This window comes from Malus domestica, chromosome 09, assembly GCF_042453785.1.
Source record: "Malus domestica chromosome 09, GDT2T_hap1".
Classification (NCBI taxonomy): domain Eukaryota; kingdom Viridiplantae; phylum Streptophyta; class Magnoliopsida; order Rosales; family Rosaceae; genus Malus; species Malus domestica.
The window spans coordinates 33003311-33058535 of record NC_091669.1 but is presented as its reverse complement, the minus strand read 5'-3'; the positions used below and the strand labels follow the sequence as shown (position 1 = coordinate 33058535).

Here is a 55225-nt window from a genome sequence, read left to right as displayed (position 1 = left end):
TGAATAAGGTTTATATTGATGATGAAACTCTTTTCAAAATGTGAAAATAAGTGAAAATGTAGACAAAGATAAAAGAAAATAATTAGCAACATGATAAATATAAATCATCGCACTTAGTTCACATTTTAAACTTCAAAGCATGACATTTGGAATGTAGACAATGGTCCTTTTGGGGTAGACAATTTTTCCACCCGAGCTCTTTAATACAAAATTACTAATTTACTAATTTACTGTCTATATATATTGACTGTGCGTTTAGAGATCGGGGTAAAGTCAACTATATAAAGGTTTCCAATTTGTATATAGATTTGAATCTTGTATTTTGATCATAGAGATATGTGAGAAAGTTTCGAAACAACAGAGCAATTATTCGTTTCCCACGCAAATATTGTGCTCCTTTTGCGATTATGTAGATTCTAATATTTTTCATATTTGTTTCTGATATAATTTTAGGGTTGTTTTATTCCCATCTCACATACTGTTAAATACACTTTACATATTAAATACATTCCACATATATATTTTTAATTAATATTTATTTTAATACACCTCAAACACATTCTCGAATTACTGTCATTTCCCATACTTTCTACATATACCTTATACTATCCGCACACACCCACATCAGAGAAGAAGGAAGGGAAGGCACAACTATGTTTCTACATATACCTTATAAAATAATATATTATAAAATTTATGCGTGGTGTATTCAACAAAAAGCAGGATGCTAATGAAAAAACTCCATAGTTTTATGTTTTCATCGAAAAACTTATTTAAAATAGTGTATTCAGACCAACAAATATTTAACAAAGCAGTACAACGATGCCAATTAATCAACGACTCAAAACCCCTCGACTTAGCAGTTTGTCTAGAGGATGATGACGACGGACGGCAACAGAGCTCTCAAATCAAATCGGCAACGTTCATCGACATTTTGTCAATATGGGTACTGTAGTATTGTTCAATGTCTCTTAAGATCTTGATATCATCGCTTTTGACAAAGTTTATCGCTACACTCTGCAAACAATAATCAAATTATAGCACATTATGATTAGAACTGAAAAACATAACAAAACAAGACTAAGAATATGTTTTGGCATACAGAACAAAAACAGACACGAGATCCATCGGCGAAAACATATCACACTTACAAAAAAGTAGAATACATGCATACCTTGCACTCAAAATGACTAGAACGACCGATCCAATGAATGTATAGCTCCCGATTGTTTGGAAGATCATAGTTGATAACCAAGGAAACTTGATGAAGGGAAAACATCACATGATTAGAAAAATCTGTGCAGCAAAAGCATATGTATGTATAACATGTTTGCTAGAGCTTGAAGGCAATATATCTTCACATACACATATAGCATGTGCACCCATAGAATTCATGGGAACTTGTCTATCAAGGTATAAAAGATAAATAGATCAAGAACTTACCTGCTGAACATCAAGGCCCCAAGCCCAAACATCAGTGGTGATCAGGACGTGAGTATTTCCAGCGCGAAACTCTGGGGTAATGGCATCTTTTTCCTTTTGAGGCATGTCTCCATGCATGGAAGATACAGTAAAATTATTACTCCTCATCTTTTTGGTCAGCCAATCAACCTTTCGCTTTGTGTTGCAGAAAATAACAACTTGTGTAATTGTAAGAGTATCATAAAGATCGCATAATGTATCAAATTTCCATTCTTCTCTTTCAACCGAAACGAAAATTTGCTTGATTCCCCCCAAAGTCAACTCGTCACGCTTGACAATGATCCTTACAGGGTTCGTCATAAACTTGCTCGTCATTTCCAGAATTTCTGGAGGAAGTGTAGCGGAAATTAAGCAGACCTGGAGATCAGGTGGAAGACATCTGTAGACATTGTATATATCTGATCCTTGAATGCTTTGCTTAACATTTCATCAGATTCATCGAGAACTAGTAATATTTAATGGCTCGATTGCTTCTCCTCTTGATCATGTCATAAACTCTACCTGGAATTCCACACACCACATGAACTCTGTGCTCAAGCTTTCGAATATCACTCAGTGATCTTTCTTTGACTGTTGTAGCTTTAGCTGTACTTGACTTACCACTCCCAGTTTGAGAATCAGTGAATTCATGTGATACACTCTTGTTCCCTTTTAGCTGAATGCAATGATCAATTTCAGGTAGATTGAGATTAACATGAAATGATAGCTTGTCACAATTTTCTGCATTCCAATTCCAAATACCTTTCTTATCAAATACAACACTCCTTGACAGAAAGATCTTCTTGGTACTCAAATTATAGTTCCTGTATTCTTTCTCCATTTTCCCATATCCAACAAATATGCCTTTCGTAGAGGATTCATCAAGTTTATGTCTTAATTGTCTAGGTATGTGACCATAACAGATGCATCCAAACACCTTCAAGTGCTAAATACCTGGTTTTCTGCCACTGAAAGCTTCAAATGGGGTTTTGTGTTCCACAGCCTTGGTTGGACACCTATTGAGCAAGTGCACAGCTATGTTAATAGCTTTTCCCCAGAATTCATAGGACATGTGCTTGTCATGAAGCATACTCTTAACCATTTCAACAATGGTTCTGTTCTTCTTCTCAGCAACACCATTTTGCTACGGAGAATAAGCTACAGTCAATTGTTTCTCCAACCCCAAGTCTTCACAGAATTAATTAAATTCATGAGAGTTATACTCTCCACCTCTGTCACTTCTTAACTTTAGAATTTTGTGGCCACTCTACAATTCAACCATGGCTTTGAATTTCTTGAACACTTTGAACACTTCTAATTTGTGGTTCATAAGATAAACCTAACATATTTTGGTTGCATCATCAATGAAAGTTAAGAAATATCTGTTTCCTCCAAATGTTGTGACTTGCATTGATCCACAAACATCTGAGTGGATTAATTCCAGAGGCTTGCTTGCTCTCCAAGTCAGCTCTTTACTAAGGACATCTCAGTGGTGCTTTCCTGCAATGCATCATTCACATACACCAGATGACTTCTTGAGTTTTGGTAATCCCAACACCATTTCCTTATTAGATAACAACTGTAAGCTGCTGAAATTCAAATGTCTCAACCTTTTGTGCCATTCCCAAGCATCACCATCACAACTGGCTTTTAGTGCAGAACCATTCATATCCTTCGTAAGTAGTGGAAATCGCCTATTACAAGTCATTTGTATTGTAACAACATGACTCTCCAAACTTGTATCTTTAAAGATTGCAACCTGATCATCTCCAAATAATAAGAAGTAACCATGTTGCATCATTTGCCCCACACTTAAAAGGTTTTCATCCAGTCCTGACACAAGCATTACTTCTTTGATGTGTCTGGTACACTTCTTGGTTTCGATCACCAAAGTTCATTTCCTACTAGCTTGAACAATCTGTCCATTCCCCATTTTGATTCTTGTTGAGATACTTCTGTCCAGATTAATCAATATAGACTCACGTGAAGTCATGTGATTGTTGAATCCACTGCCAATATACTAGACATGTTCACTTTTAACAATTGCAGCTGAATCACAAGCAATGAACATAGAGGTTTCCTCCTCCATTTGTTGTGCCATTTGAACCTGTTAAACTGGTTTACTTCTACAATCTCTAGCAAAATGATTGAATCTGCCACAATTGTGACATTTAGGCCTCTCTTTGAATTTGCATTCACCCGTAGTGTATATTTCCATAAATTTTACATGAATCTCTTGTGTTCTCCTTGTTAAACCAGGGTTTGACAACATTTTGAGACCTATCATTATCCTTAAAATCAACCTTCTTATCTCTTAATTTGAAAGGTTTCTTCCCCTTGTACCCAGTGGTCTGTGATCCACTTTTATTTTGGATACTAAGATTGCTAAATGCCTTATCATTCACTTCCTCATCTTTAGTATGTCTTTTCAATCTCTGCTCAAATCCTTTCAAAGTTGCAACAACTTCATTTGGATTAATCTCATCCAATTTCTTAGTTCCCTCAATAACAGAAACAATATTATCATATGCAGGAGCTAGACTAATTAACATTTTCTCAAGTAGTATCTTATTTGGCAAGGTTTCACCAAACATCTTCATCTTATTCACAAGACCATATAATCTAGCTAGATAATCAGAGAGAGATTCATTATTTCTCACCCCTAGCATATTCAAAATCACGGCGAATACCTTGTAATTTCACAGCCATGTCCTGAGCATCACCCTTGAATTCTTGCTTAAGAACATCCAAGCATCCTTTGCAATCTCTTGGTTGGTGATTCTAGGAAAGATCTCATCACTCACATCTCCTTGTATCAGTCCCAATGCCCTTGCATCTCTGGAGATGAGATCCTGATTAGCAAGAATTTGCTTCTCATCCGTGTGTGAAACCATCTTCAACAAAGCTCCATAGATTGTGAGACTTGAAAATTGTTTTCATCCTAACACAACAGAATTCATAATTGACTCTAATGAATACAGGCACACGAAGATCTATGCTAGATCCGGCCATTTTTAAACTTCTAAGCTCCCCGTTGAGAACCCAGCCAAACACTTATAAATTCACATATTCACTCCCAGATTCAAATCCAGCCTGGCTCTCAGGCCATGTTAGTGTTTGAGCTACTTTTGAGCTAAATTTCTCTATCAATTTGTAACAAATTCAACAAGTAATTGAAATGAATTTGCAAAAGGAATGACAGAGATGAACTTTCAAGAAGAAGGAGTACGTTGCTTCCTCGAATCTATGTTGGATTTGCACCAAGAAACTCGGCTACAAAACTAGCTATATAGTCGTTGCCAACATCATCAAAGCATCGTGACTATGATCATGTGCTACTCACATGGTTTCACTTAACATCTAACAAACTGGACGCGTGTAAAGTTATACACCATTAAGATGATATAATCTTAACCGTTTATTACACATATATATAGACTTAGCTAAGAACAACACTTAGACATTTTCGAGCTTTTTTGTCTTCCATATTGCAACAACTTTGAATGCTTGATCTAGCTGCCATGCTTAGGCTCCAACAATAATACGTTGAAACCCACAACAACAATCCACCAGAAAACTTCTTCAAAATATAAGTCGAAGATTACAACAAATCTATCTGCTTATATAGAGAACAGAAAACCCTAACCCTAATATAAGTCCTTAACCAACCATGTTTCGGAAATCCTAACCCTATAAATCTAGGAAACCCAAACCATATTAGAATTTTATTCTCTCTTGGTGCGATGGCAAGTGCCTTCGCCCATAAGCGGTAGGTCTCGGGTTCGAGACTTGGGAGCAGCCTCTCCATAAATGAGGGTAAGGCTAGCCGACATTCACCTCTCCCAGACCCTGCGTAAAGCGGGAGCCTTGTGCACTGGGTACGACCTTTTTCTGTGAAGGGTCTTGAGAAAGTATGATACGTTGAAATATTATATATTTCATAATCCTAATGCTGCTCTAATATGTTAATTAATCAGGATTGCCCACGGAAAGGTCGGGACAATGTGTTAGACAATTATCATAGTATGCTAACCTGGTTTTGTGAAGATCGATCCATTGTCTAGGTGACAGATATGGTTTCTATCACAATTGTCACCATGATTTGTGGAAAATGTAAATTTGGCCATTTTTGTTTCAAATCGATCAATGTCTTTATGAATATAAAAAATAAATGAAAATAGCTTTTAATCTAGACCCTGATTAATTGTTGTGGAATGCGAAAAAAAATCGACCATGTACACTGTTAAAAATAACTCACGTTAAGCTAGCAAGATAGTCCAGGTAATTATAATATTGACCTATGTTTTACTTACAGTTTACAAAAACTGCGATTTTGAGTGTAAAAATATGACTCATTGTATTGAATTGATTTACAACAGTATGATTACAAATAAGAAAGACTCTAAAGATCAAAACTAGAATTACCTTGTTCTACAAGTTAAGTTTATACTATCTAGAACAAGGTAAGGAAATACTATCTAGAAGCATTCGGAGCAAGTCACTTGATAAAGTCTCTCTAATTAACTTTTTCTTATGTCCGCAAGAAGCACACAAGAATCTTTAACCTTATGATTCATTTTTGGAAACTTTCATGAAAAGGGTTTGGACTAAGTTTATTTTAATAAAAAAAAAAACTATGCTATAACTTTATTTAATGAATAAGACTTAAATTTTAATGAAAAACTCTTAAATTTTAATAAAGATAACAAAAAAAACTTAAATTTTAATGAAAAAGACATAATTTTAATATTAAAAAATATTTATAAAAAAATCTGATGTGCGGATCCACGCATTCTCACACAAACTGTTTATGAAACTTAATGGTATTACACTGTTTATGAAACTTACGACATTGTTTATGAAACTTACTACACTGTTCATGAAACTTACTATATTGTTTATGAAACTTAACGGTACTACACTATTTATAAAAGTTAACAGTGTTACACTGTTTATGAAACTTAACAGTACTACATTATTTATGAAACTTAAAAATACTTTGGCCCGCAGCCATAGGAAAGGTCCGCGGTTCTTCGGCCCGCGCCAGTAAGGTGAGAGGCTAGACAGGCAAAGTGGTCAAGCAGGATAAGAAGAAGCAGCCCCAGGGCCGCGCCCACAAACGCTTGCAATACAACCATAGATCCGTCACCCCGGTAATTGGCATCGGAAAGAAGAGGGGACCCAACTCGTCTGAGAAGTAGGGCAAAGATTCAAGCTTTGAAAGGATGAGAAGTTCTTCCGAGATTAAGAAAAATTAAAGGCTTTATTTTTGTTTAATCGTCACTCTTTGTTCTTAAGACCTTAACACTGGTTTGTTAGTTCATAGAAAGATATTTGGAAGTGTTGGATTAGGTTGGGATTTTTTTTATCTAATTTGAATTAGCAGCAATGCGATTTTGTTTTTGGTTTCTAAGAACATTAACGCAATTTTGTTTCTGGCTGCTGGTTTGTCAAAAAAATATGAAGCGGCAGAAGATTGAGGTGGTGCACGGGTTTATAGTTAGAATGTTATTTGTTTTTGTTTTTTATTGTTTTTCTATTATTATCATTAAAGAAAGTTATTACGTGGTTTTTGGATAAAATTCAAAGTTTTGAAGCTATTTTCATTAATTTTCTATTTATTTTTTATTATAGACAAATCCCTTGATAAGGTTAAATCTAAGACCAAGATCATTTGATTCATTGCACACCAATTGTATCAAAATTTTTTTTTCAAACAATGTGTGCAATAAACCATGTCAACAAGACACAAGAAACTCGGAAAACCCAACACGTAAAAAATAGGGAACATCCTAGTCCAAGTAAAGAACCGAGTAGAACTAGATAGGCTAAAAAAAACACGAACTAGTACAATTTTAATTATAAACAAAATGACGTTTTTCGGTTATTTCATTGTTTTATTTGCGAAACAGACTGTTTTAGTGCAATTGGGGGCAAAATTGTTGGAGATGTTTTTAAGATAAAAAGAATCCAAAAAAATCTGTTCATACTCTCGTGTGGGATGATGTCCAACTGCCCAAGCAAAAATTTTAAACCTAAATGACTAAAATACCCATGTCACATAACCACCTCACACAAGCCTCAAGGGGAAGAGGTCGCTGGTAAAACTTGTAATTATCTCTCATAGAAGGAGTATTATTATAAATTGCTCAAACTCCAATTCGAGCGGGAAAATTGTATTCAGGAGAACTCAAGACAAACGCACCTTTAACAAACTTCTTCAGGTCGTCAGTGATTTTTCAAGAAACCATAGGCTTGGAGGAGAGAGAGAGAGAGAGAGAGAGAGCTAAAGATTAAAGCTTGAAGCTTGAAAGTGAAAACCATATCAAATTCAATCCCAATCCTTGAAGCCTGCAGGAAGAGGGAGCGAAGGCCAACGATTTTCGGATTGCATGTGTTGTGATATCCCGATTGCTTTATCAGTCCGAACGGTCAGTTTCTGCTAATTTATTTCGTATAATTTGATTGTTTCTTTGATTTCTGAATTGAGTTTCTGCAAATTTCTATTTAGGGTTGCTGATATTTCTTCAATCCCTTATTTCTTTCAAGTGGGTTTCTGCTAAAGAACTCGAATTTCTCCATAGCAGTGTTTTTTTTTTCTTTACTTTCTGAATTGGGTTTTTTTTTTTTATTCAAATGAGGTTCTGATATAAGACTCGAATTTGTGTAATTTAATGTGATTGTTTCTTTGATTTCTCAACTGGGTTTATGGAATTTTTTTTGTTAGAACTAGTAATTGGACATTTTTGTTCCAAGAACTGCGTATCTTTAGCTTTGTTCGTCCTTTTTTCGAGTGGGATTTATGCTTGTTTTCGTGCTGGATTTGGTTGAAAAATTGGATGTTGGTTGATGCATGTAGTTATTGGATTCTGCCGAATCCAGAACCTGGAAAATTTCTAACCCTTTCCTTCTTGGAAAGGAGCCTAAGTTTGAAAATTGGTTTCCCACACTAGAAATAATTTGAAATTCTGCATTTCCATCCATGTTAATTAATTACATTTCTCTTTCCTAGAAACTACTGCCATGTCTCTTGATTTCTTTATCAAAGTAGAGTAATGTTTCGGTTAAAGTAAACATACTAGTAAGTAGTAACTAAACAAACAACTTGCTACTTGGCTGACTTTTCTTAAACAAGAAGTCATGAAGACAACAATGTAGCTTTGTTCCTCGGTTTTTTTTATTGGGGATTTCTGCTAATTTGATGTTGATTTGGGAATTGAATCTTGGCTGGATGTAGAAGTTGGATTCTGCAGAATGCAGAATCTGGATATTTTGTAACTCCCTTCTTGGAAAGGGACCAAAGTTAGAAAATTTGTTTCCGTATATGCCCTAGAAGCAATTCCTAATTCTGTCCTTCCTCCATGTTAATTGAGTTGCAATTTTCCTAGTAACCTATGCCGTGACTTATGGATTTCTAATACAAGTAGAGGTTTGTTACAGTTAATATAAGTCAAACTGAATGTACTAGTATGTAAACCAACAACTTTCCAATTATCTTTAACTGTTAACTGATGTTTGTGTTGCATTAGTAGTAGTTAAAATTCAGTCTCACCATAGATTTTACTTAATTTCCGATGTTTTGGATGCTAGTTCCCTTTATCTTCTCTCTAAGTCCGCTCTAAATTTTCAAATTAACTCCTAGGAAACTGACATGTAACACTACTTCAGTTCAGCATGTAAGTATTGATAGCAGGTGCCTTTGTGAAAGCTAGTTACTCGTATCTTCTCTCTAAATTTTCAAATTCTATACATTCTTGAAATTATCAAGTAGGTGTGTGATTGGTAGTTCTTCATCTGATAAATCATTCAATGAGTATAACCTCTGAACTTTTCTGTTAGTCATTAATCACAATGCCTCTGGTTCTACTTGTTTTAGGTGCTATGGATCTCGATTTGGAATTTTTTACCCTTTTGGCAGACCTCAAATCACGGAGGGACAAGCTCATTTTGATGGCAGGTCTTAATGGTTCTGGCAAAACCACCATCTTGAACAAGATTCACTCTGAAGGAGTCTCTACTGAGATAGTCACACCTGGTGAGCCCGTAGCCCCCTATCCTCTTTATGCCTACTTCTGATTTCTTATGCATTTTGTGCCTATTGTTTACTGTTGCAGGATTTAGTGTTGAGACGGTGAAACATGCGTATATTAACCTTGCGGCCTTTGATGTTGGGAGTGAAAACAGGGTAACTCCTCTCTCTTATCTTGTACTATTTTTGAATGATTTCTTACAAGGCCGTGAAGTGGGTAAACATATGGTTTTTGTAATGTGTATCATGATTTTTTAATTTCAGAAGATCTACTTTTTCATAGGCAGTGACTGTTTTAGATATTCCCAATACAGATACCTCCACTGTACATGCAGCATTTCCAGAACAAGAAAGGTGTTATTTTTGTGGTAGATAGCAACGACCAGAACCGAGTGTTGGAGGCAAGGGATGAGTTACACAGGATGTTGCAGGAGGTAGTTTCATGATTTCCATGAATAGTTGTTTGGAAATATAAAATATTTGAGTTATGTTTTTTTATAACGATGAATTGAATTTGGCTGCAGGATGAACTCAAGAACGTTGTTGTGCTTGTACTAGCCAACAAGCAAGATCTTTGTAATGCAATGACTGCAGAAGAGTTGAGCAAAGAGCTGGATATTAAGTCTCTCAGAATTAATCAGTGGTAAACTATTTTATCATTCAACGGAGATATGTGGAATTTATTTTAATCTCATGTAAAAATTCCGATTTGCAGATAATAAAGTATGTCATAAACTATAACTGCTGTCAATGTAATTTTCAGGCATATTTCTAGTACTTGTGCAATCAGTGGGGATGGCTTGCTTGAGGCTTTGCGTAAATTTTTTTGGGCCATTGATTCCATGGTAATTGCCTAGAATTTGCTTACGATAAGAAAACTAATTAACTCTTGTTATTAGTATGTGGATTGGTTTATTATGTTGCAACATTTCTGTGTCCTTAAAAACAGGCATAATTCATGAACATTGAACAGATTGCATTTCGTGTTTTCTTACCTATATTATTCCTCTTCATTGGCAGGTCCCTCATGTGCATGTGTTAATTTGTGTTGATAAAGATAAGGATATAAACTCCGCCTATGTCTTACATGGTCGGTCCCAAGCCCGGATAAAGGAGGAGGGGGAGGGCGTCAGGTAGTCGACAGCCGGCACTCCATGATCACGTCGAATCCTTATGAAAATGAATCCAGAACAAAATCGCGCTAAAGCTAGGGCGTCACCCGTAAGTGGCGCGCTGTGTGGCCCGAGCACAGTGATAAGTGAGCAAGGGTCGCTGTATCTCCATCGGCACCCGGATGCAGTGTTAAATGAGCAAGGGGGCTATAGAAACTTCTTTTCGAACGACTCCACTCAAAGTTGTTTGGGAGCATATGCTCCTATCAACTTTACCCGGGACACACAAAAGAAGTACTTTGATCCTATTAGACGGGGGAGGGTGAAGAAGCTAGGACAGAAGGGTAGAGTTCAAGAGAGCAAAATGCGTTTAGGAATGTGGAATATAGGAACCTTAACGGGAAAATCTATGGAAGTAGTGGAAGTTATGGTGAGGAGAAGGATAAATATTATGTGCCTACAAGAAACTAAGTGGGTTGGTAGTAAGGCAAAGGATCTAGAAAACTCAGGGTTTAAACTTTGGTATTCGGGCACAAATAGAACGAGAAACGGTGTTGGCATCATCGTGGACAAGACCTTGGTACAAGATGTTGTAGATGTCAAGAGGGTAGGAGATAGAATCATGGCAATCAAGATTGTAATAGGACAAGAACTTATCAATGTGATTAGTGCGTACGCACCTCAAGTAGGGTTGGATACGAGTTCGAAGGAGAAATTTTGGGAAGATCTTGGAGACTTGGTGCAAGGAATTGCTCAGACGGAGAAGTTATTTATAGGAGGAGATTTAAATGGACACGTGGGCAGGGAGACAGGCAACTATGGAGGTTTTCATGGTGGCCATGGTTTTGGGGAGAGAAACGAGGATGGGGAAGCTATCTTGGATTTTGCAATGACATATGATCTCTTCTTAGCCAACACCTTCTTTAAGAAGAGAGAAGAACATGTGATCACCTACAAGAGTGGGTCGTCAAAAACACAAATAGATTTTCTTCTAATGAGGAAAGGGGATCGTATAACTTGTAAGGATTGCAAAGTTATACCAGGAGAGAGCGTGGCTAATCAACATCGCTTGTTGGTGATGGATGTACATATCAAAAGAGTAAGACAAAAGAACAAGACTTGGAAGTGCCCAAGGACTAGATGGTGGAATCTAAAAGAAGAAAAACAAGTCATTTTCAAAGAGAAGGTAATCACCCAATGTGTGTGGGATAGAGAGGGGGAAGCTAGCCAAATGTGGGATTCCATGGCTAGTTGTATCTGAAAAGTAGCAAAAGAGGTATTAGGAGAGTCCAAGGGCTTTGCCCCACACCAAAAGGAATCTTGGTGGTGGAATGAGGAGGTACAAACAAAGGTGAAGGCTAAGAAGGAATGTTGTAAAGCCTTATACAAGGAGAGGACCGATGAAAATGGTGAAAGGTATAGAAAAGCGAAGCAAGAGGCGAAGAAAGCTGTCAGAGAAGCTAAGTTAGCGGCTTACGACGATATGTATAAACGACTAGATACCAAAGAAGGAGAGTTGGATATCTATAAACTATCTAGAGCAAGGGAAAAGAAGACAAGGGACCTAAACCAAGTGAGGTGCATCAAGGATGAGGATGGAAATGTTCTTGCTACAGAGAACGCGGTTAAAGACAGATGGAGAGGTTATTTTCATAATCTTTTCAATGAAGGACATGAAATGAGTGCTTCTTTAGGGGAGTTGAGTAACTCAGAAGAGTGTAGAAACTACTCTTTTTATCGTCGAATCCGGAAGGAAGAAGTGGTTGTAGCTTTGAAGAAGATGAAGCATAAAAAAGCAATAGGCCCAGACAATATACCAATCGAAGTGTGGAAACTTTTGGGAGAGACAGGTATAACATGGCTCACTGACCTTTTCAATAGGATTTTGAAAACGAAGAAGATGCCAAATGAGTGGCGAACGAGCACTTTGGTGCCTATCTACAAGAATAAGGGCGACGTACAAAATTGCATGAACTATAGGGGTATTAAGCTAATGAGTCATACAATGAAGCTCTGGGAGAGAGTCATTGAGCATAGATTGAGGCAAGAGACACGGGTTTCGGACAACCAATTCGGGTTCATGCCAGGGCGCTCAACCATGGAGGCAATCTATCTCTTACGAAGATTGATGGAAAGATATAGAGATGGGAAAAAGGATTTACACATGGTCTTTATAGATTTGGAAAAAGCGTATGATAGGGTCCCAAGAGACATTCTTTGGAGGATTTTAGAGAAGAAAGGAGTACGAGTAGCATATATCCAAGCTATAAAGGATATGTATGAAGGAGCAAAGACTGCCGTAAGAACTCATGAAGGACAAACCGAAAGCTTTCCCATAACTGTAGGATTACATCAAGGCTCATCCTTAAGTCCTTACCTTTTTGCGTTGGTAATGGATGAGTTAACAGGACATATTCAAGATGATATTCCTTGGTGTATGCTTTTCGCAGACGATATAATGTTGATAGATGAAACTCAGGAAGGGGTAAATGCAAAGCTTAACTTTTGGAGAGAAGTGTTGGAATCTAAAGGTCTTCGCCTAAGCCGATCAAAGACAGAATATATGGAGTGCAAGTTCAGTGCAAATGGAGGCCAAAACGAGTTAGGGGTGAGGATCGGAGATCAAGAAATACCAAAGAGCGACCGTTTTCGTTACCTAGGATCTATCTTGCAAAAGAACGGAGAATTAGATGGAGATCTCAACCACAGAATACAAGCTGGATGGATGAAGTGGAAGAGTGCATCCGGCGTGTTGTGTGACCGCCGTATGCCACTGAAGCTCAAGGGAAAATTTTATAGGACGGCAATAAGGCCGGCGATGCTGTATGGCACAGAATGTTGGGCGGTGAAACATCAACACGTACACAAAATGGGTGTAGCGGAGATGAGGATGCTTCGTTGGATGTGTGGGCACACGAGAAAGGATAAGATTAGGAATGAGGATATCCGAGGTAAAGTAGGAGTAGCCGAAATTGAAGGAAAGATGAGAGAAAATCGGTTACAGTGGTTTGGACATGTGCAAAGAAGGCCTACTGATGCTCCGATTAGAAGATGCGACTATGGGACAGAGGTTCAGGGCCGAAGGGGTAGAGGAAGACCTAGGAAAACTTTGGAAGAGACTCTAAGAAAAGACTTAGAGTACTTGGATCTAACGAAGGACATGACTCAGGATCGAGCACAATGGCGTTCTAAGATTCATATAGCCGATCCCACTCAGTGACTTGGATTTTTCAAGTCTCCAACCGAGAAGTTTTCCTCACTCGGGAAATTAAGGGAACACTACCCCAACCTACATGCTCCACTCAGAAAGCTTCAACATACAAGCTTCAACAAAAGAAAATTCAAAGAACTTAGCGAAGAAGGCTTTGGTGTATTTAACACAATACGTTGAAATGAAGGAAAGCTTATTTATTGATATCCCCGATAAGCTACAAATATGTACATATACATGAGTCAAAATAAACACACAAGAGGGAGCCTTCACAAAGGTTGCTTAGGAGAAGTCTCAGCAGTCGGTAGAGCCCCAGAAAGAGAAGGCACCGGAGGGGGATCATTTGGAGCCTCAGTATTGGACAGAACCCTAGAAGGAGGAGGCATCAGAGGTTGATCATTTGGAGCTTCATTACGCGGTACAGCCCCAGAAGACGAAGGCAATAAATGCCTTTGGAACAAACCCACAAATCTCTGATGATCAAGTAAAACCTGACCATCAGTTTCCTTCATCTGGTCAAGCTTCCTCTTCATGTTTGTAGCATAGTCATGTGCGAGCCGGTACAACTGTTTATTCTCATGCTTGAGCCCTCTAATCTCCTGTTTGAGACTCATCACTTCAGCCGCCAATGATTCAACTTGGCGGGTTCGAGCAAATAGGCGTTGGGCCATATTAGACACAGAACCTGCACACTGAACACTAAGAGCCAGCGAATCCTTAACAGCTAACTCATCAGACCGTTTGGAAAGTAGTCTGTTATCTTTGGGAGTGAGAAGGTTCCTGGCCACCACCGCAGTGGTCATATCATTCTTCATCACGGAATCCCCAACGGTAAGAGGACCAGTAGGGGAGACGAAGGATGGGCGCCATATGTTGTCTGGAGAAGGCGGGGCTGCCTCTTCAACAAGGTTCAAGTCAAAACGACGGTCGGAGGGGCCAGACATTTTCAAAGGTGTTGAAGAGAGAAGAGGTCGGACAAATCAAGATCTTAGAAGTGCAAGAATGAAGCTTCTATTGGTGGAGATTCAAGTGTGCTTTGGTACTTAATGCTAGCCCCTATAAAAATCTGCACTCGACGGAGCTTCAGAAATCGTAGAGGCGCCTGCTCAGAAATCGAAGAGGCGTTTGGTTTCTCAAAAGCTGGGCTGCTTAGAGATCACGAGGGTTGATCTCAGAAATCAAAGAGGCGTTTGCTTTCTCAAAAGTTGGGCTGCTCAAAGACCACGAAGGCCGATCTCAGAAATCGAAGAGGCGCTCGCTTTCTCAAAAGCTGGGCTCCCCAGAGACCACGAGGGCCGATCTCAGAAATCGAAGAGGCACCTACTTTTCCAGCCTTGTCAGCACCTGTCACACGCACACTCAGCTTTGCGGAAATTATGGGCATTCTGTCGAAGACTTCTGGGGAAGTAGAAAACACATGAATCTTACTGTTCAATCACCCACTTCCCACACGCAACAATAGCTCATGGGTACCACAGATAACTTTGCCAAAGTTCTCTGCCAAAGTTGAGCACGTGAAGCTTGCAGCTCCCACTACATCGCTCTGACCAAGAAGGGTAAAAGAATAGCAAAGAAACAGCACTAACAAAGTTTAGACCCATAAATTTTGAAGGTCTAGCTACCATATTATTACCCACAAGGGTAAAGGAATAGTACCACTGCTGGATAATTGGAAAGTCCCTGTGTGTCAACCTCTGTGCTTCGTGGCAAGGTAGACTAGCAAACATGCCCAACCTTTACTCACATTCGAGAAAACACTCCCAATAAGATTGCTTGCTCCAAAATCGAAGAGGCACCGTCCTCCGAATCTCGAGAGCCAGACTCCCAACATGACTACTTTCTTAAAAATCGAAGAGAGGGTAAAGGAACAGTACCATTGCTGGATAATTGGAAAGTCCCTGTGTGTCAACCTCTGTGCTTCGTGGCAAGGTAGACTAGCAAACATGCCCAACCTTTACTCACATTCGAGAAAACACTCCCAACAAGATTGCTTGCTCCACAATCGAAGAGGCACCGCCCTCCGAATCTCGAGAGCCAGACTCCCAACATGATTACTTTCTCAAAAATCGAAGAGACACTGCTCCCCGAATCTTCGATAGCCAGATCCCCAGCATGATTGCTTTCTCAAAAATTGATGAGGCATCGTTCTCCGAATCAATCGAAGAGGCGCTCGCTTTCTCAAAAGCTGGGCTGCTCAGAGACCACGAGGGCCGATCTCAGAAATCGAAGAGGCACCTACTATTCTAGCCTTGTCAGCACCTGTCACACGCACACTCAGCTTTGCAGAAATTATGGGCATTCTGTCGAAGACTTCTGGTGAAGTAGAAAACACATGAATCTTACTGTTCAATCACCCACTTCCCACACGCAACAATAGCTCATGGGTACCACATATAACTTTGCCAAAGTTCTCTGCCAAAGTGGAGCACGTGAAGCTTGCAGCTCCCACTACATCGCTCTGACCAAGAAAGGTAAAAGAATAGCAAAAAAAACAGCACTAACAAAGTTTAGACACATAAATTTTGAAGGTCTAGCTACCATATTATTACCCACAAGGGTAAAGGAACAGTACCATTGCTGGATAATTGGAAAGTTCCTGTGTGTCAACCTCTGTGCTTCGTGGCAAGGTAGACTAGCAAACATGCCCAACCTTTACTCACATTCGAGAAAACACTCCCAACAAGATTGCTTGCTCCAAAATCGAAGAGGCACCGTCCTCCGAATCTCGAGAACCAGACTTCTAACATGACTACTTTCTCAAAAGCGAAGAGAGGGTAAAGGAACAGTACCATTGCTAGATAATTGGAAAGTCCCTGTGTGTCAACCTTTGTGCTTCGGGGCAAGGTAGATTAGCAAACATGCCCAACCTTTACTCACATTCGAGACAACACTCCCAACAGGATTGCTTGCTCCAAAATCGAAGAGGCACCGCCCTCCGAATCTCGAGAGCCAGACTCCCAACATGATTACTTCCTCAAAAATCGAAGAGACACTGCTCTCCGAATCTCGAGAGCCAGACCCCCAGCATGATTGCTTTCTCAAAAATCGAAGAGGCATCGTTCTCCGAATCTCGAGAGCCAGATACCACAGACCACTTTTTCAAAGTGCTCTGACAGAGTTAAAACATATGAAACTGGCAGCTCCCACTACCGTGCTATGACCAAGCAGGGTAAATGAATAGCATTACTACTTGTTGTTAGGGAGACTCCTATATATGTCGACCTCCATCCCCAACGGACAGGCAGACCTACAAAAATGCTCAACCCTTCATCATATCTGAGAGGGCACTCCCAACGAAGCCTTTCGAAATATTCAGCTTTCTTTCCCCCCGATAATACCTCTGCAAACAAGCTATACTAGAGCAAGAATATCTCATATCATCAGGGTTAAAAGCAAGAGTATCCCATATCATGCTTTTTCCCTGTCTTTTCCTTTGGCCTTGTTTTTACCTACAAGACAAGGAGAAATAGAGCAATCAGTCAGCACTTGGAATCAAGCTTCCAGCCAGGAACTGACTGCCTGGAACCCCTTACCTGATTACTTACCTGGCATTGCTCTCGAGTACTCATTTTCAACATCTTATGTTTCCAGGGAAGATTCCGCATCTGCTTGAGGAACAGATAGGGCAAGTGCGAAGGATACAAGGAAGCATGTGTAGACAAGCGTAACAGCACACGTGCCGATACATCCATTACTCTGTCAAAAGCAAAAGTATCCCATATCAGCAGGGTGGAACGTACTCTAGATTTAATGGACTTGTTTTGACCCTCAAATTCTTCAGTCGGCCTTATACTCTGGAGGAAACCAGAAAACCCTCCAGCTCAGTTCAAGAATAAGCCTGTGGAAAGTTACTTCTTCAAAAGCAAAAGTATCTCATATCATCTCTTCTCATTTTTCTTCTCTTTATCCTTCATGCTGCTGCAAGATGGGGAGAAGGTGAACAATCAGTCGGAGCTCTGATTGCTTACCTTGTCTGTCACCTTTTTCAGCAGACCCCCTAGCTCGGCGACTTGGGGGACTCCTACTACATGGTTTGTATCGCGCTTGACCAAGTTTGAAACTACAAGTAAGCTTCAAGTGAAATTGATACATTACCTTATGCATCTCCACTAGTTAAAGATACCACCCCTGGATGGAGGAAGAGTACTTCCAGAGAAGATGCCACATCTACCTATGAGACAGATAAGGCAAGTCAAGACGACACCACACTCCGATACTTAGAAGTTTCATGATTACGAGATCATTCTCCCACAATATTTCCTAATGTCATTTGTACTAAATCATTCACTTGTACTCACTAAAGGAGAGCTTGAACCTATGTACTTGTGTAAACCCTTCACAATTAATGAGAACTCTTCTATTCCGTGGACGTAGTCAATCTGGGTGAACCACGTACATCTTGTGTTTGCTTTCCTATCTCTATCCATTTATATACTTATCCACACTAATGACCGGAGCAATCTAGCGAAGATCACAAAAAGCGACCGTTTTCACTACCTAGGATCTATCTTGCAAGAGAACGGAGAATTAGATGGAGATCTCAACCATAGAATACGAGCTGGATGGATGAAGTGTAAGAGTGCATCCGGCGTGTTGTGTGACCGTCGTAGGCCACTGAAGCTCAAGGGAAAATTTTATAGGACGACAATAAGGCCAGCGATGTTGTATGGCACAGAATGTTGGGCGGTGAAGCATCAACACGTACACAAAATGGGTGTAGCGGAGATGAGGATGCTTTGTGGGATGTGTGGGCACACGAGAAAGGATAAGATTGGGAATGAGGATATCCGAGGTAAAGTAGGAGTAGCCGAAATTGTAGGAAAGATGAGAGAAAATCGGCTCCGGTGATTTGGACATGTGCAAAGAAGGCCGACTGACGCTCCGGTTCGAAGATGTGACTACGGGATAGAGGTTCAGGGCCGAAGGGGTAGAGGAAGACCTAGGAAAACTTTGGAAGAGACTCTAAGAAAAGACTTAGAGTACTTGGATCTAACGGATGACATGACACAAAACCGAGCGCAATGGCGTTCTAGGATTCATATAGCCGACCCCACTTAGTGGGAAAAGGCTTTGTTGTTGTTGTTGTTGTAAAGATAAGGATATAAGCTGCAGTGGTGAAGAAATAGGTAAAGACGAAGATGAACATAAAGACTTTCAGTCTACCATCCAGGAGGTCTTTACTCAAAATGATTGGGTGCCGACTCCATCCGCGGTTAATCCTGAATTTCACTTCACTTGTGTGAGTCGACTGGATTATATCATAGACTGTGTTCAGGAGGCTTGTAGCTGCGGTCTGCCGGTTGACTTGATGGTATTGGACGATGAATATATCATGGAAATGGGGCAAGATGCGTTCAAGGTACCTGATAATTCCTCTTACCTCTCAATGTAACCGAAATTTCATTGTTGATGTTTATTTTGCTTAAATATTTGACAGGCAATGAAAGATGAATGGCATAGAGCTGAGTTTGACGGACATGTTATAGGCGTGACTTCTAGAAATGAGAATATAGACCATCGGTGGATTGATCCAATGCCCGGAGTGCTACTTAATTTACACTTCAGTGTGTTCAGCAATAAGGAGAGGGTTTCTGTCATATTCGGACATATTTTTGGCAACAGATACTTAAGTCGAGCCTCAAGGTTCAGCAGGCAAGCTGCCTTCCATTGTTAGTCTGTTTTGCTGATTGCTTATTGTTAGCTTATGTTTGCAAGTTCTGACAATAATGTGCTCTTTTGATTATTTGTAGGATCATGTAGCGATGAATGATATAAGAGGCATTGAACTGTACTGTAAACTTGATCATATATTTCTTTGCACAAAACATTTTGTACAAAGTTTTATGCCATGGACTCTACCTGGAGTTCCACACACCACATGAAACTCCGTGCTCAAGCTTTCGAATATCCTCAGCCACGCTTTTGCCTCCGATGCAAGCATGCGCTTGTATGTTCATGTGATTTCCAATTGCTAATATCACCTTCTCCGTCTGTGCCGCCAGTTCCCTAGTGGGACACAATATCAAAGCCTGAACCTCTCGGCAGGAGGTGTCGACGAGTTGGCAAGCTGTGAGGGCAATCATGGAGGTTTTGCCGGTACCTGACTGGGACTGGGCTATGACATCATAACCCTCGATAATATCTAGTTCTAGCTCTTGTTGACCACCTATCTTCTTCCCGTCTCCTCATCACCATCATTCGTTTCCTGAATGTAACTATAATATCCAGTTCTAACTTTTTGCTAAAACTGAGATTCGTTTCTTGCATGTAGTTGTAATCACTCGTAATGACAAGCGTTATAACTTTCAGGAATAGATCAACTCCAAAATACAAGATTGGCCAATTCGGGAATATAACCTTTTAGTTTCCTCCAATATTTTATATTGCTAATTATCCTTTTGGAATTAGACAATTTCTCCATAACACCTCAAAATACAAAATTACAAAATTACACTCAATACTGATTTTTCATTTTTTTCGATTGTCCAAGTCAATTTTACGTTATGTATAAGTATTGAAATGAGTCAAATGAAACAAAATATTCATTTATAAGGATGTAGTAAAATAACTGTGAGCGAGTGTTAGGTACCCCTACTTCATGCCAAAAGTGTTTGAGTGCATATTGAATGATCTTGCATTCTTTTGGTTTAACACTGGTTAGCAACCTACTAGAATAAAAATGAGAAAAATATGACATCCTTATTTAAAAAATTTCAGTCTCAATTCTAAATCACAACGTGTTTCAATGTAATCAGAATTTGCAAGGAAATAAACTCATTTCACCAACATGATTGAAAAAGGATACGAGCGAATTGAATAAGGTTTATATTGATGATGAAACTCTTTTCAAAATGTGAAAATAAGTGAAAATGTAGACAAAGATAAAAGAAAATAATTAGCAACATGATAAATATAAATCATCGCACTTAGTTCACATTTTAAACTTCAAAGCATGACATTTGGAATGTAGACAATGGTCCTTTTGGGGTAGACAATTTTTCCACCCGAGCTCTTTAATACAAAATTACTAATTTACTAATTTACTGTCTATATATATTGACTGTGCGTTTAGAGATCGGGGTAAAGTCAACTATATAAAGGTTTCCAATTTGTATATAGATTTGAATCTTGTATTTTGATCATAGAGATATGTGAGAAAGTTTCGAAACAACAGAGCAATTATTCGTTTCCCACGCAAATATTGTGCTCCTTTTGCGATTATGTAGATTCTAATATTTTTCATATTTGTTTCTGATATAATTTTAGGGTTGTTTTATTCCCATCTCACATACTGTTAAATACACTTTACATATTAAATACATTCCACATATATATTTTTAATTAATATTTATTTTAATACACCTCAAACACATTCTCGAATTACTGTCATTTCCCATACTTTCTACATATACCTTATACTATCCGCACACACCCACATCAGAGAAGAAGGAAGGGAAGGCACAACTATGTTTCTACATATACCTTATAAAATAATATATTATAAAATTTATGCGTGGTGTATTCAACAAAAAGCAGGATGCTAATGAAAAAACTCCATAGTTTTATGTTTTCATCGAAAAACTTATTTAAAATAGTGTATTCAGACCAACAAATATTTAACAAAGCAGTACAACGATGCCAATTAATCAACGACTCAAAACCCCTCGACTTAGCAGTTTGTCTAGAGGATGATGACGACGGACGGCAACAGAGCTCTCAAATCAAATCGGCAACGTTCATCGACATTTTGTCAATATGGGTACTGTAGTATTGTTCAATGTCTCTTAAGATCTTGATATCATCGCTTTTGACAAAGTTTATCGCTACACTCTGCAAACAATAATCAAATTATAGCACATTATGATTAGAACTGAAAAACATAACAAAACAAGACTAAGAATATGTTTTGGCATACATAACAAAAACAGACACGAGTTCCATCGGCGAAAACATATCACACTTACAAAAAATTAGAATACATGCATACCTTGCACTCAAAATGACCAGAACGACCGATCCAATGAATGTATAGCTCTTGATTGTTTGGAAGATCATAGTTGATAACCAAGGAAACTTGATGAAGGGAAAACATCACATGATTAGAAAAATCTGTGCAGCAAAAGCATATGTATGTATAACATGTTTGCTAGAGCTTGAAGGCAATATATCTTCACATACACATATAGCATGTGCACCCATAGAATTCATGGGAACTTGTCTATCAAGGTATAAAAGATAAATAGATCAAGAACTTACCTGCTGAACATCAAGGCCCCAAGCCCAAACATCAGTGGTGATCAGGACGTGAGTATTTCCAGCGCGAAACTCTGGGGTAATGGCATCTTTTTCCTTTTGAGGCATGTCTCCATGCATGGAAGATACAGTAAAGTTATTACTCCTCATCTTTTTGGTCAGCCAATCAACCTTTCGCTTTGTGTTGCAGAAAATAACAACTTGTGTAATTGTAAGAGTATCATAAAGATCGCATAATGTATCAAATTTCCATTTTGCAAACTTGATCATATATTTCTTTGCACAAAACATTTTGTACAAAGTTTTATGCTTTTTATACGAATTGAAAAAACGAAATATCAAATTCAAAACCCATACGGTTGTCAACGAATTAATGTGGCGTAATACATTTAACATAAGTGTATAGAACTATAATATATCGAATTATGACGATGACGATGGACATCAAACAGAGCTCTCATATCAAATCACCAACGTTCATCGGCATTTCGTCAATCTGGGTACTGTAGTACTGTTCGATGTCTCTTAAGATCTTGATATCATTGGTTCTGACAAAGTTTATGGCCACACCCTGCAAAGAATAATCAAATTGTAGCATATTATGATGAGAACCTGAAAAACATAACTTAACGAAACGAAGACTATAAGAATATGTTTTGGCATACATACTGCGATAACAAGCACAGATACAATATGAGATCTATCGACAAAAACATATGACATACTTAATAAAAATTAAAGTACATGCACACATACCTTGCGCCCAAAACGACCAGAACGACCAATCCGATGAATGTATAACTCTCGATTGTTTGGAAGATCATAGTTGATAACCAAGGAAACCTGATGAAGGGGAAAACCTCAACATATTAGAAAAAGCTGTTCATCCAAAACATGTATGTATAACATATATATTCACAGTCACATAGCACAAGCTCCCCTAAAATTCATAGGAGCTTGTCTGTCAAGGTATAAAAGATAATTAGATCAACTTACCTGCTGAACATCGAGGCCCCGAGCCCAAACATCAGTGGTGATCAGGACACGAGTATTTCCAGCACGAAACTCTTGGGTAATGACATCTCTTTCCTTTTGAGGCATGTCTGCATGCATGGAAGATACAGTAAAGTTATTACTCCGCATCTTTTCTGTCAGCCAATCCACCTTTCGCTTTGTGTTGCAGAAAATAACAGCTTGTGTAATTGTAAGAGTGTCATAGAGATCGCACAGCGTATCAAACTTCCATTCTTCTCTTTCAACCGAAACGAAAAATTGCTTGATTCCCTCCAAAGTCAACTCATCACGCTTGACAAGGATCCTTACAGGGTCCGTCATAAACTTGCTCGTCATCTCCAGGATTTCATGAGGAAGCGTAGCGGAAATTAAGCAGACTTGTAGTTCAGGTGGAAGATATCTATAGACATTGTAAATCTGATCCTTGAATGATCTGCTTAACATTTCATCAGATTCGTCGAGGAATAGTAATTTAATGGCTCGAGTGCGCAGACTTCTCCTCTTGATCATGTCATGGACTCTACCTGGAGTTCCACACACCACATGAACTCCGTGCTCAAGCTTTCGAATGTCCTCAGCCACGCTTTTGCCTCCTATGCAAGCATGCGCTTGTGATTTCCAATTGCTAATATCACCTTCTCCGTTTGTGCCGCCAGTTCCCTAGTGGGACACAATATCAAAGCCTGAACCTCTCGGCAGGAGGTGTCGACGAGTTGGCAAGCGCAATCATGGAGGTTTTGCCGGTACCTGACTGGGACTGGGCTATGACATCAAAACCCTCGATAATGCGCCTGACCGCCCGTTGCTGGATGGCAGAGGGCTTTTCGTACCCATATTCATAGATGCCTTGGAGCACATCATCCTTCAACCCCATCTCATCGAAGCTCATGATCACCTCTATCCCATCAGAAGTCGCGAATGGCGCCATGTCCCTTGTTCTGAAAGATGATGAACCAAACCCACAACAACAATCTGAGAAAGTATAAGAATCCACCAGAAAACTTCTTCAAATTAAAAGTCGAGGATTATAACAACATCTATCTGCTTATATAGAGAACAGAAAACCCTAACCCTAATATAAGTCCTTACCCAACCATGTTTCGGAATTCGGATATCCTAACCCCAGAAATCTAGGAAACCCAAACCGTATTGGACTTTTATTCTCTCTTCTGTGAAGGGTATTGAGAAAGTATGATACACTGCAATATTATATAGTTCATAATCCTAATGCTGCTCTAATATGTTAATTAGTCAGGATTGCCCACGGAAAGGCCGGGATTTATTCAAAATTGTCAATGTGAAATAGCTCGAACAATGTGTTAGAAAATTAAAAATCTTACGTGTTGGGGATTTCGAGTTTTTGTCATTTTTTTTGTATACTATCACAAGTTCTCCAGGTCGGAGTAGATAAAAGTTATGTTTAGGATTTAATCTCTATTCTATATTCTTCTCACTCCAGGAGGAAACATATAAATACATACGCCGCACATCTTGCAGCACAAGGAAAGTAAATGAATCCTAGACTAACTTGGAAACACAATCAAATAATTGTATTTATATTCACATTCCTATTCGAATAGGGACTCAAGTCAAAATTCCCCTTCAAGTTGGTGCGTATATATCTCCTAGCCCCAACTTGTCAAGTGAGTCCTGAAACCTCCCAGCAGAGACCACATGAGTTAGAATATCTGCTAACTGTTCTTCCATTCTAACAAACGGAATATCGACGAGCTTAACATCTAACTTCTCCCTTATGAAGTGCCTATCCACCTCAACATGCTTGGTTCTATCATGTTGTACTGGATTGTTAGCTATCTCTCGTGCTGCTTGATTATCACAATACAGCATCATAGATTCCTTGGGCTTGAATCCTATCTCAGTGCGTAAACCGAAGCCATAAAAGCTCACAAATATTGTGAGCCATTCCCTTGTATTCTGCCTCTGCTGATGACCTCGCCACGACACTCTGTTTTTTACTTCTCCAGGTCACAAGATTACCAGCAACAAACGTGAAATAACCTGATGTAGATCGCCTATCAATAATATTCCCGGCCCAATCAGCATCCGTATACCCTTTTACCTCCATGTGCCCATGCTTCTTGAACATCAAACCTTTTCCAGGAGCCCCTTTCAAATAACTAAGTATCCGCATTACCGCCGTCATGTGATCCTCACTTGGTGCATGCATGAACTGACTTACCACACTTAACGCATACGCAATATCAGGTCTCGTAAGTGATAAGTAAATCAGTTTCCCAACTAACCTTTGATACCTCTCTTTATTCGTCAGAACTTTATCTTGATAAATTGCTAGGTGATGATTTTGCACAATCGGAGTGTCCACTAGTTTACATGCCAACATACCAGTTTCTGACAATAAATCCAACACATACTTACGTTGTGACAAGTATATGTCTTCTTGAGACCTAGCAACTTCTATTCCCAAAAAATACTTAAGACTTCCTAGATCTTTCATCTCGAACTTAGAGGACAAGTACCCCTGCAACTGTTCAATCTCTATTGTATCATCACTTGTGACAATCATATCATCCACATAAATAATGAGCAAAGTCACCTTACCACCTTTATGCTTGATGAATAAGGTATGATTTGAGTTCCTTTGACGATATCCATACTTCTTCATAGCCTTAGTGAATCGCCCAAACCACGCTCTTGGTGACTGTTTCAAACCGTATAATGCCTTCTGAAGTCTACATACCTTACCATTGGAGTTTTCAATGCCATAACCTAGTGGAAAATCCATGTATCCCTCTTCCTCTAAATCCCCATGCAGAAACTCATTTTTTACATCAAACTGTCTCAGAGGCCAATCAAGATTGGCAGCAAGAGATAATATAACTCTAATGGTATTCATCTTAGCCACCAGAGCAAAAGTTTCTTGATAATCAACATCAAAGGTTTAAGTATACCCTTTAGCTACTAACTTTGCCTTATATCTGTCAATCGTTACGTCCGCCTTATGTTTGATGGTGAACACCCATTTGCACCCACCAGTTTTTTTCCTTGGGAAGTGTAACCACACGCCAAGTCTTATTCTTCTGCAATGCCTCAATCTCAACTTGCATTGCCTCTGTCCACTTTGGGTTTCTCAAGGCTTCTTCTACTTTGGTAGGTATTTTAATAGTTTCCATTCGTTGAACTAGCACATAGTACTTTGGTGAGAGTTGGTGAGTGGAAACATAGTTAGCGATTGAATATCGCACATTCCCTTCTAGAGAGTACATGTCTGGTGGTTTTCCTCGATTTTGTCTAAGAGGCAACATATAAATTTGTTTATTAGATTTTGAATCAGTACTTACCTCAAGAGGGATATCCGTATGACCAAGGGTATGTACTCGAGATGTTAAAGATGAGTTGTTGTTGTACTCACAAGAATTCACAGCCAAGCCTTAGACTTCAATCGGCCATGAGACAACAGTTGTTGTTGTCTTAGCTTGGTTGTTCTTGTTGCAAGACCTAAAAACATCATGCCCATTTGGGCTTTATGAGCTGTTGTCCATTTCAGCAGCATCTGCTTCATTGCCGTGCCCATTGGGGGCTTGTTGGTTACCGTGCCCACTTGGGCATTCTTCGTCAACAATTATTCTTCTTTAGGTGCTACCACATGCAGAGTCTCGATCACGTGGACTGCTGCCACCTGCAGCATAATCACCATGGCTTGCTATGTTGCTGCCATTATTCGGGCTACCTTATATGGGCCCAAATACAACAAGGTCGGGGACATCCACCCATCCATAATCTTCTATTCCGGTTGTCTCCCCCTGAAGAGAATGGTTGGGAGGAAAAAATGGTCCATCTTTGGAGAATGTCACGTCTATAGTTACATATACATGTCGAGTATGGGGATGATAACATCTATACCCCTTCTATTGAGGATTAAAGCCAATAAAAACACATCGCACTGCACATGGATCAAGCTTGCTCCATAGATTTTTATGAAGATGGACATAAGCCACACACCCAAAAACTCGCGGCTTGAGATGAAGGGTGGAAGGAAGAGAGACATGATCAGCAAGCATAGCTAAGGGAGTTCAAAAAGAGAGAACATGGGATGGCATTCGGTTCATGAGATAAATGACATAAGTTACCGTGTCGGTCCAGTTAGTCTTAGGTGCACCTGCACCAATGAGAAGGGCACGGGTAATTTCAAGTATGTGTCGATTCTTATGTTCAGCAACTCCATTTTGTTGTGGGGTCTAGGGGCAAGTAGTTTCATGGAGAATACCTTTTTCTTTACAAAACTGAGACAGATCATGATTAAGATATTCACCACCATTGTCAAACCGAAGTACTTTAACTGAGAGCGAATATTGAGTGTAAATCATGTGATAAAACATTTTGAAGATGTCACCCACATCACTCTTATTTTTCATGAGATACAACCAAGTCATCCTGGTGCAGTCATCAACGAATGTTACAAACCAACGCACTCCATGTTGAGTAGTAACCGGAGATGGTCCCCACACATCATAATGAACTAACTCAAAAGAAACTGTTCGTGTAGTAAAACTTGGATAATATGAAGCACGATGACTTTTAGCTAATGTGCAAACATTACATTGTAGTGAATAATCTAAAATATTACGAAACAATGACGGAATTAATTTTCGTAAATAACCAAAGGAAGCATGACCAAGACGACGATGCCACAACTGAACAGTCTTCAACTTCCCACTATTACGACCTTGAACTTGATGAACACGACCTTGTGCAACATCGTCAACCCCCTTCCTCTTAGTACCACGCCCAATGATTGCCTGAGTTTTAATATCTTGAAGTAAACAAAAAGACGAAAACATTAGCACAACGTAGTCTAATTGCTTAGTGACCTGTCCCATTGATAACAAATGGCTAGAGAGTGTGGAAACAAGTACACATTTATGTAATGAGATAGTAGGAGTGAGTGCTACCGAACCCGCCCCTGTAACCTGGGCAATACCTTCATTAGCAGTGACAATACTATCCCGTGGTGTTGTTGTTGTAGAATTAAATAAATTACGATCATAAGCCATATGATCAGTGGCTCCAGAATCAATGATCCAACCTATATCGAGATCAACAGATGTAATCAAAGCTGTGCTTATGTTACCTGGATCATCAGATTGCTCTTGAGAAGTAATCAAATTTAGTAGACATAATTGTGGGCCCAAATTGTCTAAGTCCAGGTTCCAATCTTTTGGAATGGTTACTGGTGAAGTGAGCGGGCCCATGCCTACTCTGTCAACATCCTCATCACACGCACCTGTTCTCGGTCTATTTGGAGTTTGGGCTTGAGACACGGCAAGCCCATTATCGGGCATACTTGAAGTTAGCTCTGTAAGCCCAGGGTCTGTGTCAGGATTTTTGGCCTGCACAGCGTCTGCAATTTTGGCGGAAGCTTCATTTGAGGCATGAAGGGCACTCACGATAGAGAACATAGCATGGCTTTCAACCATTTGAAATAGCGGCTTGATGATTGTACTATTTAGGTTTTGTAGGATTTATGATTCTCTTGTCTCGAGATCACATCTTAATTTTTTTTTCCTTTTTCTGCAGATTGGTATTGAAGCCAACAAGAACCTCCAATGTCGGCGGTTCTTTGTTCCTGATTTGAAGTTTATAGGAAAATCTCTTGCCTTGAGACTTTTAAAAAAGTGTAGTCAGTCATGGTTTTGGTTTTCTCACAGTTGGTAATTTATGGGGAGCAAGTTGAGGAACTCTCGGCTTTCTGTAGTCAGCGAAGCAGCTAGCAAAGAATTTGTTCATGCTGGCGATTTGGGGTTTGAGGAAAAGACAGGCCAAAACCTACTCTGATACCAAGATAAAAGTTATGTTTAGGATTTAATCTCTATTCTATATTCTTCTCACTCCAGGAGGAAACATATAAATACATACGCCGCACATCTTGCAGCACAAGGAAAGTTAATGAATCCTAGACTAACCAGGAAACACAATCAAATAATTATATTATATTCACATTCCTATTCAAATAGGGACTCAAGTCAACAGGAGTAACATCATGATGTTCCTAAATAATATTGGTTTGTGCATTTGAGCCCTCCCTGTCACGCCTACTAGATCCCTCACACAACATACAGAATGCAAAAATATCTTCCAAAACAAAAGTGATCATTAAAATTAAGCTTTGATTCCTTCACAGCCCTGTCAAGCTTAAAATATTTCAATGTAGTTACTATGGATAATTTGGTAGGAGTTTAATATGGGAAATTAATATATATATATATATATATATATATATATTATGTAATTACTTTGCACATATTTGATGTAAATAATTTGAATAAATTACACAAAACTATCTCAATTATGGCTCGAAATACAATATCATACCTCATGTGTTTAAACATTGCAATGTCATACCTTAACTTATGAATTTATTACAATATCAGACCTCCATTAAATTTCCTATCAATTTCGCTGTTAAGTGATGACGTGACAGGCATATGGCCCACTCCCCATCCAACTGAATTTAAAAATCAATTAAATACTAATAAATTATTAATTTTTTATTTAGTAATTAAAATTAATTAAGAAATAAACTATCTCCCTTATTTTTCTCCAAAGCACCTTCTTTCTCCCTGGAACGCAAGTCGTCCATTCTTCCTCCCTCATTCCTTCCTTCTCTCTCCCACTTGCTATTATTGCCCCCACACTTGCCATTATCGCCCTAACTCCCAAACTCAGAAAATCATACTTACCCAAACCAAATCCAAAAATGGAACGAGGAAGAATGCCGAATCATACTATGGCATGTTTTAAATTGTCGGTCACCATGTGTAAGGAAATGGAACGAGTCATTGCTCAATTCTGGTGGAGGAGCCAATCAAAGACTAAGGGATGACATTAGGTGGCATGGGATAAAATGACCGAGAGTAAGAAGGTTAGAGGGTTAGGCTTTCGAGACCTCATTGGTTTTAATTTGGCTATGCTTGCTAAAATTAGTTGAAGGGTGCTAAGGAAGCCAGAGTCAATGCTTAGCATGGTACTTCGAGACAAATATTTTCCCAATTCATCTTTCTTGGAGCTGAGTAAGTAGAATAAGTCGTCGTGGGGGTGGAAAGGAATTATTTTGGGGAGACAAATCCTGCACCGTGGGCTTCGGTGGAGGGTGGGGAATGGGGAGTCGTTCAGGGTGGCTGATCCTTGGCTTCTTAAGCCTCATTCGTTTAAATCGGTGTTGAGGAATAAGGCTCCTAATTTAAAGGTGTGCGAGTTGATAACAGCTGATGGGTAGGAGTGGAGAATGGAGGAGCTTGCGACTATGGTGACATCAGAGGATTTAGATTTAATTAGAACTATACCGCTTAGTCGACATGTGTTACACCCCACCCCCGATTTTAAAGGTAGTTTTGGGTTTTTATTTAAAAAATGGTTTTTTTAGTCTTAAATGGTGAGCCGGGTAGGACCCTTTCTCTTTTTGGTTCCTAGTCTCTCTCCCTCTTCTGCCGCGTGGCACCTTACTTTTCTCTCTCACTTCCCTCTCTCTTCTCTTTCTTCCTTTTTCCCGTGTAAACTCTCGAGCTCTCTCTCATTCAAGTCGCCCTCACCCTCACCCTCTCTACCCGTGAGCAACATCCATACCCACAATCTTATACACACGCACACCCTAGGACCCTCCCAAGCAAGAACTCGAACCCAGGATAGGTCTGTGGCGCACCATAGTGGCGGAGACCACTATTCTCTTCCTCTCTCGTCGAACTCCAGCGATTTCCTTGAATTTTCAACCTTGGTAAGCTTCAGGACTTTCTCTAATCTTCCTATTGATTGATCAAACTCTAGTTAGGACTCATTTTAGGTGCTTTGGTGAAGGTTTGTAGTGAGAAACAACTCGGAAGTTTATTTCCCAGTTTTACCAACAAGTCCGACAGCTTTGGAGCCAATTTTCGGCCAAACCACGATGAGTTGGCCGGTGTGCAAGGTGTTAATCTCTTCCTCTTTCTGAGTACTACAACTTTTCTTTTTGTTTCACCCAATTTCGTTGAGTATTTAAGAATTTATACTCATTTGAATCTTACCTAGTTTTGAGACGACCTCCGAGGCTTTCGAGGCATTTTTCGGCCAAAACATGGCGAGTTAGACGTCGTGCAAGGTACCATTCTCTTCGTCTCATTGAGAACTATGATTTCTGTTTTTGAATCACTTGATTTCATTGAGTTTTGACAAAGTTATAGAGGTTTAAAGTTAGCCCAGTTTTCCGACGAAAAACCTCGAATTCCGGTGTTCTTCTACTGTTGGCTTCGGCGTCTCCCTCTTGGCGACAGGCTTTTTAGGCCACCTCAAAGACCATCGGGCCTTAGGCCCGTTTCAAACCTAAGCCCAAGCCCCTTTTTATTATTTGTTTTGTTTTAATTTATTTATTAAAGGCCTTTGGACTGTGAGCTGTTTGGGGCCCCGAGCCCAAACCCTAAACCCTTTAACCCTTTAAACCCAAAACCCTTTCTAGGCTTTGAGCCGTATACCTCCATGACCTAAATCCTTGTAACCCTTGTCCAAAACCCTATACCCTAGCCGGCCCAAACCCTTTATGGGGAATATTTTGTTAGGGAATATTCTGTCAGGGAATATTCTCTAGAATGTTCTATGAATATTCTCTACAATGTTCTATGAATATTCTATTGACGTTTACGAAAATTAACCGATCCTTCTCAGGGTAATTCGACGTTCTGAATCTGTTTCCGATGTCCATTTTCCCAAATTCAATTGTTATAATAGAGTTTTATTAATTGGACCCTTTATGTGCTTAGGGGCAATTGTTAGTGGCGTTTCCGTCTTCGCTAGTTTGCGTGGCTCTTCAACGGCGAAGTATCTGTGAGTGGACCCCTTCTAAAAATGCATGTTTTAATAGTAAAAATGCATACACGAAAAGCATGATTTGATGATTATGTTTTATGAAACGTTTTGTGAGATAACATGCTTACTGAGGTTAGATTGAATTATCTATTCTAAAATTGAAGGGGGGACGGCACTGTAGCTGCCTCATTATTTGCCACTCGATTTCACCCCATTTACAAAAATACCGGCCGAATTGCATGGGTTGGGAGGGTAATTCTCAAACTTTTAGAGGGTAATTTTGTCCATATGGCTTATCAGGGAGCCACTCGATTTCACGCTATTTACAACAAAGCCGTCAGGTTTGGGCTGATATTGGGGCTGGGTTGGAAGGGCAATTTTGTCTTGTTCGTGGGTGGGTTTACGTTTGCTGTCATTCAGTGAGGGTTTCGGGGATGGGAGGCCATGCCTCCGATAGAGAGGGAGAGAGAGAGACAGAGCGAGAGAGAGAGGGAGAGAGATCCTGGCATGGGTGAGTGGAAGGGAGACAGTGAGAGAAAGAGAGAGGGAGGGGTTGGATGGTGAACAGAGCCGAGTAAGGTCCCCTCAGTTCATGAATCACTCTGGATCGTTCGTTCCCTTTTGCATGTTGAATCAATGGCTGGATTTCGAAAGCCAAGTTCCATTTTTTATTCCATTCTTTGCTGTTAGCATAGATGTGAACTGTTAGGTTAGGTTTTGGGGGTTCCTTTGTTTCGTTTTCTCTCATTTTGGGGATTCATCTCTCTGTTCTGTGCATTGTCTTCAGTTTTAAGGTCAGTTTTCTTCTTCTTTTGTGTGGCTTTTTTTGGGGGGGTTTTCAGTTTGTTGATATTTCACTCTCTATTTAGATTTTTCGTTCGTGAATGATTAAATGGGTAATGGGTTTTGGTGGTTGAAAATATGTTTTTTTTTCTGCTTAAGCTTCTTGCTCATTTTCCTGGGATTTTTGGTTTTCGGTTGCAAGGGTAAAGAGAACACTAAAATCTCAGGTTAAATGGGTATTGGGTTTTGGTGGTTTAAAATATGATTTTTTTCTGCTTAAGCTTCTTGCTCATTTTTCTGGGATTTTTGGTTTTCTGTTGCAAGGGTAAAGAGAATGCTAAAATCTTAGAAATTGGTATTGGCAATTGTATTAATGCATTTACATTTTCGTTGGTTTGCAGTATATAGGTGCATTGAGACCTAAAAATATTTGCGTGAACTTCATAAATTTTTCTGAGGCTCCGATCCTTGAAAGGTATGTGTTTTTGAGCTAAGTTCAATTTTTAATTCGCTTCTCTACTGTTAGAATATATTGTTATCATTTCTGCCCTTTTGTTATGAATTATTTCTGGATATTATATAAACTGCATAAAATTTGGATATGATAAGAAAACTAATTAAACTGAATCTTGTTAATGATTTCGTTTTTTTGAAGCTGTCGAAAAACAAAGTTTAGATAGGAAAAACATCATCCTTACCAGTTAAGTCATTGATAGCATTTTGAGCATCCTGAAAAAGTAAATGAGAGTATGATGAGATTCAATTTAGTTACAAATTGACAAACTGTTAAAGGCAGAGGCTGGGCTCTAAACTATTGTTCAGTGTTTATCTGTACTGGTTTGTCTTACGGAAGTATTATTTCAAATTTGTTGTGTGCTTGAGGAGGTCTATCTTTTATTCTGTCCTCAAATTGGTCTGTCTTTGGAATGGAAAGATAAAAATTTCGTAAATGTTTTGATATTTTTGACATGATTTATACTTGGGATTTATATTTTTCAAAGTTTGTAAAGGTACTTGACCTGTGATGAGTTCCTTTGTATACCTTATTAAATAAGTTACATATTTTTTCGTGAATAATTGTGTGTTTGATCTGGTACTAGAACAAGAATGCTGTTTGAAATTTTGTTGGCGTGCTAAGTGAAACTACCACTACTGAGGCTTTGGAGGAATGGTGTCGAAACCCATCAAATTTTCCCATACTGATTGCTTCATTTATTTTGTTAAGCTTTATAGGCTTCATAAATTTACTTACATTTGTTGGGATTCTGATCTTTTTACAGAAATTGTTTTGGTCCCTACTACTCAACTCTGATTTCTGCTATTAATTGTTGCTGAAATGTGACTTTTGCTATTAATTTATTTACCCTTCATATTTATCCTGCTTTTTGATTCCATTCGAATTAAATAATGTAGTTAATCTTGATATGAATTCTCTATGCAACAATAATTAGCGATTTTAGTTTAAATTATTATTGATTTGTTCTTGATCTGCCATTGAATCTTTCTTAATTTGGATTGCAGGTGGTTCTGACACGGAGGAGAAGCTGTAAGAGGTTATGATCTTGCTGCACTTAAGTGCAGCTGTTCTTCAACTCATGTAAACTTTCTGGTAGGGTTCAAACTGTTAAGTGTTTTATTATTTTGTAAAAGCTTTTTAGCAGCAGAAGTTTGGTCTTCTTGTGGTTGCATTATTACACTGTACAACTTGAGTTAGAATGGGTTTCTTGCTAACTGACGTGACTTAGGAATTCTAAAAGGAGTTGCATTTTACAATATACAACTTCAGTTTGTCTCAGTTTCTCAATGAGTGCCATATGAATTCTTAATTTAATTTCGGAAGGTGATGCGTTTAAAGTTTGTGCTATGTGATGAAGTTAGCATTTTGTTTTTTTTTATTATATACTGGTGGTGAACATTTATAGCATATTGGTTGAGAAAGATGTATCATTTTCTCATTTTCGTATTTCTATAAATTTTGAGTCTTCGTTCTTCAAAAATCAGAAATGTGGCAATGTAGTAAGGGTGTAAGAGTTGCCCAGGATCAAGCAAAATGAGTAATACATTCAGCATTTACACACTGAAGTAGGCCAAAAGTGAAAACCGACCAGTAAAGATTATGGTAATTCACTAATTTAAACATAAACCAGCTTTGAGAGTGATACTCACCCATTGTCGGTTTTCCTTGCGAGCATATTTTCTACCCAAAGTTTCCCAAACTGTTCTCAAACCGCTGTATCGGCATATCTTACCAACTTCTAATAGTCTCTGGTGCTAGAACATCTTCTAACTTCATTCTAAAAAAAATTGATTGATACGTAAAGACATCTAAAACCAGGTAAGTAAACAGTTTAATGAGGACGAAATTCAGAAGTAGACCCAAATTGTCAGATATTCCTTTGGAGTAAGCATTGTTCGTTTTTAATCACAAATGGTAGCTGAAATTATCTTATTTATTACCACCATTGATTTGAATTTGTAATACACAATGTTTAAATCATTTGATCGTTAGTTAGTTAAATTTAATACTGGTAGTTTGGTTATGATCGAATTGATCCAATCTCAAAAAGTGTGACATGTGAGGTGATAACAGACTAACAGAGGAGAATGAGTTGACACTTCTGTGTTTGATTTACAAATTTTGGCTAATGCTTGCCTTTTTTTTTTTGTTTCCTGGTGATATATACCTGCCTTTTTCTTTTTGGTGATTTTTTTTCCTGATGAGACTGCAGGTTTTGGATTTACTGATATTCGATTCCGCCTCCCCTCTCCTCTACCTAACCCTCCTTGAGGGACGAATGGACAGGGAGAGAGAGGGCAGAGAGCATGCCCTGCGTTTTTTGGGGTTAACGGGTTACCCCACGGGGTTGCTGAGCAGAGGATGTCTGAGGGAGGTATGGGAGAGGATAGGGTTTTCAGTTTTGTTCTCTGATTCAACAGGTAAAACACTGTTCAGAAATCATTGTTTATTGTTTGGTTTTCCATTTTCTTTTGTGTAAAACTGTGATTGCCATTTTTTTGTGTCAATAAAATTGTAATGGATGTTTATAGCCTGTTTAGTTGGGTGTTAGGAAGATAGGTCTGTTTAGTGCACTGTTTCGTACACTATTATAGTCAGGTTTGTGTCTTTTTAAATTAGAGGGTTGCACTGTGCACGTTTCTGTGTTTCTTCATGCTTTGCTGCTGTTTCCTTCTCAACAAATCGAATTGAGGTTCCTTTTCTGCTTTACATCCTTTGAGTATCTTTCTGTTGCTAGGTTGTTTCTCCATGTTTTGTTGCTTCTGTATTTGTGTGATAAGGGTGTCAGAAGAAAAAGGTGAAAGGAACCACCATACCTATTATCACTTGAAGGATGCTTTTTTCATTTAGTATGAAATTTTCATTTTTTTCTACATTCTTGATTTATTTTCAGTTGTAGGTAGTCTCGATTTTTCAAAGTTGTGCTTCAAGCCTTAATCTAGACTCTGGAGGCTGAGTGGGTTTATCAAAAATAATAATTTAATAAAAATGATTAAATGGCTGCTACCGTGTTTGCTTAGTGTGAGAGGCTGATTTGCTTTTGGATTTGTGTCTATCTTGCTAATTTTGGATATGTTTGGATTTTGTTTTGCTGGGGTTGTCATTCTTTAAATTTTTGTAAATTTTCTATGAAGAAATGAACATTTGTGCCTGTCTAGGGTTTAGGCTTTGCTGAAATGTTCATATCTAGGTTCGGGTTGTTGCGTCGTTAATTTTGAATTTTATGTTTAATTTGGGTTTATACATTGTGAATTTTGAATCTTTTGCCTGATTATGGTGTAATTAATTTTAATTTTGTGGGTTTGAGTAAATTATGCACCTTTTCTTTTCGTTCTTTAATGGTTTGGAAAAAAAGCATGAATCTGGAGGATGGAACAAATGGGTTTTCTGTTCAAATCCCTCACCCAAATTAAATATATAAATTAATTTCTTAATTTCCTTTTTATGGTTTGGAAATCAAGCCTTTTATTTTGTGCATTTTCACAGTTATTTCTTTCGGAGTTGGAAAGTAGAAGCTTCAACTTTTAGCTCAGACCTTAAAGCCTCAAAATTTTCACCGTATCAATCCGGTTATTCCAGGCAAGCATAACCTTTATCAACATCCTGTTTATTGAATATCAGAATTAAAGTTCTGTATTAGTGCATTTCATTGATGATAATCCAAATTTTTTAATCCTTTGTGTTTCAGGAATGCAGTGTTAATTCTTCGGACTATCGACCTCTGCCGTCTAATTCTCCTCAATGGTGCTTGCACCATTTGAACCAGAGGGAATCTTAAGGTTGATTTCTGCATTTGTCGAACTCCAACTCTATTTCCGTCTCTCTCACACACGAACACACTATGTCAATGTTAAAACGTCATCGTTCCTGATTATTCAAAATTTGTCTTTGGTTCATTTTATTAGTAAATTTTCAATTCTCTGATGGTTGCTGTTACATGTTTAGTCGGATTGCATGATATTTTGGTATTTTAGTTATGATAGCTCTGGATTAAGCTCTCACCTTTTGTACATTGCACTATTTAACTTTGAGTTTTCATGAAACGTATACATGTCTATTTGTCACTGCATCTTGAATTTTGTGTTTTCAGGGCTTGAAAGATAAGAAATTGAAGGGTCAACTTGCTGTTAGAGAAGAATTGTATGGAAAATCTGCACAAGCTGCTGCCAAAGCTGAGAAGGTGATTTGTTTTCCATAATGTGATATGTTGGTCTGTTCAAACTTTAATGGAAGGAAAAAGAATCTTACATAGAGTCATGCTTAAGCGGTAGACTAGATTTTGTACTCTCTCTTTTCCAGTCGTGTACTGTTGTATTACATTTTTCTCTGATTTACTGGATTTAGTTTATACAAGCGATCTTCTACATGAAATCTTACTTCTTCTGTTCTTTTAGTCCATGTAATGCTGATAACAATTGATTTGAATGTTTGTTTTGTTTTTTATCAGAATTATCAGTGGCTTCTACCAAGTGAGGGAGGCTATTTGGAGACTGAAGGCATAGAGAAGACATAGAGGATCAAACAAGAATCAATTGCTCTGCACCTATCAATGCCGCCAAATGTAATAATGCTTCCCTCTCTTCTCTCTGCCTCTTTATATGTATATATTTATCATTTTCTAGATGGAATAATCCATTGATCATCCAAGTGGTTGCTCGATTTTGCATCTTCTCTTTCCCAATTGAAGTGGCTGTTCAATCCATACTAGCTAGATACATTTGAATCGGTTAATTATTGTTGCTGACAATATATGATATCTAATGTAATTGATTCATTCAATTTTTCATACCTGGATTTAATTCTTTCTAATTAGTGCTGCAAAATCTGTATTGCAAGCTATTTTTTTCCGAGAAACAATCAGATTATTGGATCAAAGTTGCTAATTGTTTTAATTTTGAGGCTTCAATAAAATCAACACCCACAACTGGAGAAGTCAAGAAGCCTGACTGCTACCGCCCTGGAATCGTCGCTCTTCGGTAAGTTTTCAACTCAATATGGTTCAAATCCTCTGAATCATGTTCTTGAATTTTACTATATGTATTTTGTTCTTTGCATTTTGTTATCTGAACTCTATTCTTTGAATTTGGTTACCTGAATCGTGCCTAATATTTGATGTGGCCAATGACTTTGTATGGCTGGCTGGTGTAATTTGGGAGTGTTTTTAGTTAATGGAAGACAGGGGACAAAGGTGTGAGGCGGCGAAGTCAAGTGGGATTAGGAATTTAGGATAGTAGAGTATTTGCTATTTATGGGATTAGAAGTCTTTCTTTATTTTTGTCTTGGTGCAATGAAAAAAAAAAGGGTGAGTAATTTTAACTCCAATTTAAGGTAATAACAGGTGAATTTTTCTCATTACTGCTTTTTTCCTTTCTATTAAAACAACCTTTGATTTCTTTGATAGTGCCTTTTTTTATCTGTGTTATTATAATTGTTCTCAGCTATATTGGAACTAAATTTTTTGTGATGCTCTTTCCTTTTCTTCTTAGTGAAAAAACATACTAAAGTAACAATACAATGGTGGTGGGAATACGCGTTCTCAGCTATGTATGGATGTGTGATATGAATTAGGTGGATGATGTTGAAGCGTCTCAATAAAAAAAAAAAAGGATCTTAGATATTATACATTAATCCATAATGAATTTGTTGTCTGCCTTGCATCAAAGGTGAGAAAGGCCTTCTTTATTTCGGCCTCAATTATTAATTGAAAACTCATTCATATTTTTTCATAGAACTTCCGTCATTATGCGCTGCTATTTAATTGCTCTTTTTGGGTTTTCTAGCCAAAAAGTCAGTCAGTGTATATTTAATTTAGTTCCCCTAATTTTCTTTTTAATTCATTTATTTTTTGTTTTGTTGGGTGATGCAGTTTGATCAAATCGGGTTGAATTGAATAATCCTTGAAGTGACAAGAAGGAACTGACTAAGCAAGTAATAATTCTTAATTACTTACATGTTTTCATTTTAATTTATGATTTGATTGGCCCTTTCTTGTATAAATTTTGAGCTCCATAATCATTGGACCATTGACATGTTATGAGTGCTGATTAGTTTATGTGTGTAAATATAGTGTATGGGTGTTAAGTACTTCAAATGTTATTGACAATCTCATAAGGGAAGGGGCATCCCCTTCTTCTTCTCCTTTTTCTTTTCTCTTGAATTCTCTCTCAAAAAACTAAACCACGGCCGCCAGTTTTCTTATCCCTAATCGCCGATCTCCGCAGGTTTGCACCAAGCCAGTGAAGGAATCAGGGGAACGGAGCTCAGACTGTCAGAGGTATAAATTCACATCCTTAATTTTTTTTTATTTTATTAATTTCAACCGGATCTGAGAAATTCTAAGCCATGGATCTATGTATAGTGTGTGTTGAATCTCTGAGCATCTCTATTTTTTTTTTTCATCAAATGGTCTCTATAGTGTCTGTGTATTTGTGCATCCATGTATGAATATGATCTCTACAAGCTCATTATTGTCCTGGGAAACCACCTAAATTATCGATTCCTTACTTTCTATGTACAATGTTATCAAACTCTAATTTCAAATTTTCTGATTTTGGGGTGGAGGGAGTACTAATATAGTAATTTTCAGGTATTTTGGTTCTTTGCTGGATTTTTTTTGGGTAACTTTGTGATTTGCAGTTGATTTTAGGAATTGATTTATGGGTTTGGTTTGAATGCACTGACATAAGTTATTGTTTCTGTTAATGCAGATGATGGAAATTGACCCCGAGTTCAAACTGAAACGATATGATTATTTTCGTTATGGTGAGAACTCAGAACCCTTTCTTAAACTTTCATGTTTTTGGAATTGAGAAATTGGGTTAATTTTATGATGATTCACCAAGAATTTATCAATCATTTTAATGCATATGAGATAGGGTTTCTGCTTTGTAGGATCTGTTTTTGGTCTTTAGATATTGCTTGATTTGGTATTGTCAAATTGTATATGAATTTCCATGTTCACTTTGTCAGTATAAATTTCCAAGATTGTCATTCGATTCTAAAGACATACATTGAACGATACATATTCCAAGATTGTTGTTGGACAATCAAGTAAATCAAGATTATCATTTGTCAAGATTGTTTTTAGAAAGTAATTTCTCTGATCAAACAAATCAAGCAAAGTGAACATGGTATATGAATTTCCAAGATTGTCAGTATGAAACGATACATTAATGCTTGATTTGGTATGGCGTTTTCTTCACAATTTAAATGTAAGAAGCTTTTAATTTTTCTGGATTCAATTTTAAATAAGATACTGTTATGGGTTGTTAATCAACCATTGAATTGGTTTTGGAGTTTTCATTCGATCAGAGAGATAGTGTGTTTTTTTGGTGAAAGTTTTAATCGGTGAGATTTTTAGTTAGGCTATGTTGTGGGTTTTGGCAAATTTCTAGCGTGTTTATGCATGTGGTTTTGATTATAGACTTGGAAGAAAATGGGATTGAGGGTGAGGGAAAAACGGCGGAGAAAGCATGGAAAAGAGATTTGGGATTAGGGATAGGGAAACATGTGAGGGAAAAACGGCGGAGAAAGCATGGAAAAGAGATTTGGGATTAGGGATAGGGAAACAGAGGAAAAGAATATGATAGAGGAATGGGTTCAGTTCATTTTCACTATTTTTTTAACTGATTTGGGATTTTGTTTGGGTTTGAGGCCATCATTGGCGTTAAGGCGTTTATTGTCACACCGTGTGTGTTTTTTGCTAACTTTTATTGGTAATTTTTATGTTCTTGCGATTTGTGTGGTAGGGTTTCTAAATTTTATCCTTGATCATTTGGTTTTTTTAATTTACGATTTTACTGATTTTCACGTATTTATTGTGCAATCTCTTCTTTATTTTCTCTGCAGCACAATGCATTTATGAAATTTCTCATTTTGATGAGTGGGATCGCCAGTTTCCTCCACCTTTTATGTCGCTCACCGCTTCACTGCAAATAAGATTAAACCAGATCCCTTCCAAGTTTCAGCCACCGCTACCACCAGGACCTCAGCTATCTTTCCATTGTTTCTCAAAACTTTCATATTGGTACATAAGCTCAACTCTGATTCTATTTCAAACCCAAAGATTGATTATGTTTACTCTTTTTTCTCTGTTATTTAGTAAACTTTCCCAACTGTCACAAAATGATTTATAAGATTAGGAATTGATAGAACAGTAGTTGTTAAACATTGTGGCATTTGAAAGTCCTTCTGTGATTAAGATGTGTATTTGTTTTAATTACAATTTAGGTGATGGAAAATTTAAATTTAATTTGTGCATGTTTCGTTTTTTTTCTACCCAGCTAACAATCTATTGCTTGGAGTTCATCCTTTTGATTGTACACTAGCTCTTGATGTCAGCTTAATTGAATGTAAATGAAATCCAAACTCTTATCTTATCATCTCACCTATCTCTTGGTTATTTGAATTCTCTAGAGATGCCTGTTTTGATTTGTGATTTTGTTGGATTTAGTCTGGTGAAATGTGTTTATCTGCATTGGTTCATTTTAGGGTGTGACTCTGTTCATGTCTGGGGTTGATGAAATTGTTTAGTGTGATGCTTTTTCTTTGTTTGTATTAATTGAGTTTACAATGTATTTTAAAGCCTGAATTATAGATTTGTTTTCCGTATTGAATGTCAAATTATCAGTGTATAGATACAAAAAATAATTTAGTGTATGTATTTTTATGTGTGTTTGTTCCCTTTGTCCTTTTCTCTTCTTATTTTGCTTCGGTGGCTGAAGCAATTGGGACATTGGTCAGAACCCCTTTCTTCCCATTTTTGTTTATGCTAATTTGAATCGGTTATGTGTGTGTATATATATTTTTTGAATCCTTATCAAAGTTGGTTTCGTTAATGAAATGCAGAGGCTGCTCAGAAGGAATTGAGGAGGAGAGGGAAGGTTTTGGCATCGAAAAAGTCATCTCGGATGGCTGCTGAGGGCTTGCTGGCTTTGGCTCAGAATGAGAACAAGGCTGTTATTATTGAACTTAACTGTGAGACTGATTTTGTTGCTCGATATCTTTCAATACTTGGTAAGTGTGACTGATATGATTCCTCCATATTTTTTTAGTTCTATTTGATTAGTTGCTATTATAAGTATATGGTTGCGTACTTAATTTCAGTCGTCCTTTTTTCCCCTTATTTCTTCTTCCTTTGCTTTGCTTTTGCTGCTTCTTCTTCTTCTTCCCCCTTTTTTCCCCCCTCTCTTGCTTTATTTCTTCCGATATTTTCTCTCTCTCTTACTCTCTTCAAAATCCCACAACAGTCTTTGGAGTTGGAGGCTTTTGCTCTGTTGGGTTTTTTTCCAATAACTCAAAGGGCCGAAAGGTATTCCCTTTTCATATTCTTCTCTCCCAATTTCTTTAGGGTTAATTTCAATTTTCTTATGCCATTTGCAAGGTGCTTTTTAGGGTTTAACTATTTGATTTCACAGATTCATTACAGACACAGTAAATAGGTACATTTTAAATTCGTATTTCATAACTTGGTTGCTTGATAGTACTGCCACTGTTCATTGGCTTCTCCTACGAGACAGCAAGGGTATGCAGAGATCATAATAGATGGGGGTTTTTTTTTTTTAATATCTTTTACATAATGCTCTTAAATTTCAACATCTTATTTATAACAATGTTGCCAAAATGCATTCTGATTATCAGGTATATCACTATGGAAGAACTAGAGCAAGTCCTCCACGAGTACGGCTTACATGGTGAATTTTAATCTTTCCAGGTACACCCATATCTATATCCTAAACAACTGTTATTATGTATCAATTTGTTAGAGTCAACAAATGTTAAAAGTCAATTTATATAATTTATTTTTTGCTTTCCAGGTACAACCATATCTCACTTCCTCTAGTACTCTCTCTCTCTCTCTCTCTAAAATCTCTGTCGGGTTTCTACCAATATGTTAATTTGTATAATTTATTTTTTGATGTGAGACTTGGTGCATTTGATTTGGGTTATGGTTTTGAGATGTTATTTGGGAGATTTCATTTTTGAGTTGGATTCATGGTTTTTGCTTAAGATCTTTTTTTTTTTTTCTTTCTGTTTTTTTTTTCCTCTTTTGGTCGCTTTAGCTTGCTGTGCATGTGATATTTTCTTCCATGTCCAATATTATCCAAATTCATTACTGCATTTCAAGAGCTTGCGACTTATAACTTCGCTCCCAACTCCCAAGTGAGTCTTAGATAGCAAATCACCCTAATCGGCACACTCTAATCGATTACAAGTTTTCGGATCCTAAACACTTTGAAAGGGTTTCCAGAAAAGACATCTTTCCAAAGGCAAGTAGTGACACTATCAATTTCCTCAACCAATCTTCACTGGAATTTTCTCCGTCATCCTATATATTGCAGCATTCACACATTTGATAAGAAAATTTCAGTTTCTGGTCACTTCAAATGGCAGGAAAATGAACACCATAAATTATCCATGGTCTTTATCATGCTAGCTAACAACTGGAAAGTGCCTGAAGTTATTAGTTATTAAACTCTTCCTTTTTGTTTGAAATGCCGGTGGTGTTCGACAAACAGGATAAAAGAAATGGTTGTTGCCCTGTATTTTACTTTTTTGGTTGGCAAGAAGCATATTCAATTTATTCAATTTATTCTTTTACTTTCTATGACAAAGCAATCCTTTCCAGTCCATTGGTATCAAGGTTTTTTTTTTTGAACCAACATTCGTGGTATTTTATTGATTCCCTACCCGATTAATAAAACTCATAATTTAATTTTATGGATTTTTGGCGTCTGATTTTGGTTTTTGATGTTTTCATAGTGATCGACTTCTTTGGTGTTCATTTTTTTATGTTTTCTCAGTGGTACGGTGACTACTAGAATTACTGGGTTTTCGATTTTATTAGAATCGGTTTTTAAGTCGTCGGGTCTGTATCCTTTTTTATCAGTTTTGTTTTAATCTCATAATCTTTGTTTCTTTCATCGCTAAATTTTGAACTTAAAACATGCAGACTCTAAGGGACACCATCCATCAAGAGTATCGTCATGTTGTCGAGAGGCGAGTTTTTACAGGTTTGAACCCCTCATCTTCCTTCTGTTTCTTCTGTAACTTATGGAAACAGGCATCTTGCATCTTTTTTGCTTTGAACATTAGTGCTTGAAAGATTAGCTATTGAAACAAGAACAACACACTTTTTTTGCTTTTTTGCTTAGCTGTTAAAACACATGCCTGGCCTGTAGGACATATATTTTGCCGTCTTAACTTGAAGAGCAATATAAGTGTTAAATGCATGTTACTTCTGTTTCTCAAGGAAACAGAGCATTTTTTTGCAACTATACCTTTTGTAATCATCTCAGTTGAATGTATATAAAAGTCAAACTGCTTATCTTACCTACACCTTTTACTCATCTATCCCTTTTGTTCGTTCTTGATTATGTTGAATTTTTTTTTCAGGTTAAATGTCTTAATTCATGTGGTTAAGGCTGGTGCATTCAAGTCCCGCAGCAACGCGCTGACATTTTGGCTAGTTACTACTATTTTTCCTAGCTTTGTTTAACAAGCCTAAAAGTGACACTTGCGATAGATATTTGCATTTTCTGTGATGTGAAGCGCAAATTTAAATGACATATAGGGAAAAAAAGACAAAATATAAACAAATAAACTACACCAATTTGCTGAACAAAAGGGAAGAAACTAAATCGAATTCAACACGAGGAACCTTCTTTTTTTTTTTCTTTTTTTTTTTTTATACACTGGAATCTTGAAGCAGCACATCATGTTTTTCCTAAATATTCTAGTTTGTATGCACATGTTTTGTCTTCTGGTTGGCAGAACAAAGTTGACTAACACGAAGACAACAGATTTATGTCTTCATAAGGAAAGGGTGATCGATTGTGATCAAGGCGAAGAACAGAAAAAGATGGCTTCAGAGATGAAGGTTGAAGTCAATTACAAGGAAACAATTAAACCATCCTCTTCAACTCCTCCACACCTCAAAACCACCCAGCTTTCTGTTTTTGATCAATTATCTCCAGATGTTTTTATCCCAATACTACTCTTCTATCCCAACAACATTAATAGTGGTGTCGTTGATAGTATTGATCACCCTTCTTTGGTTGTTGAAAGATCAAAGCTTCTAAAAACATCCTTATCCGAAGCTCTCACTCATTTCTACCCCTTTGCTGGGGAGTTCCAATATAATTTTTCCATTTCTTGCAATGACCATGGGTCTGCATTTATTGAAGCCCAAGTTAACTGTCCCATATTGAAGATTTTGGAAAGACCAGATGCTGAGATCCTTAGACAATTGCTACCAACAGGAATAGGATCCACACAAGCAGAGACAGGCTATCTTCTGCTAATCCAGGCCACCTTCTTTGAATGTGGTGGATTGGCGATTGGGGTTAGCAGTTCACATATCATCACTGATGCCTGTACGCTCAGCACATTCATTCAAAGCTGGGCTGCAATTGCCCTTGCATCCAATAGTGTTACTACTGATCATGTTTTACTTACTCCTAAACTTGGTGTTGCAGTTTCTCTTTTTCCACAACTAGATTTCTTGAACTCGCCTCAACCTGCCTTGAAGTTCGATGAAGAAAAGTGCATAACCAAAAGATTTGTGTTTGAGGCCTCTAAGGTTGCTGCTCTTAAGTCCAAGGCCGTAAGTACCTCTGTGCCAAACCCAACGCGGGTTGAATCAGTGTCAGCCCTGATTTGGAAGTGTGCCACCACAGTATCAAGATCAAACTTGGGTGTGGTAAGGCCGTCTGAGTGGTCTCCCGTGGCCAACTTACGGAAAATATTGGTGCAGCAGCCCTTGGCAGAAAACTTAATGGGAAATCTTGTGGGGATGTTTTCAGTAAAAACGGAAGCAATTGAAGTCGTCGATATTGATATTCCAAGCTTGGTTGCTAAACTGAGGAAAGGGGTTGAGGAATTTAAAGTAAAGTACGGGAATGGAGTAAGTGGGGAGGAAGCATGTGGATTCTTCAGAGAGTTTGGAAATCTCATGAAGAGGGATGTAGACAACTACAATTGCAGCAGTTGGTGCAGGTTTCCGTTCTATGAAGCCAACTTCGGATGGGGAAAGCCATTGTGGGTGTGTCAGAGTACAGGAATGAAGAATCTAATTGTGTTTATGGATACAAGAGATGGGAAAGGCATAGAAGCATCCTTGACATTCAGTGAAGAAGACATGGCCAAATTTGAATGCAATAAGGAGCTGCTTGCATATGCTTCTGTGAATCCGACTGTCATGTAATATGGGTGTTTCCTTACATTATTTGGTGTGTAATAACTTAATACTTTTACTCGTTGACTTTTAAAATTTTTATCAACATAACTCTGATGTTTTTCGAATTGTACGTGTGACCGGAATCACTCATTAATTAATTACGCTTGCAAGTCGTACCAATAAGATGCTGAATTAAATAGAACTATACTCATGTTAACCTAATATTAGATTAAAGACTGTAAAGGGGCTGGAAACGATCAATATATATTATCCCTGGGATAGCTAGATGCAGAAATTGCTGCACAAACACAGGTATAATGAAAACCTTTTCACTAAGCAAGATAAATCACCAAGCACGAGAAATTCTTGGTTATAACGTAATATTTCTATCACAAATTGAATCACATGGCTTTCATGAGTGAGAGCTACGAACATTTTGAAGAAATATTTATTCATTCCCAATTAGAACCCAACATCTGCACTAACCTTTTGAAAAAAGTTGAGATTATACCATAAAACCAATTTGCTAATACTCTCCAATTATTTATAAGCACATACGTGGAGTAGACAACTTGCTCTGTTACCATGTGAAAGTTAGGGTTTCATCATAAAACTAATTGATAGTATGGGGAGGAGTCCAATTACTTATAAGCATATGCAATGTCTATTCTTTCTTCGATATGGGATATACCATCTCAACACCCTTCCTTCCTCTACACTCATGTTTAAATCCTTCTTTTGTGTAATTTAGATGAATTTAATGTAATTATCTTATTATTTGTATCCAAAAAAGAGATCTCAATATCAATAAAGGAGATGGAAATGAATAGTAGTATCAAGATTGATTATTCAGGCACATAAAACTAATTAAGTGTTGACACAGTGAAACACACTTACAATCAGGGCCACACCAAATGTGTCCGGCACAAAAAATACGAAAAAATACAAAAAAACAAAAAACAAAAAATTATAAACCCAATGCCTTTAAGGGCTTGGGGGAATAAATAGAACCGTGGGATATATCTCGTTTACTAATTCATAATCAAAATTAAAATGTAAAATTGAATACCAATTACTAGACATAACTTCGTTTACTAAACTTGAGGGAATAAAAAGAAGAGAAATTATATTCACACACCCCAAATTACTTCTCCCACACCTTTTTAATTTTTTAATATTTTCTACACACCACTAACACTTGATAAAAAATATTAAAAAATTAAAAAAGTGTGAGAGAAGTAATTTGGGGTGTGTGAATATAATCTCCCTAAAAAGAAAGGTGTGACTCTTTGATTGGAGGCCAACAGGATCCTCTTCGGATTCTTTTTGTGAGAATTCTGAGAATCCGTAAATCGTATCCGTTCATCGTATATTGTGCAGTTCGTTTTTCTTAGGTATTGTTTGTACTTAATTTTAAATAAAAAAATTATAATAATTTCTTATAACACGATGTACAATGAAATGACACGATTCACAGATATGAGGATCTCAGGCGAGGATCTGGATTCGATTGGAGATGGTAATCGAATTGCAGGAGTATGGAGGAATCATAATCAATTTTTCTTACCCATTACGCCCTTAGATTTTTACTATATTTACCTTTTACTGGGTTGTATTTCTTGAATATGAATTAAAAAAAAATAACAAATACATACTATTAAGGTTTTATTAAGTTCCAAAAATTATCACTAATGATACAATTAATCTGAATAAAAAATTATTCAATTATTAGTACATAAATTTAGAATAATAATATTTTAGTAATCATACTAATTTTTATTTTGGTTGAGAATGAGTCTCACATTGATGGGAGGAGTGATCTTATATGGACTTATAAGAAGTTGGGCTACTCCCCGTATTGTCAATTACTTTTATGATTGAACCCTAACTTTTTTCATGATATTAGAGCTAATTGTCTCACATATGAAGCCAAACGGCCACATGCGCTCCACGTCACCCTGTTGTGTTGTCCACGTGTTAGGCTTGAAAAATTCATCACACGTGAGAGGACATGTTGAGAATGAGTCCCACGTTGATGGGAGGAGGGACCTTGCATGGACTTATAAGAGGGGTTGGGCTACTCTCCATATTGCCAATTGGTTTATGGTGGAACATCAACTTTCTTCAATTCCGATTCAGGTGAATTCATAAACAATTTTTATGAACTCAGTTTCATTCTTATTCCGATTTTAGAATATTTAAGTAAACAGTTCCAACAGTAATCTAATTCTAACACAGCTCCTCATTTCAACTCATTATCAATTCAATCCATCTTCTATCCAATTCCTCCAATTTTCATTGTTAATAAACAAGCTCTTTAACTCTAGGTAAATTATTTTAACTTTCAGCTGGTGTCTTTGCCGCCACAGTCCAACCCTTTTGGGGGCTGGGAAGACTCACAGAGACATTTCAGCCTCTCTCTGGCCACCATCATACGGTCCACCAGCGCCAAGAATCAAACCTAAGACGTGCTTGTTGAATAGGGGCCTAGAATTCATCATCAGCCACTCAACCACCTCGTGGTTTATTTATTTTTTTTTGTTTTTGAACAAACAATATTATCTACACTAAAGGGGTGGGGAGTGAGGGATTGGGTTAAGCTTCACAATGGGCTAGTAATAATGTAGTTCCAATTTGTCTTCATTAATTTATTAGTAAATACCATTTAAAGTCAAGAAAAATGTTTTTTCATCCCCATTCAATATATATAGCTTAACCACTTAGTACTACGGTCTAGTTATATTTCTCTGGACTTGAAGTGAGAGGTTTTAGGTTCAATTTTCGCCAAAAACGAATTTGAACCAAATTATTGCTAGCCTATTGTATGGTTAGCTCACTTCCCTATTCTTTAATATATATAATATCTTTTTTTAATATATATATATATATATATATGTATGTATGTATGTATGTATGTATAGCTTACATAACAGATTGCTGAGTTTTCTCTAAATGATTGTTGACTTGATTGATGAGGAGGATTTGGGTGCCTCACTGACACACCCCAATCCTAGAATCAAGGCGTGCTGACCGTCACGTGAGTGTGATGTAACCAAAAGTGCAATGCGGAAGCAAAGGATATGAGAAATACGAAGGAATAAAAACCAACTACTAGCAGTAATATCCAACTAGCATGCTAGAGTGAGTTTAAATGTGCAGTACACAATTTCAGAGCATAAAAACTAGGTGCAGTCAAGTAGGACTATAATTAAATTACAACACCCGCAGGTGAGTCCTACATGCAGGAAGTCTGTCAGAACGCCGAAGAAAACCTTGTGAGCCACCAATTGCTAACTAGAACCTGGAGGGCCGCAAAAACAAAATTGAGTGGGTCAGTAAAACCAAAGTTTTCCAAAACATTTCATTTAAAACATTTCTAACCCTTCACTGTAAAACCTGTATACTTTCCCAGAAAATAGTATATATATATAACCATAATTAATCTCAAACTCAAATCACAAATCTTTAACACTTTCCAAGAAAAATATGTCATGCTATGCATCAAAACATAATAAGGATGCAACATTATAACAGGTGAAATAAGGAATCAACCGGAGACCCTGCAGTTGGTCCTGTACGGTTAATTCCATAGCTCAATATCCAACCCAGCCGGAGTCACCACGGTGACCTGTACGGCACTACTCTGCATATAAATTGGAACTACCTAAAGTAGTCTGTACGATAAGAAAGGTGTAAGAATGCGCTCTAGTGCTTCTCTCATCAATCATCTGCGTGCATAATCTAAGGTCACCTACTAGTCGGAACCACCTCTAGTGATCTATATGACTAGCATGTCGGAACCCTCACATGGTCTGTACGACATGCACCTACTTGGATCCAAGGTGAGCGTGCGGTGCGGTGAATAATATAAGCACTAACACCAGGGATGCATGTTATGAGCTCTCAACACAATTCACATCATCAATGATTCACATGAATAACATAAAACTCACCTAATACTCACCTATGCGTCCACAGCACCAATTCACATATATATATGCATCAATTATCAATTCATATAATTCACAATATGCATGCATGGCATTTAAAAACATACTTTCATATAAATTCAATTTCTGGGAAAATCAATAGTATATAGGTATATACGGAAAACAAAATTGCCCGCTCACTAGTAAGTCGATGGGTCGTAACCCCCGTGACGTCCCTGGATGCGCTCGTCCTCGGGATAGGTGTCACCTATATGCGAAACAACTATAAAAACGTTAATTAAAGCACATAACCGACAATTCGTAATAACTTCTCATACGGTGCTCAAATTGGGCATATGAATATACCACATCGACCTACTCGACGTCACGAACGTCAAGAAATTTTTAGAAAAAATTTCTGAAGCTGCACGCGCCCCTACGCGCCTGGACATGCACGGGTCCACGCGCCCCCCACGCGCGTCTCCTACCTTGATGCGTAAAATAAGTTAACACACAAATTAAACCCTCTTTTTGACAATTGTAGTATAGATGTAAGTAGGGTATCGTTCTAGGCCGGGGATTAGGAGGGATTGCTAATCTATTAAATTAACTTAAAAATATTAAATAAGACTCAAGGATACAAAACTAGGCTAAAAACTCTAATAACTCGAAACACACTTAAAATGACTCAAAATAATGAAAACAATTAAATTAAACACTAGGAACTGAAATGGACGGAAATTAAATTAAAAGACTAACAATAAAGAAAACTAAATAAATAATATAATTTAATAATGGATGGGTGTTTGGTTTTGATGAAAAGTAAATTAAACTTAATTAAATTACAGAATTGACAAAAACATAAAATTAAGGTAAAATGATAAATGACGGACTAGCTAGAGGGTTTTTCTCCACACATGACACATATGCAACCTAAATTGATTTTCAATTGTTCTTTCAATAAGTTGTGAATTTCAACACTTCAGATTAACCGTGAATAGCACTTTTTTAATCTTCAAGTTTTCCTTAAGTTATTGAATTGGACGGGAAAACGCATACAACAATTCAAAACATTCTTCAAAAGTCCCCTACGTGAAAAGCACAATAGAGATACAATCAAAGATCATTAAACTTTGTGAAAACTATAAGCATTGACGAGGCATTCGTAACTATGAAAAGCATGATACTCTTGCCAAGAATTTACTTAACGTGATTGTGACTAGCAACCTTTACTACTTGTGAAAATAAGTTCATAACGATTAGGTGAAATTCACTTATATTCTAGCATCAAATTCATGCATGTAAATTAAGCGTGCACTCTCAACCAACATACACAAATCAGTTTTTATACGAACGGATAAGTAAATTGAAATCACAACTTATGAAATCACAACCGAAGGTAATCAATTCATATTACAAATATATTCATGGCTTTGAATTAACCTCTAGCCAAAATAAATTTAATTACACATTATTAAAATAAAAATAAAATAGAAGTTTGAAAAGATTAAACCGAAAGAAGGTGATCTGTTGCTTTCGTGCCCACGCTGCCAAGGGTAGCTTTCTGTGCCGTTGGTTTCTCGTTCCTGCGCCTGCCGTTCTCTCCCCTCGCGCTGATTTCTTCTCGCTGACCCCGTGCTGCCCAAGGCAGCCTCCTTATTTCTCTCTTTCCTGCGTCTCTGCGAGCTGCCCAAAGGGCAGCCCCTTTCTCCCGCTCCCAGACCCCTTTGCCAGCTGCCCAAAGGCAGCATCTCTCTTCTTCTTTTTATTATTCTTTTTGTTTCTGACCTGTCTCTCACCAGCTGCCAAAGCAGCTCCCCTTTTTCACGTTTCTGCGTTTTTGCTCCTTCAATTTTATTCTTTCTTTCTGGCAGCCTTGCTGCCTTTTCTCTTGGCTTTCTTTCTTCTCCTACAAACACAATAAGTCAAAAGTATCATAAATACTTAAAGCTTCCAACTAAATTAGACAAGAAAAAAAAATATAAAAGGATGAAATATATAGTTTAAATATTGGTTTACAATGGATTAGCAATATTGTAATTTAAATTTGCTTTTGACGAATTTATTACATAAAATTTCACTTGTTCTATTTTTATTTTCTTTGCATAACAAATCCTATAAACACAAAAATAACGTAAATAGCTCAAAAATGTAAGGAACTAACTAAGAAAAGACGAGTGAATTCGAAGTAAAAATATATATAAATATGATCTGATCATACCTCGGCTCGCCGGACTGGTTTTTCCGGTGGCCGAAAAACTGGAGATTTTTCAATCTCCTTGGGAAGCACTAAGCATGTAGTTTCATGTTACACTACTTTAAGGCTCTAAAAACTACAAAATCTCACCGGAGAAATTCCAAGAAAACCGGCCAATTTCGAACCCAATAATCCCGACGTCCAAAACCTTCAAACGAAGCATTCCAAGTTCCTTGGGACCTCACTAAGCTCACTATAAGCTTAGAATTCCCTGAAAATCAACATATCACGATTGCATGAACAGTGACATAAAACGGAGGTTCGGGTTTCACGTGATTTCGAAGGTTTCACGTCCTAAAACTAGTACCAAACGACTCAGGAGGTCGAAAGGATGAAGAACCATACCTTTTTGGCGTCGATCCGTGAAAGTTCGAGGGTATTGGTCTCGTCCGTACAATTTCGAAAGGGAGAGGGTGACTGAGACGGAGAAGAGAGAGAGAGAGAGCACGGGGATGGGAAAGGGAAAGATGTCCCGTGCATGAGTGTTATGTGGTCCACCCAAAAACAAACCACAACATCATTCCCTAACCACACAAATTACAACCCAACATTTTAATCTAACTTAATTTATTTTCCAAAAGCTTAGGAATGAATGAATTTAGTCCAATAATATGTCACACACACACATACCTTAATACCCGTCAAGGGTAATTCTGTCATTTCACGTCCTCGATAAAAGAAATCCCAGGACGAGCTGTGACACTCACCCGCACCTATCTGTAATTCTAACAACAAAATGAGAAGTAGAGAAGTTGAAATTCCCTTTCAATTTTTATAATCTTGAGTAAATGAGAAAACGTATATAAATTTTATTTAATTAATGTCTATTGACTTTTGGGGTTGAATTTAATTATTTATTTTTAATGGTGAATATTCCCTTCACTTTTAAAATCATGACTAAATGCAATATTTGATTCAATTATACAATTTGAACTCTGAAAGCTTGTTAAGACCATCTCCAAGGAAGTTTTCAAATATTTTTCTTTTTTGAACAAACAATATTATTTATACTAAGGGAGGGGTGGGCTTAGCCTCACAATGGATCGTAATAATGTCATTCAAATTTGTCTTTGGCGAGAATCAAATCTAAGACCTCTCACGTACAAGTGAAGATGAATATCATTAGATCGTCATACTAAGTGGCACTTTGACTGCTTTCAAATTTTGCTTATAAATTTTAAATTTGACAGATTATGTGGCATTTTGACATCTTTTAAAATTTTTCTCTCCACCCGATATTTTAAATTCCAAACATAAATAAAATTCATATTTAGCTATTGGTAATGAAAGGAGATGAACTAAAAGATATAAAAATATTTAAACATTGTGGTAATGAAAGAAGATGAAAAGATAATGTTTTAAACCAATAATAAAAATATTTAATAATTAATTAAAAATTATTTGAAGTTTCTATCAAATTTGACATTAACCGTCTTTGCTGCCAATCAACGTCCTGCTTTATAAGAATTGATGTTTTGGTTAGAAAATACTATTGTTTTTTTTTATTGTTATTGCTGATATAGATTTTTTAACATCTCCAAAAGGGAAAAAAAAAAATCAAATGCAATAAACACAAGGATACTTTGCATGGGAAAGGGATCCTCTCCGGATCCCTTCCACCAAATCCTCCCCATCAAACAATCCAGATCCTTGAAATTTGATCCAATGACTAAAGTTATTATCTTTTAAAGTGAGTCTCTGTTTTTAGCTGTTGGATCAAATTTCAAGGACCAAAATTAGTTGATGGGAAGAATTTGGTGGCAGGGCCGGGAGCATCTATTTCCCTTTGCTTGCATAGTTAATTGATACCTTACCAATAGATACGCAATTTCTATCTACATCCCATTGGCCAATATGTATCAAAACCTACCCACTTTACTTAAAATAATTTGTTGGATAGTCCGTAAACTGAATAAATTACTTGAACTTGACATCATTGCTTTGAAAATCTTATGTGCCATTTATAAAACTGATCTAACGGTCAAGATGATTCTCAAAGTTGACTAATGGTTCATTTACACAAAGATCTTACATGAAAATGTAACAATGGCTCATCAACTTTAACCTGGTTAGAGTAATAATTCCTCAACTCAAAGTATATGACTATTGGTCCCTTAACTCAGCAAAACATGTAGTTATGGTCATTTTCTTCAACTCCATTAGAATTTCCGTCAAAATGAGTCATATGCCACGCACATGAGGCTGAATCGAGGGACAAATATGGAAAACCAAATGAGCAAAATTGTAGTAATGATCCTTGAACTTTAACAAAACTGGAGAAATAGTCCCTCAACTTTATCCCAATTAAAGCAATGATCCCTAAACTTTAACCTAATTGTAGCAATGGTCATTACAACATAACTCATTTTGATGGAATTCTGACGGAGTTAACGAAAATGATCATAGCTGAAGGTTTTGATGAGTTAAGGGACCAATGGTCATGAATTTTTAATCTCTAATTAAATTAAAGTTGATGGACCATTGCTACAATTTTCTCAAGATCTTATCGTGAGTAATATTTTTTTACTGCTTAATGGTGGCATATGAATTATGACATGATAGTGGATAAACTGACTAAATTACTCGAACTTTGCGTGATTGCATAGGATGTGTTGATGTGGGAAAAGTTATGTGCCTTTAGTACTGCGGTCTAATATTATTCATCTTCACT

The 55225-nt window shown here is 37.6% G+C and overlaps 2 protein-coding genes, 1 long non-coding RNA gene and 3 pseudogenes across 3 annotated transcripts; 4 read left to right on the top strand and 2 right to left on the bottom strand.

Moving 5' to 3' along the window:
- Positions 1–903: 903 nt before the first annotated feature.
- On the bottom strand, positions 904–22216 carry LOC139187911 (eukaryotic initiation factor 4A-3-like; annotated as a pseudogene).
- On the top strand, positions 6272–6812 carry LOC114827165 (small ribosomal subunit protein eS30z/eS30y/eS30x-like; annotated as a pseudogene).
- On the top strand, positions 7684–10627 carry LOC114827053 (ADP-ribosylation factor-like). The gene is made up of 7 exons (XM_070805085.1): positions 7684–7892; positions 9338–9496; positions 9576–9646; positions 9805–9924; positions 10015–10133; positions 10254–10335; positions 10511–10627. The coding sequence occupies exons 2-7, from the start codon at positions 9343–9345 to the stop codon at positions 10625–10627; spliced, it is 663 nt and encodes a 220-aa protein (XP_070661186.1). The 5' UTR covers positions 7684–7892; positions 9338–9342.
- A 206-nt stretch (positions 22217–22422) lies between the features above and the next one.
- LOC103411760 (eukaryotic initiation factor 4A-III homolog A-like) lies at positions 22423–24264 on the bottom strand (annotated as a pseudogene).
- A 15044-nt stretch (positions 24265–39308) lies between these two features.
- On the top strand, positions 39309–42899 carry LOC139188040 (uncharacterized). Its single transcript, XR_011571155.1, has 6 exons — positions 39309–39465; positions 39899–39953; positions 41040–41217; positions 42039–42206; positions 42440–42501; positions 42831–42899. It is a non-coding gene; the product is annotated as an uncharacterized lncRNA (long non-coding RNA).
- Positions 42900–44945: 2046 nt separating this feature from the next.
- On the top strand, positions 44946–46493 carry LOC103435566 (BAHD acyltransferase At5g47980-like). The gene has a single exon (XM_008373956.4). The coding sequence runs from the start codon at positions 45052–45054 to the stop codon at positions 46393–46395; it is 1344 nt and encodes a 447-aa protein (XP_008372178.4). The 5' UTR covers positions 44946–45051; the 3' UTR covers positions 46396–46493.
- Positions 46494–55225: the final 8732 nt, after the last annotated feature.

Coding starts and splice junctions, on each gene's coding strand:
- LOC114827053 (XM_070805085.1), top strand. CDS start 9,343: ATGGATCTCGATTTGGAATTTTTTACCCTTTTGGCAGACCTCAAATCA. Junction 9,497..9,575: donor TACTGAGATAGTCACACCTG/GTGAGCCCGTAG, acceptor TTACTGTTGCAG/GATTTAGTGTTGAGACGGTG. Junction 9,925..10,014: donor TACACAGGATGTTGCAGGAG/GTAGTTTCATGA, acceptor ATTTGGCTGCAG/GATGAACTCAAGAACGTTGT.
- LOC103435566 (XM_008373956.4), top strand. CDS start 45,052: ATGGCTTCAGAGATGAAGGTTGAAGTCAATTACAAGGAAACAATTAAA.